Genomic DNA, 72,089 nt, shown 5'->3' with positions numbered 1-72,089 from the left:
TGTAATATATATATATATATATATATATATATATATATATATATATATATATATATATATATATATATATATGTCTCATGGTCGGGTCACCGGCAACTAAACTGGTTCCCCCACCAGACTTGTTTGGTGAGTCTCCCTGAAGGATTAAAAACTAGAACTTCCAAAGGCCGAATGAACCCTCTTTCGGGGTCAACAGCCAACTAGCACTTTGTGTGTTTGTGTGTATGTATGATTCTGCTGGGGTGGAGAGGGCTCCCGTAAGCCGTTGTGAAGGCAACCTTTCTAGGAGAAGGAAATCTCTGATTTAAAAAAAAACATAACGCGGGAGACCAGTACCCGCATTAAGCAGGTCTACAGTTTAACTTGTTGCTGGCTATCTTGCTCTTGCTTGTTGCTGGGTCTCAACATTTTGAACCGAGAGAGAGACTTAGCTGTCGCACAAAGCTAAGACTCTGTAACATCATATGTGTATAGATACTCCCTCAAGCATTTGTTTATAAAAATGGTCCTGTGCCGATGGAAAAGTTGTGACGCGTGGAGGCTTGAAATGCTGGAAGCATGTAATAATTGATCTGAACGACCGTCTTCAGTGTGATGCCTGCTTGAGCGTGTGAATTCACCGGTAGGACTAAAAAAAAAATTAATTTTTGAGCTCATGGAATTTAAGTGTCTGAGGGAGTGGCTCTCGTCTGACAAGATGTTGCAATCATAATTATTATTATATATATAAAGCATTGTAAAACAAATAATATCACATGCGAAAGGTGTGTGGGGTTCTTAATCTCTATCTCTACAATTATATAAATGCAACTTTATCTCTGTGTGTGAGTTCGTTCCTTATAGATTTCGAAACGGCTAAACAGATTTTCTTTAAAATTTACAGAACTTTAGTGTATAAGTCTGGGAGTGATATTAGTTAAGTTTTGTCTCAGAATACTCCCGATAATTATCGATAATCGAAATCATTTTTTTAATTTATCTATCATCAGTAAATCCATTTTCCATGTCATCGCTTAGCAACAATGATAGAACAACGAGCCGTGAAAATTCTATTGTGGAAACATTGATAGCTTTTTTTGCATGACGTCTTCTCTAGGTTCACACTTCGCACGTAAATTTCTTCATTTTTTTTTTTCATTAATTGCAAATAATTTTATAAGATTGGAAATTCTACGTGTTTTTGCTTTATTTTGTTTTGTTCTGTTTTTTTTTTTTTTTTTTTTTGGTTTTTTTTTTCATGGCGCGGTTTGTAGGTTTGAACCCCGCACGTAAACTTCTTAGTGTTTTTTTTTTCGTTAACTGGAAAGAAGTATATATAAAATAAGTTTATAAAAGAAACTAGGTTCTCTAGAATGCAATGTAGAAGAACATATATTTTGGACTAATTTACTGCATGGAGGCATGTGTAGCTTCCTCCCGGGTGATGACGATAAAAATATAAGGAGCATGAAATATTCGTTGATCATCATTCAATCCCGGGCAATGTAAAGTCTCCCTGCTAGTTAATATATAAAATCGTAAAAAAATACATGCTATAAAGTATAACAATACAAACCATGGACGAGTTGCGATAAAAGCGGTGTTGTCTTAATATAGAGTGAAAACATCTCACTTTTTTTTTGCGATCGTCTTGCCTGAATGAAGCGTGTTTGGTGAAACGGTGAATAATTCTGCTTCGAGGTGATTAAATTGCGATGTCTGCTTGAATGGCGAAACAAATCATTTGATGAATTGACGCCGAAATATTAAATAAAAATTTGTCTGGTTCGGTGAAAATATGATCCTCTGACAAAAGAAATTTTTCGAATCAACTGCGGTGAAGATATCAAAATATGGTATCAAATATAAAATATGATATCAAAATATGATATCATTATATGATATCAAAATATGATATCAAATATAAAATATGATATCAAAATATGATATCAAAATATGATATCAAAATATGATATCAAATATAAAATATGATATCAAAATATGATATCAAAATATGATATCAAAATATGATATCAAAATATGATATCAAAATATGATATCAAATATAAAATATGATATCAAAATATGATATCAAAATATGATATCAAAATATGATATCAAAATATGATATCAAATATAAAATATGATATCAAAATATGATATTATTAGGATTAGGATTAGAGTGAAAAGGTCGTTCCACTTTAAAATACGAAGAGCTAATATATGTTGCAATAGTTATACCATCCTCCCGATCGTTCTGATTGTAACTGTTCTTTTGCTCGAATCTTGACCATAACCTTATCATTTACTCGATTTTTTACCATAACTACTTCTTCTGCTCAAATCATGTCCATAACAACATTTTTAATCAAATCTTAAGCATAACTGCTTTTTTTTACTCGAACCTTCACCATAATTGCTTCTTTTACTAAAATATTGACCATAACTAAGCATTTTATTAAAATATTGAAAATAATTGATTTTTAATAAAACATTGACCATAACTGATTATTTTATTAAAATATTGAGTATAACAGATTCTTTTACTAAAATATTGACCGTAACTAATTCTTTTACTAAAATATTTACTATAACTAATTCTTTTACTAAAGTATTTATCATAACTAATTCTTTTACTAAAATATTGATCATAACTCATTCTTTTAATGAAATCCTTATTGTAACTGTTTTTTATTATTTGAATATTGATCATAACTGCTTCTTTAACTAAAATTATGGCCATAACTTTTTTTTACTCGAATTTCTACCGTAACGGTTATTTTTACAAACATCAGGACTATAACTGCTTCTTTTGTTAAAATTATAGCCATAGTTGCTTCTTTTACTAAAATCATGACCAAAACTGTTTCTTTATTAAAATCCTTACTACAACTTGTTCTTTTACTTAAATCTTGGCAATAGCTGGTTCCTTTACTAAAATTTTGACCATAGCTGGTTCCTTTACTAAAATTTTGACCATAGCTGGTTCCTTTACTAAAATTTTGACCATAGCTGGTTCTTTTACTAAAATTTTGACCATAGCTGGTTCCTTTACTAAAATTTTGACCTTAGCTGGTTCTTTTACTAAAATTTTGACCATAGCTGGTTCTTTTACTAAAATTTTCACAATGGCTCTTTTTTTTTACATGGAAGTAATCGCTTATCAAGGCACAGAATCCACTCGGGGATAAGGGTTATTGCGTGTACGGTAATCAATGGGATAGTATCGTAGTAATCATTAGTATTCAAGATTTGATAAAGTGTCGTACTTAAGGTTTGTTAGGAATTTGTTTATGTTGGACATCCAAGTTGTATTCAAGTGGGAAACGGGCAAACGGAAGAGAGTTCCACTGGCGTGCACTTCTAAAAAAGAGGCTTTGTTCATGGAATCTACGTTTTGATTTTGGCACAATTAAAGAGTGGGGAAACTTTTGACAGTCGTTTCATCTAGTTGGGTGTTTATCCTGAAGGATTTACGAGGGGGGGGGCTAGGGATTGAAGCACAGACGAGCACTTACCATGGAAATAGCGATAAAACAAAGAGGGCTCGCAACGTCTCTTCTGTGGGAGAGAGGTTGCAGGGAAGAAAAAAGAGCATTCCCCACTAGGCCAGGAAGTCTATTTTGTACTATGTCAAGGCAGGATAGACTGTTTCTAGCAGCTCCTGCCCGGATGTGGCAGCAGTACTCCATTCTTGGACATACTTGGATTTTATATAGACAGAGAATTGCATCAGTAGTGAGATATCCTCTGGAGCGGTAGAAGGATCCTACTATTTTTCCAGCGACCTTGGTAACAGACTTGATGTACGTGTTCCATTTCAGGTCCGGAGTAAAGGTCAATCCCAGAAGCTTATAAAAAGATGGAGCCTCCCCTAGACGAGATTCATCCATTTCCATTAATGCCAGATGAGGATCAGAGCGTTGATGCTGTAAAAATAGGAGCTGTGTTTTAGCTTCATTAAAAGTAACCAGCCACCTCTTCCCCCCACTGTACCGTGCGCTCGGGATCAGAGGAGAGAAAATCCAAGAGAACTTTGTCATTTACGGCCTTTGATGTGTTGCCATAGATAGTCGTGTCATCAGCATAGATGTCAACGAATGATTTAAGTATGTGTTTTGGGAGATCATTGATGTAGATCATGAAGAGAGTTGGGCCCAGGGTGGACCCCTGAGAGACTCCAGCATTAATACTGAGGGCCTCTGATTTCTGTCCATCAATCACTACTCTTATGAGCCTATCGGAGAAAAATGATTTAATGATTGAGAAAACATTTCCAGTTATACCGTAGCTGGAAATCTTCTAAAGTAGGTCCTTATGCCATACCTTATCGAAGGCCTTTGATATGTCAAGAGCAATTGCCCTAGAAAGGAATCCTTTGTCAAGAGATACACTAATTCTATGAGATAGAACCGTTAGCACATCTGCTGTAGATCTATCAGAACGGGAACCATATTGCATGTCACTAAGAAGTTTGTTTCTGTTGAAGTGGTTGACTACTTCTTCATTTAATATGGATTCCAACAACTTACTCATGACACACAAGACTTATTGGTCTGTACTGAGAGGGAGATGACTTATCACCTGGATTCTTAAATACAGGGCATACTGATGAGGTTTTCCAGGGTGTTGAGAAGTACTTTTCCTTAAGGCACTGCTTAAACAGTTTTGTAAGTATGGAGGAAAGGTCTGGTTGAAGCTTTTTCAACACTATAATTAGAATGCCGTCAGGGCCAGTTGCTTTACTGGAATCAAGGTTCTTGATTAACTTGGCAACCTCACGCACAGATATTTGTATGTTACCTAGCGTGTTGTCTGTTATAGGAGGAAATACGGGGAGTTGATAGCTTTCTTCGCCTAGAGTAGAATTAGCTGCAAAGTTCTTGGCAAATAGTTTGGCCTTGTCTGATGCTGACGAGATGACCTCAGGTCCATTGATGATAGTTGGGATAGAACACACACATCTGTTCAGGATCCTCTTGCTACTTGCCAAAACTAGTGGGAACCAAGCCGCTGTCAGCTACTTTGGATTTAACGGACTCAGCATATAGCTCTCTTGCATTTTTATTACTCTTTTACAGTATTTGCTGGCAGTCCTGAAAGTAACTTTAGTCTCAGTACACCTATTACGTTGGCAGCTATGGAAAAAGTGATTTCTGTGCGCGATGGCACCATGGCTGGCTGTTAGGTTTTTGTTGGAATTTAAATCTAAATAAGATATATACAGATAGATTTATAACTAACAAAGAAAACATCAAAACAAGTTACGCCGACGTTGAATTTGACATAGATGTTCCAACTCAACATGTTTCTTCCATGAAAATAATTTGACACAAGTTTACATTAAAAAAAAAACAGACACACACAAGCCAATGCAAAATTAACACATCTTATGAAAGCAGTAACTTGGTCAGCGAAATCAAAGTTCTTTTTTTCTGTTCGAAGAAGAAGAAGAAGAAGAAGAAGAAGAAGAAGAAGAAGAAGAAGAAGAATGGAGATAATATGGACGTAACAAGACGCTTTATGAAATACAAAAATCATACAGGGTTATTGCGAATATCTCTGAGATCTTATCAAAGATCCACCCTGAAGTAGAACTTTTTCCTCTACCCGCTTAACTGAGTACGGAAAGAGGTAAATGAATTGACCAAACCAGCTTTTGTAAAATTTCTCCTGACTTATAATAGTATTAAAGAAATATTATAATAGTATTAAAGAAATATTATAATAGTATTAACGAAATACAATAGTATAAAGTCAATATCATAATAGTATTAACGAAATATTATAATAGTGTTAACGAAATATTATAATAGTGTTAACGAAATATTTTAGTAGTATTAACGAAATATTATATTAGTATTAACGAAATATTATAATAGTATTAACGAAATATTATAATAGTATTAACGAAATATTATAATAGTATTAACGAAATATTATAATAGTGTTAACGAAATATTTTAGTAGTATTAACGAAATATTATAATAGTGTTAACGAAATATTATAATAGTATAAACGAAATATTATAATAGTATTAACGAAACATTATAATAGTATTAACGAAATATTATAATAGTGTTAACGAAATATTTTAGTAGTATTAACGAAATATTATAATAGTATTAACGAAATATTATAATAGTATTCACGAAATATTATAATAGTATTAACGAAATATTATAATAGTGTTAACGAAATATTTTAGTAGTATTAACGAAATATTATAATAGTGTTAACGAAATATTATAATAGTATTAACGAAATATTATAATAGTATTAACGAAACATTATAATAGTATTAACGAAATATTATAATAGTATTAACGAAATATTATAATAGTGTTAACGAAATATTTTAGTAGTATTAACGAAATATTATGTTAGTATTAACGAAATATTATAATAGTATTCACGAAATATTATAATAGTATTAGAGAAATATAAAAGTATTAAAGAAATATTATAATAGTATTAAAGAAATATTATAATAGTATTTACGAAATATTATAATAGTATTAACCAAATATTATAATAGTATTAACGAAATATAATAGTATTAAAGAAATATTATAATAGTATTAAAAAAATATTATAATAGTATTAAAGAAATATTATAATAGTATTAAAGAAATATTATAATAGTATTAAAGAAATATTATAATAGTATAAACGAAATATTATAATAGTATTAAAGAAATATTATAATAGTATTAAAGAAATATTATAATAGTATTAACGAAACATTATAATAGTATTAAAGAAATATAATAGTATTAAAGAAATATGATAACAGTATTAACGAAATATTATAATAGTATTAACGAAATATAATAGTATTAAAGAAATATTATAATATTATTAAAGAAATATTATAATAGTATTAAAGAAATATTATAATAGTATTAAAGAAATATTATAATAGTATTAACGAAATATTTTAATAGTATTAAAGAAATATTATAATAGTATTAACGAAACATTATAATAGTATTAAAGAAATATTATAGTATTAAAGAAATATTATAATAGTATTAACGAAATATTATAATAGTATTAAAGAAATATAATAGTATTAAAGAAATATGATAACAGTATTAACGAAATATTATAATAGTATTAACGAAATATAATAGTATTAAAGAAATATTATAATATTATTAAGGAATATTATAATAGTATTAACGAAATATTATAATAGTATTAAAGAAATATTATAATAGTATTAAAGAAATATTATAATAGTATTAAAGAAATATTATAATAGTATTAACGAAATATTTTAATAGTATTAAAGAAATATTATAATAGTATTAACGAAACATTATAATAGTATTAAAGAAATATTATAGTATTCAAGAAATATTATAATAGTATTAACGAAATATTATAATACTATTAACGAAATATAATAGTATTAAAAAAATATGATAACAGTATTAACGAAATATTATAATAGTATTAACGAAATATAATAGTATTAAAGAAATATTATAATATTATTAAAGAAATATTATAATAGTATTAACGAAATATTATAATAGTATTAAAGAAATATTATAATAGTATTAAAGAAATATTATAATAGTATTAAAGAAATTAGAAAATCACAATTAAAAATTGATTGAGTAATTAAAAGTCATAGAGTAAAGGAAGTTAAAGAAAAGGATATAAAAGTTAACATACAAATGATTTTCCATGTCTCACTGACTTTAGCAAATAAGGTGTAAACCATTATAATTATTTGCTAATATTTTCTCCTCTGAAGAGATGGTAGACATCGAAATCCTATAGGATAAGGAGTTAAAATATTTCAAATGTATTCCTTGTCTTACATAGAATAATAAAAATCTTTTGATCTGAAATTTCAAAAATTTCACGTCATATTTTTTTATATTCATTGAATGACTAAAATTTGATTTATTTGCTCTATTTTGTATATCGAGCAATTCTTGTTTAGGTGGGATAATACTTATTGAATATTACTGCCAGTAATATCTTGTACATCTTATAATCACAGGTTTCCATACCAACTGATTGTTGGATAATTTTATTCTGAAGTTAATATATATATCACAAACCTAACCAAAAGATATTCTATATCGATTACCAATCGAATTATCCTAAGTGTATGAAGAAGTCATTTATCCCTAATATTTCTGAGCGTTCAAAGAATGAGAGTTTTTTTTATAAAAACAAAGAATATTACAATGAAGCTCTTCTTAGATCGGGATACCATGGTAAAATAACATACAAGATAAGTACAAACAGTCAGAGTAGAAAACCTAACTGCACAATATCGTACAACATGGCAATGAGAGCAAGAAAGAAACCGAAGGATACATCAATAAGGATCAAAGGAATCAAAACAGGGAGAGGTATAATAGCAGTAAAACAGGTAATGATGAGGTAGGTACTAGGAATAAGACAAAAAGCAGGTTTGGTTTAACCCGCCGTTGTGCGACCATATCCAAAACAATATCCCCCAAGGAATTTTACAGAATAATTGATAAAAATTTCCCACCTGAGAATAGATTAAGCAAAATAATTAATAAGAACTCAGTAAAACTATCTTTCCCCACCTCCACCAACGTAGCCAATACTATAATAAACTCTAATAACAGGAAAATAAGCAAAATAAGGGATAATAATAAGTCAGTATCGGATTGACGTATTTTTGAGAGAAAATGTAACTGCAGAATACCTGGTAATTGTCCGTTGGGTGGCAAATGCTTAACCTCAGAAATAGTGTACAAATGTGAGATAAAGGCCGATAATATTAAGAAGGTATATCTTGGAGCCAAGGGTGCGTCTTTAAGGAAACACACAGAAACCATGCTGTATCCTTCAAAAATGAACCGGAGATGGACATTAATGGAGAAGGCGTTAATGGTAGAAGTGGGAATGGTACAAGAATCAACATGAGAAATAAAAAGAGGAATACAATTGCATTAGGTGATTGCGCCAGGGAACTTCATAGAAACAAAAGAGATTTTGAATTGAAATGGTCAATAGTAAATAAGGGTAGTAAGTATAGCTCTGGGAAATCACTGAGGTGCAATCTGTGTTTACTGGAAGCCTTCTACATAGTGTATTCAAAAGAAGAAATATTAAATAAAAGGCTGGATGCTACACAGGGATGTCTTCATAGGAATAGATTTTTGCTATAACGTCTTAAATGTAGCTGAGAGAAAAAAAACATTCTGGGAAAAATGAAGGTTCTTGAGTGGAAGGCCAACGTTAATATAGAGTTAAATAGCTAAGAATTATGTAAATTAGATGTGATGAATGATTCAAATTTGCAAGCAAATCTGAACTCTAATATTCTTCACTAGAAACACATTATTCGAAATAAAGACAATGGATTATTAAATAAGAAATTTAGATCTATAAAATGGATTAACAATGATTAGTAATATTGTTTCAAAACTAGGAACACAAGTGTAGTCATATTGATGGTGAAATAGTTGATACAGTTTCTAGATCAATTAAAATAGCTTAACAAAAATTAGCAATATGAATTCAACAAAAAAAACAATAATATTAGTAATTAAAGAATGGAGATTAATTGATACTGTTTTTAGATCAGTAAAACTTGAAAAATCCTAACTTATTAAATAATACTCTTGTTCTGAACGATTAAATCACAAAAACCAAGGTGAACCTCTACTCTCATTGGAATAAAACGTACATGGAGCTAAAGAATATATTTATTATTAGACTACTTATTAATGGCATATGTATTATTATTAGATACGTATTTAAGAACTTAATTCTCGAATTGATATTTTTGTATTAAAGTCACGCATAACCTCAGAAAATTATGGTTAGATGGCAAACGTAGGTTAAATCTTTGGTAATAAAATAAGTATCGTGGTTAAGATATGCATTACAAACTTATATTTTGAATAGGTTAGCCTAGTTTTAATTGGATTTGTTTAATTAATAAATAAATCATAAATGCATATTAGGGATTTATCAAACCTAAAAACCTGCATAGACATTACAACATCGAACGGATTGAGTTACTGCCCTTCCAACGTTATATATACATATAAGGATTTTGGTAGCTTATTATTCAACTAAACCTTTAAATTTTCGAACGTTCAGAGTCACCTCTCTTTCTACATCTAAAATATCCGAGGAAGTAACGAAAGAAAATAAAAAATTATAAATTAAAAATAAATCAATTTTAAATGAAGAATAAGAATGAACTAAATATAAAGTAATCTTAAATTTTCTTTCCTTTATTGAATAGGTTTTAAACAAAAACTTTTCTTAAATCGCATGTTAGCCGATAGTTTTGTAAATAAACAACGCTAATTCCAGATACGAAACTAACATAGAATCACAATATAACTTAGTAAATTAGTCCGGATTAGAAAAAATAATTTAAATTAAATAAAGAAATTTAAGAAATCAATGAATAGTATTAATAAAACATATTAAATGGACATAGGTAATTAGTGGTATCATTGTATGATAATTTGTTTGAAATATTTTTATAGAGATACGAAAATAGGTAAATATATAAATACTTTTCAAAGATGAGATATACGAGTGGCGCACAATAAGTAATGCCCCTGACCCACTTCCAGTTGTCTGAGCTAACTGAAATTTTGCATGTGCACTGATTTATATCTCTACGGGTTATGTGCCAAATTACAGTTCTGAACTAATTGTGGTTTCTGATTTTACAGGTGTTTGAACTGCTGAATGTCGAGCAGTGATCCGGTTTTTGTATTTGAAAGGACGCATATCACAGGAGACTTTTGATGAAATGAGAGAAACTTATGCTGATAATGCCCCATCATATAACCTTGTAAAACGCTGTCATCGTGAATTCAAACATGGCCGGAAGTCTGTGGAAACAGCTCCCAGATCTGGTCGCCCTCCTTCTGCCATTGATGAGGCATCTGTCCGTCAAGCTGAGGCTGCCATTTTGGAAGATGGACGCATTACTATTCGCCAAATAGCCCAAGATGTCAAGATAAGTACAGGGTCTGTGGAAACTATCATTCATGACCATTTGCATTTTTTACATAGGCATAACCACTTATCAAGGCCCAGAAACCACACGATGATAAGGGTTAAGAGTGTATAGTAGTCAATTGGACAATATAGTAATCGTTAGTAAAGGAAATTCGGTAAATTTGTTAACTTGAGTCAAAACGGCTCATCAAGAACTTGTTTACATTGGACTTGAAGACAACCATATTGTAGTCAGCTAGAAAGCAGGAAAACGGAAGACAATTCCACGGGCGTGAAAGAAAGAATCTTTGTTCATGGAATCTACGTTTAGGTTTAGGCACAGATAAAGAGTGGGGGGAATTATTGATAGTGTTTTCAGCTAGACGAGTGTTTCTTGTGAAACTTTGCCGAGGGGGGACCATAGATTGAAGTTTTTTGATAAATTGCAGAAACGTGTCCGTAATTTGATTGACTTCCAACCTTTCTTCTTCACTGCTGCCTCTCTCTCTCACAAACGTAATGTTGGTTGCCTCAGTCTTTTCTATAAATACTATTATAACATGTGTTCTTTAGAATTGCATGATCTATTCTCTCCTTCCTTTGTTTCAGCTCGTTTGACTCATTGGTCTAGTGGTCTCAATCAATTTGCTATTTTGATATCTCATTGTAATACAGCTTTCCATGGCAGAGCGGAAAGAAACTAAATGACCACGATGTTAAAGTCAGGCTATTTTTAGAATAGATGAAAGCCCGGACGCCATACTGTGGGGTAGTTGTCAGACGTAGGGAAATCAGGGCAGCCGAGAAGGAGAGAGAGAAAGAAGAAAAGAGGAGTCTGAGTTGGAAATGGAAAGCAACAGATGTTTTTCGCTCCAAAAAATAAAAAGTGTTGAAGATAATGGGATTTTTAAAATGTTAACCTGCTGCATATCACCACCGAGAAGTGGAAATAACATGAGAAAAAAAGGAAAAAGGACTTTTTTTTCTGAAGGATTATGGATTTGAATGGGGAAAAGGTTTATGAAATTCTCTTCGTCCCTCTCCCACCAAAAAGAAACTTATGTTGTTCACAACCCAGCATATTAATCGACCGGATTTTATTGGCACATCTCGGAACTAAAACCCTCCCGCCTTTTCTCTGGCAACGCCTTTTTCCTTCGTCATCAGTGAACTATCTTTTCATTTCTTGGTTTTGCATCATTTGCATATGCATAAGGTGTCTGACAGATGGATTCCCAGGTTGCTCACACCATTCCAGAAGCGGGAAGGCGTAGAGTGCTCGAGGATGAATTTGGAGATGTGCCAAGAAGATGAGTCAAAGTTTTTCAAAAGACTGATTACACAGGATGAAACCTGGGTCCATCACTATGATTCAGAGACCAAAGCCCAGTTAATGCAGTGAAAGCACTTGGACTCACCACCTCCAAAGAAGGCAAGGGTGCAGCCCTCTGCTGGCAAGGTCATGCTCACAGTCTTCTGGGACCAGGATGGAGTGGTGATGACAGGTTTCCTGGCAAAGGGTACCACGATTACAGGAGCCTATTATGCTTCACTTTTGAGGAATCAAGGGAAGCTATCAAAATCAAGAGGCGGGGCAAGATCAGCAAAGGTACCCTCCTTCTGCAGAACAACACTCTGGTCCACAACTCGCCTGTCGCCAGATCAGAAGCACGGGCGTGTGGTTATGAAATCCTCCTCCATCCACCTACTGTCTTGAACTTGCACCCTCTGACTTTCACCTCTTCCCAGCCATGAAGTTGTTTTTGAAAGGAAAGCATTTCCCAGATGATGCAGCCTTGATTTCTGAAGTCACGTCGTGGTTGGGGGATCAACCTGGGGTGTTCTACAAAAACGGTCTCCAGAGCTCCATCTAACGATGGGAAAAATGCATAACTCTGGGTGGTTCCTATGTAGAGAAAGTCTAATAACTGTGCCAAGTTTCGTTGCTCTACTTCTATACGAAGTGGGTCAGGGGCATTACTTATTGTACACGACTCGTAGGTAAAATGTTTTCGCTTGTTTTCTTTTCCTTATAAGGGAAATGGTTTCTATAATGTTCTATTGTTAAAGTGTTTTTTTATTCAATAAATCTGAAGAAATGCTTTCCTTGGAAATATTTTCAAACAATATAGGGTTTGAATTTGTCCGGATAGTCTTGAAACAATTGTAACTATGAAATACACTATTTGTTGCTATGAACCCATTCGTCGATGTCTTGGTTTTTGTTAAAACAATATATATATATATATATATATATATACATATATATGTATATATGCATATATATATATGTATTCTAGCAGGCCTCCCAGCATTACCCTTTGAGCTATCGCCAGAAGGACAAAAAACGTTAAAATTTAATCGATTTCAACCAATAAATGTATATGTGTGCACGCATACAAGGTGCATTTAAGCCGATCTACGATTACCAAGTTTTATTATTTTTCAATTTCGACCCGTTAGTAACTATTTTTACCGGCTAAGCTCAAATCGAATTTGTACCATAGGTTCAAATCCTCTCTACATTAATTTAAAGTCTGTAGATTAAAGAATTAGCAAAGGAGTTTGGTAGAGACCGTTCCTCAGACAGTGTGATTTATATATGTGTGTGTGTGTGTGTGTGTGTGTGTGTGTGTGTGTGTGTGTGTGTGTGTGTGTGTGTGTGTGTGTGTGTGTGTTATACAGCTTGCTGAAAATGAAATATCTGGATCTCAATATTTGTACTAACAAGGAGAATGTGCAATGAAATGTATTAATATTGTATTATAGTTTTGCTATGTTTGGTAAGTTAGTGCTGATAAACTAAGAAATATAACAGTTCTGATGTTTTGGCTTTTTTTGAACGGATATTTTTGGAATAGGATTTTCCGTGTTAAAAACTCATTATGTTTGGAAAGTTTCCATCTCACCAATCCTTTCATCAGTAACATCACATGACTTCATCCACGTTCTTTGAAAGGCATTTTTTTCTTCTTAATTTTCAGTAAAGGGAAACTTGTGTAACTGATTCCCACTGGAAAAACATGACGTCTCTTTATTTCTTGTGTTCATGATCTTATTTACTTTCATGCGATAAGAACTTTGTTTAATATAAAGAAAACAATATCGAATGATTCCTTTGCAGACAAAAATAATTTCCACTGCGAGAAGAAATCTGAAAAGTGCAACGTGGGCTTAAATAACAAATAAAAACAAGATAAAGGCTGCTGCCAGAAATGGTACTGTGAAGCAATACATAGGGAACTCGTGTAGAGATATTTTGATCGCCTGCTGTTGAACTTCCTCCATCATTCAGATATAAAATAAAATTGGATTTCGTTGTGATTTCCGTTGCGTCAGTAAGATTAGATGAGGAGAGAAGACAAATGAATTAATAACAGAAACCACCGAATATAGTAAAAAAACATACTGAGTCATATAATTGTTATATTGTTATATAGCCGTGGCGGATGTATATAAACGTGTAATATATATAGTGTGTGAAGTCTGGTTCTCCTAGTTGTATGTGTGTGAGTGTGTTTCACATATAACTGGTCATATCATAACAAACAACAGAGAATAAACACGTTTGTTTGCTTGGTCCAAACAAAGGAAAAACAATAGGTTTTCCATTCTTCTGGGCTGTTCCTGGAGTCTCCCTCCGAAGGAACGCCAAATACCAAATTTATTTTATATAAACTTTATTCTCAAATTTCCATCAGAGCTGCAAGACTTTGTAAGTTCTGCATCGTGCTATGGTTGTGTTTCAAACGCAGAGATGATATCTATATAGAGTGGAGCTCAGACGAGCACTTGCCGTTGCCATGAAAACAACGATAAGGAAAAGATAGGCTCGCAACATCTCTTCTGTGGGAAGAATTTCGGGAATTTAGCTTTTTTTAAGCAATTTGACTGTCAAAATAGTATCTGGCCTTTTCTAGGCCTTACTAAGAAAATACTAAGCAGAGTATTATATGATAAATGTATTTATTTTTAATATTGCAGAAAAATGGCTCTTCTCTTGGGGACAAGCATCTGGAACTGGCCTTTACACCTGACCTTAAATTGAACACATACATCAGATCTGTTGCCAAGATCACTGGAAAATGGTTGAATCACTCTAGCGCTCCAGTAGGTATTTCACTGCCGATGCAATCTATCTGTATAAAAGCCAGGTACGCCCTAAAATTGAGAATCATTGCCACATCTGGAAGGAGCTGCACGGCGCGCCCTGCCCAGTCTTAATAGCCTGTCTCTGCTCTATTCTTATTTTCATTGCAAGTGCTCGACTAAATTACAATCTATCGTTCTCCTTGCCAAACTTTCACAAAATACAGTCAACTAGCTACAACCACTATATGCGATTTCCTACACTCTGCAATTGCGCCTCAATCGAAACGCATATTCCATGAACAAAGCTTTATTGCCAGCACTGCTCATGCTGTTTCCGGTTGAATACAACATGTTCCATCCTAATGTTTCATCATTGTGCCTGTTTTATAAGTATTTTAATGGAATGTGCTCCGACGAATGCTAAGCCCTTGTACCCTCTGGGCGTAAATATTCAAGACTAATGATACAAGCAGCAAAATCTCACCCTTACACTGTAAAGATCGCGAGATGTCGGAATGCCTTCTACTCTAGTAGTTTCTTTCCTTGAACTGACACACTTTGGAATTTCCGTCGATGATTCCTGCTTCCCTGGCTGTACTGACATGCAGCAGTTCAAGTGTGGTGTGAACAGAGATCTCGCTGCTCAACTCTCTACATTGTATCCTTGTAAATTTGGCCTCTAGTAGTAGCCTTTATGACAAAGTAGCACTGTGACTTGCTTGAGGTGAAATAACAGTAAAAACATGGCAATGACAGCTGGTAAAATACCTTTTTATTTGATATCCTAATACTTTAAATAATTTCCCTCCTTTTATTTATATTATTGCGGCTAAGTCAAAATGCAAACGTGCATGCCTTCAGATTTCTTTGGAACGTTTATATGTAGAAATAAAGTGAAAAAGGTTAGAAATATTCAAAATGAATAATTTTATACATTTTCTAATCCAATCAAATACATTTTCTGAATTATCAGAATTGTTAGATATTTGGCAGGTGACAATGTGAAGAGAGGCATTCGACGAGTTGCACACATGCAAATTAATTCCATTTGAGGAATACGAGGCTTCCACAATTGTCTATTGAAATGTATAATTTGACCAGAAATATATGATAAAACTCTCGGCCAATGAAGTAGAACAATAAACAATAAGAAATATAAAGATTCCGGAATAAAAGAATAGTTATATAAATCGACAATAAAATGCAAACAAAGCAGAGGGAGACGAATCGGTCACAGAGCGAAGACAACTGACATATTTTTCTTCACTGCCAAGCAGCCACAACCCCGCTACGCAGCTTCATTGATGTTACAACTGTCATACTGAAATCGAAAAGGTTGTCATTGCCAATAAACAAAATAGTTTAAAACCTGGCTGTGTGTGTTTTATTTCGCTGTCAAGTGTATATATCGAAACAGTTATAAGGAAGCGTGATAGATAGTACATTGGAAGAAGTGTTGCATATTTGGCAGGTGGCCCAAGGAAAAGAGGCATTCCATGGGTCGCATACACGCAAATTAATGCCATTTGATAAATGCGAGGCTGTTATACCATTGTCTAGTGAAATGCATAATTTTACCCGGAATATGCGAAAGGATATCGGTCAAAAGGTACAGAAAATAGACAGTGGGAAATATTAAATATTCTAGGATGAAAGAATATATACAATGTTTAGAAGAAATTTTGTCACAGAGGACAACCTGACACATTTTTTTCGCTGCCAAACACATCTGCACCATACTCTCGCCACGCACTTTCATTGATGTCGACATCCGCCATACTAAATGGAAAAAGGTTGTCATTGGGAATAAACGAAATGATTTTATAACTAAGCTGTGTTGTATTTTATTCGCTGTTAGGTATATATCTCATAGACAGTGACAAAAGTTTTGTTTTTTTACATGGAGGTCATCATCTATCAAGACTCAGGAGCCACTCGGGGATAAGGGTTATTGCGTGTACAGTAATCAGTGAGATAGTATTGTAGTAATCATTAGTATTGGATATTTGATAAGGTGTCTTACTTAAGAGAGCGGTTTGTGAGGAATTTGTTTATGTTGGACTTGAAGACATCCAAATTGTAGTCAGGTGGGAAACAGGCAAATGGAACAGAGTTCCACAGTCATACACTTCTAAGAAAGAAGCTTTGTTCATGGAATCTACGTTTGGATTTGGGCACAGATAAAGCGTGGGGAAAATTAATGACAGTAGTTTCAGCTAGACGGGTGTTTTTCGTGAAAGAGTGCCGAGCGATTTAGACATTAAATAGACCGAAAAGCACATTGGACGACCGGCCGCAGCGAATATATAAAAATACTCCCTATATGCATTTTTCCTTCAATGAATTGTTGAGTTTAAATTTACGACATCATTTTTGAATCTGCACCCTTTACCCCTTTGTCGAGCTTAAAGTTTCTATCTCAACTCGCGCATACACACAATCAAAAGCATACTACGCATATATTACTGAGCACTCATACACACAACTCATTAACTTTTCACATTATTGTTTGCTCATCAAAAACAAATATTTCTGATTTGCATGACTCGTTGAAATTTATCTTAGACATAAGAAGCCGTCGTGTCTAAATATCTTTGTGACTAGATTGTTCCTATTTATTTGCCTCTCTCCGGGGGCAGATATAGAAACGAAGTCTTTCTTTAAATACGAGGAAAATCCAGCTCCCCTAAAAGTAGCACCCTGAATAGGAACAAAAATAAAAATTATCTCAGTCATGAAGGATTTCTCTTCCATTGATCGAGGACAGAAAAAGATGAAGTGTAGCATCAGAACAGATACTACACTGTGATCTTGGCCCGAAGTGCAGAAGTGGTATTAGATTCTTTATTCATATTGTACAAACACAAAGCGTCAAAACTATTAATTGTAGCCAAAAATAAATTATTTTTTCGTGCGTTTCATAGGTTGGATATCGAAGTTTGTGATCTTTGTTTTATTTGGATTTACATTGCATTATAAAAAGTCACAGTGATAATTGAAAGTAATCCAAAACACGTGCAACTCATAATTGATAATTGCTACATTTGTGGTTTCACATCCTATCAATTATTATCAGAAAACAAATCGCTGTTTAAAATGAGTCGAATCTATATAATAACACTTTAAACGAAAGAGTTGCTACCTATATATATATAGGGTGTTCAATAATTAACGTTATAAAGTTTTTTTGCCCATATTTATTAAATAAATTAAACAATGCAGATCACCCAAACGTAAATCTATACAATAGTATTACTAGAGACCAAATATCCAAACTTTATTCAATGTAACCGCCGTGTGCTTCAATAACCTGTTGCAAACGCTTGGTGAATGCTCTACACAAGTCATGAATGATTTTTTGTGCGAATTTTACTTATTCGTTACTTTATTTCTTCTTCAGAACCTTCAAATTAATATGGTGGGAAGCTGAGACTTTACTCTCCAAATAGACCAAATATCTTCATATTAACAGTTGATTTGAAACGTTTTAACAAAAACATTCGGTTCACATTTAAAGTTTTCGCAATATCCTCTTCAGACTTTCTAGATTTAGCTAGCTCTACAGTGGCAATTCGTTTCGCTAAATCAAAGGGCATATTGTCAAAAGTAATCTACAAGTTAAACAATCATATACACCTGAAAGAGGTTTTTAAAATTAATGAGAATTCACTAAATATAAATACTAGAAAGTTGTAAATGGAACTATTGAACACCCTGTAATTAGATACAGTAAATAATATTGTATATGTCCATTTTATCTACACATCTGATAATTATATAACATACTAAATAATAATTATCATGATGGCCGTCACTTAAATATACGGATTTCTCGGGGTTTCATCTGTGGGTCCTCATATGAGACAACAGGCCAAGTTTAGAGTCGCACATTTTGTCACAATTCTTTTTTTTTCTGCCTGTCGGGTTTGTCGAGGGTATCTACGTCGTGGGGGCACAAGTGTCTGCAGTTCGTCAGAGCATTCACTATTAAAATACTTGTAGAACAGGTAGAGGGACACAACATTACGTCGATGGGACAGAGGCTGAAGCTTAGATGCCAGTTCAGGGCCTATCAGATTTGCGACTCTCTTTTGAATCTTATCGAGGAGGGAGAGACTAGTAGCCGATGCACCAGCCCAAATGTGACAGCAATACTCCATACATGGGCGAATGGTGGCCTTATAGAGGTACAGGATACTTTCGGGTGTTAGTAGTTTTCTAGCACGGTAGAGAGAGCCTACCTTCTTCGCAGCGGCCCTGGCAACGCTTTCAATGTAATTGTTCCAACTCATGTTTCCTGTGAACGTTAGACCAAGGAGTTTGAAAGATGTACTCTCAGATAAAGAGTCACTGGCCTATTGGTGGCAGAGAAGGTTTCTTGTAATTATTGAAGGAATCCAGTTTAGTTTTGGCAGCATTGAATGTGACCATCCATTTTTGTCCCCATTCCACTACATATTCGAGGTCACCCTTTAGTGTTTTTGCCATTTCTTTAGATATATGTTAATTCAGACGTACGTTATCTTTTAACAGTTGTACGCGTGACTGATTTTCGCGACGGATTATTCTTGCTGCTCCCGTGCTCTCCAGCTCTCCAAATGATGACGCCATTCTTTTTTAAACCTTTCCACTCCGCTGTCCCGATAGGATGCGCCTCCTTTGTTGTGTGACTACTTCCACACCTTTTCGTATCCTCCATCAAACTTGTATTGCTTTTTCTGTCTTCCATATTACATTTAGTTCTGAATAATATATTTTCTTAGGATAGGATTGGTTGCTCGTCCTTATAACGTCCTTATAACGTGACCAGCTCATCTCAATCGAGATTTAACAAATAAGGCCTCTATACTAAAGCAACCAGAATTTTCTATGATACTGATAAGATCAAAGTGTAGTATATGTTCTTCAGATACTGCACTTCAATTTCTTGTTCTCTGTCAGTGGAGGAGAAATCCTTCACGACTGAGACAATTTTTATTTTTGTTCCTTTTCTCCACATTAAAAAACGACCCCGGTGTCTAACTCTCTCCCGTGGGGAGGCATTTTAAATAGAGACACTGATGCATGTTTCGTCGATTTTTTGTAACTGATGTAATATTGTATAAAGTTCAAATTTGTTTTAAAACGTATTATGACATGAATTTAATTTTTCAGAATAAGGAATAAAAGTGGTTTTAGGTTAAACTTTTTTTGTCTGTTTTTAAGTGATATAGTACTTTGGGGGCGGGGCTCTTGTACAAAAGATTCAAGACACTCACGTGCTGTAGCATAATGAATGCAAAAGCGTATTTTTAAGCGACCATAAACCTTGCATGACTAAAAGATTAACAACCGTTATTTTTCTTGTCTGTGTTTTGGCAAGATAAATAAGTTTCTATCTTTTCTTCGCTGTAAACAGGTGCAATACTAATGCGTCCAACACAGCGTGCGTTAGCCGTAATGAGGAAGGGTCTAAATCACACCATGAGACAGGAATATGGACAATGAACTGGTACTAATGATTGTGCATTTTTGTGAAAGGACAATGCGTGTATAAATCACGATGATTTTTCAAACTGAGCTCTCATATGAATCCTGATCGTATCATTATATTACTAATTTCCTTGTTTATCTCATCAGGTAAATTCTTTTCCGTTAGACATTTGTGTGTGGAACTATTTGTTAGGTGCCACTATCAGCGTAGTAACACATGTGTTTTTCATGACTACATGTAGTAGTATCATATGGTCTAGACCTCTATATTTCTATTTTAACCAGTCTGAGAGATTATCATCAGATAGATGGTATGATGCATAGCCTCCTTCCAGTCAGGTGAGTGAACAGTGAAGCATCAATGAGCTATGTCCTAGGTGTGGGGGTTTCCTTGGACTTTGGGCATATTGGGGAGCTTTTTCGTCTCCATATATGTTTGTTTTTGCTGTGTTTTGCGGCTACCCACTGCTTTTCACTGCTTTGTGGCAAAACCTTGGAGGCGCAAAGTTGGGGCTTTAATGATGTGCGCTCCTTGGGAGGTATTGTTTCTCCATTCCTCCTGCCATGTCTCAATTGGGTCGATTTTTTTTTAATTTTTGAGTTGTAGAAAGGCTTTCGGGACTTCAGGCTGGAGCTATTTGGGGCATCTTTTAAATTTTGTTGGATTAGTAAGTCCCTGGTGTCCTCCTCAACGTTTTGAATCCATTTTTGAGTTGCTTTTTCCTTCCTTATGTGAAGTGGTGCGATTGAGCTTGCTACTGGTAGCCATTGTGTTGGGCTTAACTTCAGACATCCTAAGGTAATACGACTGGTTTCTCTGCTTTTTTTCTACGTTCCTCATTCGCGTAAATGATTAACTAAAGGTAGCATAGGCTAAGATGGAACAGCCATTTTTATTTTAATAATTTGTTTTAAAGTATAATATTGTAAATTGTCAAACAAAGTAGTTCAGTTCTTTTTTCTACAAATCTGTGTTACGTATCATTTTTCACCACCAAGCACACATCACAGGTGGAACAACCCCAGGAAGCAATGATCTGTTTTAATAAAATATCGTTTTCCTTTTTGATTTTATACGGTTTGTTCACACTGGTGGGACTGATGCCGTTCATATGACGAATTTAGGCACTCTCCTCTGCAAACGATCGTGTTGTAATTGGTACATAACGGTTAAATATGGTTTGTTAACAACGGGGGAGTTGGAAACGTCCCTACAGCAATGAAGTAACCCCTCACCGGCAGACGGATGGATTATGGGTGTCATCTATATTTTACAGAAGCTGTAACATACAGTTTAATTTAAGGATTCTTGCAAAAATTCTGTGAAAAATTGTGGACGAATAGTACAACTTCGCTGATTCGTATAATGTCAAAATTTACGAGTAAGTTGAAGCCGCTTCCCCTTCGATAACAGCAACATATCTTAATCTGTTAAGTAAATATAATTAGTTTTGATACCCAGTTAATTATTTAGATGGTCGCATAATGGCAGCATGAATTGAAGACGATGTTTATAATCATGTGTTCAAATCACTCATAATCTATTCGTCAAGGGAGACTAATTCAGTATTATTAATGATACTAAATGCAATAACTGCAGACATTGAAAAGCCTATTAATCTCAGAATATTCTAAGTGCTATTAAAGCTTACGCGCTATTTTTATCGTGCGCACATTTCTCATGTATCTTAATATCATGTAATCAAAATTGACAGACTATGTGTGCATGATTCTTGTATCTGTGACGTTGTCCCTGGCATAGTGTTTTTGTATAGACAAGCACTGCACCAACATTTAATAAAATTTTGGGTATAAAAGTCATGTTTCAGCAAAGGAAGAACAATGAAACATATACAGTGGCTGCAATAAGTATCCGATACAAAGTAAAAAGTTGATTTATTTCAATTACACGAAAACAAAACATTAACAGTGATATTCTAATGCATTTTCGTATGATAAATATCTTGTATCAAAAATCTTATATAATTAAGCATTCACGCATTCACTATATAATTACATAAATGTCATATCTAAAGTTCAAAAAGTATCCAACACAAAGAAAAAATAGCATTAACAGCATTAGTAATATGGCCTTTACTCGCCATAACATCTTCCAAACGATTACAAGATTGTTAAAAATGTTAACTGACACTTTTCATCCAACTCTTCTTGGCAGATTTGTTTAAATTCTGTCAGATTCCTTGGATTTCTCTTTTGTACAATCAACTGCAACTCTCGCCAGAGATTTTCAATTTGGTTGAGGTCAGGTGATTGACCATCCTAATACCTTTATTCTCTTATGCGGTGTCGTGTGCTTGGGATCGTTGTCCTGCTAGAATATCCAACTATTAGACAAGTTCAAATCCTCTACAGACTTCGAGAGATTATCGTCAAGTATAGCCCAATACATTTGAGAATTCATTTCTATGATGTGAAGTTTTCCAGGGCCGGCTGAAGAGAAACAGCCCCAAACCATTATGCTTCCACCTCCAAACTTCACTGTAGGGATGGTATTCTTTGAGTCAAACGCTGAGTTCTTCTGTCTCCAGACATGACTTACATTAATTCCACGAAATAACTCAATTTTTGTTCGACCATAACATTTTTATCCCAAAACCTTGAAGGTTTCTCCAAATTTTCTTTGGCAAATTTCAGACGATTCTTGATATGAATTGATTTTAACAAATGAGTTTTTCTTGGTTTCTGCGATTGGAATCCTTTCTTTCAAAGCACTGTCTTAATTGTATTTTTTACAATGTGGTCACGACTTATCAAGACCGGGAAGCTACTATTGTGTGTACACTACGTTAGTGTTTGAGATTTGATAAAGTGTCTTACTTAAGTGGCGGTTTATCAGGAATTGTTTTATGTTGGACTTGAAGACATCCAGGTTGTAGTCAGGTGAGAAACAGGCAAATGGAAGAGAGTTCCACAGTCATACACTTCTAAGAAAGAAGCTCTGCTCATGGAATCTACGTTTGGATTTAGGCACAGATAAAGCGTGGGGAAAATTAATGACAGTAGTTTCAGCTAGACGGGTATTTTTCGTGAAAGATTGCCGAGCGATTTAGACATTTAATAGACTGAAAAGCACATTGGACGACCGGCTGCAGCGAATATATAAAAATACTCCCTAAATGCATTTTTCCTTCAATGAATTGTTGAGTCTAAATCTACGACATCATTTTTGAATCTGCACCCTTTACCCCTTTGTCAAGCTTAAAGTTCTATCTCAACTCGCGCATACACACAATCAAAAGTATACAACGCATATATTACTGAGCACTCATACACACAACTCACAAGCCTATTTTGTACTCTGTCAAGGCAGGATAGGCTGGATTTTGCAGCTCCTGCCCAGATGTGGCAGCAGTACTTCATCTTTGGACGTACTTGGCTTTTATATAAGTAGAGAATTGCATCAGCAGTGGGATATCTTCTGGAGCGGTAGAAGAATCCTAACATTTTTTTCAGCGACCTTGGCAACAGACTCGATGTACATGTTTCATTTCAGGTCAAGAGTAAAGGTCAATCCCAGAAGCTTATCAAAACATGGGGCTTCCCCTAGACGAGAGCCATCCATTTCAATTGATGCCAGATGGGGGTCAGAGTGTTGATGATGATAGGAGATTGGTTTTAGATGCATTAAAAGTAACCAGCCACCTCCCCCCCACTGTACCACGCGCTCGAGATCAGAGGAGAGAGAATCAGAGAGAACTTTGTCCTTTACGGCCTTTGATGTGTTGCCATAGATGGTCATTTTACCAGCATAGATGTAAATGAAGGATTTAAGTATGTGTTTTGGGAGATCATTGATGTAGATCAGGAAGAGAGTTGGGCCCAGGATGGACCCCTGAGGGACTCCAGCATTAATACAGAGGGCCTCTGATTTATGCCCATCAACCCCTACTCTTATGAGCCTATCAGATAGAAATGAGTTAATGATTGAGAAAACATTTCCAGTTATACCGTAGTTGAAAATCCTGTGAAGTAGGCCCTTATGTCATACCTTATCGAAGGCTTTTGATATGCCAAGAGCAATTGCCCTAGAGAGGAAGCCTTTGTCAAGAGATTCACTAATCCTATGAGATATAACCGTTAGCACATCTTGCATACAAGTCTCCTAGATGCTTCTAAGGTTTTCTGGCGTTCAGAACGAGTTATTCGTGGATCCTTCTTCACTTCTCGGACCGAAAGTCGAGCCATACGATAAGAAATATTGGAAGTGCACTGATAGAACTTCCAACTACGAATCACTGATGTTCGTAATTGAGATATTCAACACTGTTGCAATTTTATATATGCTGAACCATCCATGAGTTGCTAAACAATTAATTTTTTTTCTTTTTCGACAATTCTCTAGTTTTAGACATTATATAAACAGTGCGACTAAATTGACCAAAATAAATAACACGCCATCAAGAGTTATCTGAATTTATGTAACTCTCTGAACCATCATATGACAAATATTTGGCTAATCAAAACTATTTTTCTTTGTGTTGAATACTTTCCGAACCCTAGATATGACATTTATGTAATTATCTAGTGAATCTGTGAAAAGACGGTCCCCAACTCTAATTAGGCCCCGTTTCTTAGTGTTTTGTCCGAATGAAAATAAACTTTGGTCATAACTAGTTTATTATATTCAAAACATCACATCAAAACACTAGGGTCTTTGGCCTTTTTTTCTCCGTTCTACAGCATATGTTCTCGATGTCCTCCATTTAGCTTTTGTTTTTTGGTTTTGGCGGGGGGGCACCCTGTATAAGATTTTTGATACGAGATTTGTATTTATCATACAAAAATGTATTAGAATAGCACTTTGTTAATTTTTTGTTTTCGTGTAATAAAAATAAATCAATTTTTAATATGTTTAATTTTGTTGTTTTTTTAAGCGACGCCAATCGGTTAATATGTTTAATTTTGTTTTTTATTGTAATCTGTAGCGAGCGACGAAAATCGCCTAATATGTTTTATTTTGTTGTTTTTAGCGATGCCAATTGGTTAATATGTTTAATTTTTTGCACCCACTGTATTAGTGGAGAAATTTGGATTTTTCCAAACTTCATCTGCCGCACCTACACGAAAAGACTCCAGAACGTTCTCCTCCAGCCTTTAGTCGGAGAAGGTAGAAAGGACTCAATGACTCACAAAAAAACTTTCTACATATCGCGCGTACATTATACAGAATTTTCTTTACTTTTGTTTTGACACTAACAGAATAGGCTGAGCAGACATTACTATCGATATTTACCCACTCCTCGTACGGTGGGATGCTATGACACAAAGGTTGGAAAGAGCTATTTAAAGATCCAGCGACCTAGAGAAAGAACACTCTACCCTGCCAAAATTGCCTGAAACCCCCGTCAGCATTCCTCTCTAAAGGGTGCCTCGGACGATTAGCAATAAACTTACACTTTCTCGATGGGATAAAGCCTGAGTGGGTGTGCCTCCTAGGACTGCACAGAACCAAAGCCATGCCTCACCCAACAGAGAAAAAACTATCTTAACAATAGCCTTGACTCTACTGGCTTTGGGTATGAGGGAAACCTCCAACGGGTTACACATTACTATCGCAACAGGTTTTATGATTCCTACACCTGAGTTCGAATCTCACGTAAGGCTTAACAGTTATTTCACTGGATATGCGTGTGACGTGGCCGTTAGGCTCGAACTGTGTTCGTACAGTTCAAACTTTCTCTCGAACCCCCACGCTGTCTTGTACCGTCGAAAATAAAAAATAAATCCGACGGCTTTTTTTTCTGTTTCAGCAAATGGCATTTATTATCATTCATTGCCAAACAATGCATGCTACATCAATCTAAATATACATTTCTGGCTGCTATGAACAAAAGTCCGCCGTTTAGAAACCAGTTTAAAAATCTCTCAGCGCCATCACGGGGCCACACATCCATCTCTGCCAGTGTACACTTTTCTTCTCCGACTTCACACTGACATTAGCCAGCCATTTCTTGCCTTCGGCTTTACACGTCCATCTTTTCCTGCACGTACTTTGCTTCTTCTGCCTGATCACGTGTAGTATATTTTTCTTTTGCCCTTCTTTCGCATGCCCGCGTACACTTCCTAATTTACATATGTGTTTTTTCGGCTACTGCACTTATCTTCGCAAGCCAGCTTTCCTATAGCTCGTACTGATAGATTCCAACGTGTTCGTACGCGTTCTGTTACATGCGTTCCATAATGTTAATGAAAAATATATTAAGCATCGTTTTATTGACTAAAGTCATTCGAAATTGTTTTTAAATAAAAATATAACTTAGAACTGTTGCCGTATACCTTTTATATCTATTTTTTGCCAATTACTAAAAGAAAAGTTGACGTTTGTCTAGAATTCCACCATGAAAATAGAATAAAGAAACATTTGCTGTACATGGACATATGACGGAAAGAAAATATCGTACACGAAAAATCACTAAATTGATCAAGTAGTTCCATTTTTATAAAGAAAATCATTTTAAACAATTCAAATTTGTTTAATGCCTCCAATCCCTATGCTAAAAATGGTTTTCTAAAATCTCTGCCATTTCTGCCACATTCACTCGCGATAATAAAATGCTACATTACATCCGATGAGCAACACCATCACAATCGCCACATCTACAGAGGAAGAAGTTCCTCTTTTTCTTTCTCAATATTTAGTGTTTCTACCGCTACCAGTTGATACCGGGTCAAATTCTGTATTATCCTACAATATTGTGCTTGCACCGCTATTAACTGGTTATTACATACATATGTTATATAAAAAGGGGTAGACCCCATTAATTAAAAGAGCAAACTAGATAAGTTTGAAAATGATATTTGGAAAAGGTTAGAATCAAACCCATTTAAGAAAAGTTAAAAAAGAATACATATTGGAATCCTAGGAATGTAGAAAGATTGTCATTGTTCTTCTAAATATTATTTATGTCAGAGTTCGATATGAACAATGCAGTTTAGAAATAATGATTAACAAATAGGTTAGATGATACAATTGAGGAATTTCTTTGTTTGCCAAAAACCTGTTTGGGCATACATAGGTAAATTCCACGTGAATTAATTCCACGTGGCGAGATATGCTTTAATGTCATCAAGGAAGGAGATTCTATATATATATATATATGTTCGAAGTTAGTTAGAGAGAGTAGAGAGACAGCAGACGAAGGACGGAAAGCGACTTAATGAGAGCTGATGTCCTTTGGAGGCGAAGGGTAAAGAGGAGACGTAGTCGTAAAGGCTTGAATCCCTGACCACCAGCATCACCAGCTGGTATGAATAAAGAATCATCTACAAGTAATGACTCTCCCCTCTGATGTTAAAAAGAACAATCATCATCATCATCATCATCATCATCATCGTGATGCACTCAATGTTGCATAATATCTCTCAGCTCCATATTAATAATAATATGAAGTCCTGAAGAATCCTCACAGTTGTCGTCGTGATGAAACAGTATATAAATGTCATTATCCCCCTCTGTATTATGTGTCTCCGATATGAATCCCCGAGTACACAACAACTATCACATTACATAATCTTTCGATTTCCCGATTCAAAAATAATAAATTCTCCCCTCTTTAAAGAGTTTATTGGCTGATACCTGACTATTCGCATATTCCGAAATCCAATTCTACAATGAATAAAAGAACGTTCCGGAAATTATATAATACAGTGTCGCTCTCTACAGAATAAAACCGTGCTGAAAAAAAAACAACTAAATTAAACATATTAACCGATTGTCATCGCTCTATACATATTACAATCGTGCTTTAAAAAAACAAAATTAAACATATTAACGATTTGCATCGCTAAAAACAACCAAATTAAACATATTAATAGATTGACATCGCACTTTACATATTATAATTAAAAAAAAAACAAAATTAAATATATTAACCGATTGTCGGCGGTCTCTAAAGATTACAATAAAAAAAAACAAAATTAAACATATTAACTGATTGTCGGCGCACTCTAAAGATTACAATAAAAAACAAAAGTAAACATATTAACCGATTGTCGTCGCACTTTACAGATTACAATCGTGCTAAAATACAAATAAAATTAAACAAAACAACCGATTAGCGTCGCTTTATACAGAAGACAATAACTTTGTTTTTTATGTGTGGGTAAATTTTTACATTAGTTCCCTCTCCACAACTTTCTTTAACATGACGACTTTAAAAGGTTTTCGACGATGTTGATTAGGAAAATTTCCTTTAAATTTGACTTTTCGATGGTTAGGGGTGTCTATTTCGAAAACCGTTCTTAACATGAGGTGATTGTGGCTGTATATTCCAAAAGCTGTTCTTAACATAGGTAGGCTGTGGTTGTCTATTTCGAAAGCCGTTCTTAACACGAAGGGGTTGGGAGTTGGCCACCAATAACAGCTATACTTTCAGTTTTTACAAAGGGGGGTTGCGTCAACCGAGCAACCCCGGTTAACGGATCCTGCTTGTAAATTAATAAAAGAAAAAGCATAAATAAATTAAATAGGAGAGTGGGTATAAATAAATAAAAGGAATACATATAAACAAATAGAAAACGTAGTATCTTGCCGTTTGTGCAATCGCTCTTTAGCTTTGGGTCGAGAGTTTAATGTGATTTATCACAACATGTCTTAGGGTCTGTGGGCATTCATTACACAATCATCCGGAACTGTAGTCAGAAATAAATCTAGAAGTGAGGTTTGTTGGTCCTGTCGATCTGGGAGACGAGTCGGAAACGTAAGTGTTTGTAATATGGAATGAGATATAGAGAAGCTATGTGTTATGCTACTAGCTGCGTTTGTGTAAGTAGAGAAACAAAGCCAATTATTGTGGTGGACATTGAAGTCACCAAATACGTATACTTGCGTGCTAGTATCAAGGGAAAGTGCTGTATCTATTCTGTCAGAGACTTGGATGATTGGGGTACAGTCCTTGGTCGAGGGAGAATGGTAGAGAAAATATAAGTAGCTAATGCTATGTTGCATGTTTAGTCTAAAGTACATTGAAGCCTGGTCGTCTGATTCTAGTTTTGTTTCTCTGGTCAAGGAGAAGGGGGCTTCGAATATAGACTCCGTGCATATGTCTGCCTGATTCCTTACGGCAAAGTGGGAGATACTTAGACATGTTAAAGTTGTTAGAGGAGATGGAGGAGGTATAAATATAATTATGGGTAAAAATAAGGAAAGGAGTGACTATGTATAAATAAAAGTGTGTTTCTGAATAAATATAATTTTACATTAAGAAGTTAGTATAAATAACGGAAGGAGTTAGTATAAATAAATAAAGGAGTATGTATAAATAAATAGAATAGATAATATAAATAAAATAAATGGTTATAAATAACGAAAGGGGCATGTATAAATAAATAAAAAGGTGGTATAAATAAAAGGTGGGTATAAATAAGTTAAGGAGTGAGTATAAATAAAAAATAAGTGAATATAAATAAACAAAAACAGTGCTATAAAGAAATTAAAGCGTGCATATTCATTCAACAATTTTGTGTAACGTTCATAATGTACTTTCTTTCTTATTCTACGTTTTAGAAGGCTGTCTATCCGGGCACAATTCGTCGTTTGGTTTTAGACATATTTTTGTGCAGATGTCGTAAACATTTTCACTTTTGTAGCATATTTGTTGAACATGATCTTGGTTGTATTTTAAGGCCAACTATATCATATATACAGTACAATCACGTTGACACACCGGTTCTCACCAGATCACCGGAGTTAAGAAACGATGAGCCTGGACAGTACCAGATGGGTGACCATTTTGGAAGGCTTAGTGCTGTATGTACCGCACCGAGTAGTAGAAATTTCTCGGTTGGTATCTGGGGTGCGTTTAACTCACGAGCGGAGATACACCCTCGAATAAAGACGAGGAGAAATGAGAAACTAATTAATTTATCTTCCCGAGATTACCATGGCTCTATAATTTGGAGAGCGGTGGTCGCCGACGCTGTTAAAAGAGGAGGGCCGCTTCATGCACGCATATTATATATGTCACATTAATTAAATCAAATTTATTATGCAATGTGCTAAGGCCAATGTAAGATGAAAGATAGAAGATGGTTACTCTCATGTAGAGTTTTGATATTATCCAAGGCAACCATAGATATAGGAGTCATCGTCACAATATCCTCTAGAAGTCTCTTCTACGGAGCAAAGACAATGACAGGGAATAACGTCTTCCGTCTACTAGTACATAAGCTACAGTGGTGTGTCTTTTGCGATTACCGGGTCTTGACGCTAGGGTAGACACTACTCAAAAGCTTATTTTTAATTCTAGTTGATGAATTTGTACGTTAGAACTAGCCCTAACCTCGGACACTCTGATGCTCTAATGAACAGATTTAAAATTGAAGACGCTCTCCATAATTTGGCGTTCATAGTCTAGTTACTATTCTGATCACCAACTGTTTAACACGCTCCATTTGTAGGATATTTTTTTGAAGATAAGGTTTTGTTGCTTGGATGGCGCACTCTTTTCGTTTTAATCTAATATGAACGCAGAGTTCTTCTTCCGCGTTCCAGTTAATTTCATCATCATATATTGTGGATAGTGGTTATGATGCACAACTATTTTTTATTGTTTATGTGATGAAAACAATTGAACCATTTAGCAACGACTTTGCCCTTTTTTTAACTGTCTTGATAATTTCAATTCTCTCTTATGGTACCAAAAAATGGTGGGGGGTTTTTTTGTTTGTCTGTTTGTTTGAAATATTTCAGCGGTGGAAATGCTGATGCAATAATTTATCTTGTGAAACGAACAAACTACTGAGTGCCTTCCAAGAAGATCAGATCTCAGTCTGAAATCTGGTGAATGGATGACTCAGAGCGATGAGAGGAGAGTAGGTCACAAATATGACGTCATGTTTTACAGAGAAAGAGGAAATGATTAAATTGTAAACCAGAACAGTGTTTTAAGAGTGACTAATCGCTATAATCATGTCTTAACATCAATAAATTAGCCGCGGTTAGGCCCCGAAATGTTAATCTGGCAGATGACGGTGGTTAAGCGATGGCCTCGGTATTCAAACTCAATTCTCACTTAGGATGTTGAAAACCTTCACGTAAGTACTTGATGTATTTCAATAAATAAGTTTAACTAGCGGAATATTTGGGAAACCAATGCTAGTAACAGAACATACGAATTCATCCGATATGATGAAGATCATCATCTATTGGTCGGTATATCAACTTATCTATCTTTCAATTCATCTATTTATAATTAAACTAACATTGTTACCCGATATTGAAACACTAATATGCAACACTCCCATATTCATATTGTCATCGAGATCGGTGAAATTGGGATTTTTCAATCAAATCAATTGATTGTCTGCCCTGAGGAAGCTTTAGATGATTCTCCATATAACTTATTTCACAGTGCATTGCAGTCTGCATTGCACTGTAGAGAACCTACGATTAATTTAATAAAATTAAAGTTAAAATGCAAAAAATATCAAGGATCATACTTCAATTATGCTCTAAACAGAAACATCTATTTCTTACGCGCCCCTGTCATATCAAAGAGCCTACTGTTGGTTTTTATGCTGAGCCTTGCGTTTTGTGTGGTAATAAAAACACTTGTGATGTTTGGCTGCATATGGTGTTAACTCCGGTCCAAATCGCTTGGTCATTCTTTCATCGTATTATTTCGATTATCGATTATCGATACTTATCGAAGACATTCCGATACAAAACCTATCTAAGAACGTTCCCGTATGAAATTTCATAAAAATCGACCCAGCCGTTTTCGAGTTCATGGGGAACAAACTCACAGACACACATACAAAATTCCTTTTATATAATAGTAGAGATTAAGAATATAACTTGTTTCTCTTTCATATCGAAGAGTTACTTGTGCTAATATTTTTCTCTAAATTAATTTCCATTCGAATTTCTCTAGAACTTTTTTCTATGACGTAATGAAGAACTTATAAACACAACGACGAGCGCGGGTTCGAAATGAAGAATCAACATGCTAGCAAGAAGTGCCGACCAGAAGATTTTATCATTTTCATAAACATTTTACACAAAAGTAAAACGAACAACGTTAAAAAAGGGAAGCACATGGCGAACACAAGGTCTATTCACACAGATGTGCACTTGTGCACGCGTGGGTTATCGCTGGTGACTGATCAAGAAATACAATTAATAAACGTCTCTTTGTTTCACATACGTTTGTAATTTTGTCTTCGTTCTTAATAGTCGCTTTTTTTCTATGTGGTCGTTTCTTGCATTAGTGTATCGTTTATTTGCTGTTTAACTTAGGAGAATAATTTATGTATGAAACAAAAGGAGACATGTTGGCGGTTTTAAAGTTTTATTTGGGAAAGATGGTTCATTCATAAAGAGAGAGACCACAATTAATCTATATATCTAAAGTTGTGAAAATGTGTGTAAGGATATTTCTAAACCTATATACTCAGCGAATTTTTTATCTATATATTTGAAATTTGGTATGTAGGATATTCTCCTTCTTGGATAACAACCACCTTACGGTGAAGGACTAGAGCGTTTCAATGATCCCTAGAGCTATGCTGGCGGGAGCGAAAGCTCCTGGCAGGGCCACCCTTGCTAAAAAGGTCGACGGATAGAAACCAGACAAAGAGAGATCCCTGGTCCTCCAGGTTGGGAGTTGAGCTAGGGCTAACGACCCTTTCTCGTATTTACGGGAATAGCAACAAAGAGAACCCTTACTTCAGCGTGTGAGAGGTAATCTGAGCCAAGTGAAACTCGTATGAATGCTGGTGGCCAAAGCCGAGAGGAGGTTACTAGCAGGATGAGGGAGGAACTTAACATCAGAGCTGCGTAGTATCAACACAATCACAATAACAGGACTACACTGAACCCCAGATGGCAAAAGGAAGAGAGGAAGGTCGAGAGAAACGGTGGAAAGGGAGAGGAAAGTTATGCAGCATTCATGGGATCTACTGGCGAGGCTGGCTCAGGATAATTGAAGGTGGAGGGGCTTTGTTTTGCTTCAAATAAAAAGGTTAAATTTGCGAAATTGGGTTTTAAAAAGTCATATCTAGCAACCTTGGACAAGAATACTTGCGTTACCTCCCTTTGGAGTAACGTCGTTTTCGTATGCCATTATAATAATATATGATCACTGTTGTAATGGCGTGAGAAAGAAACTCGTAATTTCGATGTGCAGTGATTGTTCACTGGGGAACAAAGTCAGCGAAACCTTACATAAAAATGGATCATTCGAAAAAAAAACAGTCTGCCAAGAGTTGGTGTATTTAAGTAGTAAACTGAAGCATTGTTCGCGATTATTTGTATTGAATTATATATATTATATAGCACAATGTTACTGAGTATTTATTAGTACTTATTAATTTATCGCATTTATCGTTCAGTTCTGTATTTGAAATATAATCGACGCTATTTTGATAGAAATGTAAAAAAAAAAAAAAAAACTCATATTTGCTGTCTATTATTGATTATTCTCTCCAAAACAGCATAATTTTTGCGTTATTCAGAAAAATATCAGCTTTACCGTAACACTAGTAGGGAAAGCCGACGTCGTCCGGGATTGAATGAGAATCAACAAATATTCCACCCCCATAATTTTGTCATCGAAATCGGTGAAATCGACCATTTTTTCAAGCAAATCGATTGATTGCATGCTCTAATTGGGCACCCACCCCGCAGTGTATCGGTAGGAAACTTCACATGCCATCCCGCAGTGATTTAATCCACAATACATTGTAGTCTATATTGCACCTTAGGAAATCTACTGTTGATTTTATGAAATTATTTGACAATATTGGTTTGATTTAAAGCTCAAAATGGAAAAGTCAAGTATCATGGTTCAAGTGTGTTCTAAAAAGAAATATTCATTTCGAACGAACGTATCTTTGACTTTCAAAAAATCTACAGTTGATTTCATGGACTGGGCCTTTCCGCTTGTGCGGAGGTAAAACTTCTTAAATGCGCTTGTGATGTGAGGCTGTATAAAAGTGTTAACATCTGACTTCCTTCTTTAATCGGATTTTTTCAATTATCGATCATCGATACTTATGGGAGGCATACGTAAGAACATTCAAGTACCTTCATGTGAAATTTTTTTTAAAAATCCATCCAGCCGTTTTTGAGTCACCACACACACACACGCACACACATTCACACACACACAAAAAAAAAAGTTCCTTTTATAGTAGAGATGTTGATTAAATATATTTCTCATTCCGTAGTGCTGTCACGATGTCTGCTAAAATAATAATAATAATAATAATAATAATAATAATAATAACAACAATAATAATAATAATAATAATAATAATAATAATAATAATAATAATAAATTTCATACAAACATAAAGTTTTATATTGATTTTTATACCGGACATATTTTTGTTTATTCTGCGGACGCTTAAAACCATTTGACAGCTGATTAATATGTATTTATTTCGAATAAATCACAAAATAAAATACTTAACCGTAGAAAGTAATTATCAAAAGAAAAAGAGAATAAAAATCAGTTTGAAACTACGACTGACCAAAATGGCAACTAAATGCAATCAAATGAAGTTTGTTATTGCCTAAAATGATCCGCGGCCATATTGCTTGAGCTATTATCAACAAAAAAATGTTTCTATATTACGTTCATCCATAGCTTAAAGCAGTAAATACTTTTCGCCAATTACTGAGCATTTAATCTATTGCGAGAAATGATGGGATTATTTATACATTAATCAAGCTTTTTTTCTCAGATTAAATCATCGGTCGCATATTTTTGCTGTTGATGAAGATACATGTGCCTAAAGCATATAGTATCCAAACATGTGTGCCTAAGGGTTCTGTTTCTTCACTAAAACGTCTTCTTAGTCGTTATTAACGATCTCCCAAATCACATTCTAAGTTCATTCGTTGAAATTTATTCAAATTACAACCATCTAATGCAATAGTGTGAAAGGAATTACTAATCAAGATATATTTCGCTCTTTCGACTAGGAGCATGTCATGCAATGTGTAAAAGGTTCACTGGTTACTTTTATCATCTAAAACTAACCTTTTTTTTCTTTTACCATTTAAATTACTGTCTACCCCAATATTTATGATTTAACAAATAAGAAAAAACAAGATAAAGAGAAATTAAGTTTATCAGTAGAAAAACGCAGAGGAAGTTGTTCACCAATATCTAAAAATAAAGCTAAAATAAGATTGTTAATCAAGGTGTGTTGCAGTAACGGAAATTAAATGACCGATCAATAAAGGTCAATATGTTTAGAGTTAATTTACGGGAGATTTATGAATGTCAATGAGTTAGGGACTGTTGCAGACAGCCTTGGGTTTGCGACAGTTGACGACAATTAGAGTTAAGAGTTAGTCACAGTCGAGGGCAGGTTGTTGCTCAAATGCGATAAGAAAATGAATTGATCAACCGACGACGGATAGGACTCGAGAGTAGATGGCGATAAGGGTTCTCCTTAAATTTAAGCAACTGTTTATTCCGTATAGCACTCTTGTCTCCCCCACAATAGTTGTCATTTGGTTTAAACTTTTTCCCCCGCACACTTCACAATTTCTAGAAATCGTGTTGTTGTTGTTTTTTTTTACCTTAATTAAAATGTTTACTTGCTAAGAATGTCTTCCGATAAAAAATTCAAATGGTAACAATCTTCAATTACACAACTAAAAAAAATGGCACGGTACCTAAGATGTTTCAACTGTTTTACCTAATCTGAGGATACTGATTCCAGAAATGCTGTCACTTTTTTCTATCAAGTCTAGACTTTCTGTGGGAAGCTGATAGCTACAGTAAAAACAGGTAAATCGAAGAAACGATATTACTGTAACTTTATGACACATATTCATGAAATCACATGAAAATATTAACAATTAAAGCTTGAAGTTGTAAACAATGCTAAGCATAAATACCGTTTTACTGATTTTCTAGAATGGGGCGGGGGCGGGGGTTTGCAGCACCATTGCACTTGATAGACCAACAGTAGTCTGCAAGCATGGTGACATCCCAACGGTTTGGATAACGAACTTCAATGTTGCTGATGTTTGGTGGAAGGGCTCTTTTTCCTCATCGCTCAGATCACATGAAAAACACAGAAGATAGCTGCGCAAAAATTGTAACTTCATGCTTATATTAACATCCAGTTGATGGAGACATGGGTAATGTTTCTAGAAGCTCTTTGTAGTTTGACGCCTTTATTTTTCTAAAGCAGAATTTCACTACATTCGTAAACGCCTAGGATCTCAATTATGCATGATTATATGTGTATGCTCTGTAGTTAAGACTGGAAATTTCATGCAAACGTATTTGAAACAGTCGCCATATTTCTCGAGGGCTTTCACAAACTGTTTCATGATGCCAAGCTTTATGTGAAGAGTAATTTCTTTTATTCATCCTTTTAAAACTGATTCATAATTTACAATTATTAATCTTTATACTTTATACTTAATATATATATATATATATATATATATATATATATATATATATATATATATATATATATATATATATATACGTAGTTTTTGTTGTTGATTTTTAAACGATATTAAGGTTAACGTCTCCACCTTGGAGATCCGGTGTTTTCTTAGAAAGTCGCCCATTTTTTATTTGGACGTACTTTTTATTTATTAAAAACAGTAATCTACGTACACGCGTGTTTTGGGCCCCTGCCCCTCTTCAGCGCGTGTACGTAGATTAATGTTTTTAAAAAAATAATGAATAAATAAAAAATACGTCAAAATAAAAAATGGGCGACTTCCTAAAAAAAACACCGGATCTCCAAGGTGGAGACGATAACTTTAATATAGTTTGTAAAATCAACAACAAAAACTACGTAAATAGATAAACGATAAAAACTCTGGACTGAAATACATAAGTTCCGGTGTGCGAATCCTAACAACAGTCAAGCTATGCTGAAGAGAGGTAGGGAAACACGCGTGTACGTAGTTTTCTATTTTTAAAAAATAATATATATATATATGTGTGTGTGTGTGTGTGTGTGTGTGTGTGTGTGTGTGTGTGTGTGTGTGTGTGTGTGTGTGTGTATTCACGCTTCATAATTACAATTGTAGGTTGTTATTTTAATGTTTGTGAATTAATTATTACATAACAGACCTCAAAGTAAAAGTCAAATGAAAAATTGTTGCTAAAAATCCATATATATATATATATATATATATATATATATATATATATATATATATATATATGTTAACGAGCATCTCTCCCCCCCTCTCTGGCTTTCTTACTCTTTCTATTTTCTCTCTCTGTGTCTCTATAAGAGAATAGAGAGGGAGAGAGAGAGAGAGAGAGCTGAGTAAACGTGGAGGTAGACACGTTTACCAGAACCAAAGGTCAGCTGACCAAATTACGTATGTGTGACGTGGTTGGCTAGATCTGTGAGATTTGATTTGAGCTTTGAAGTAGACGGACGTTTTTTCGTAGTCCCCCCCCCTCTTAACTGGGGAGGGGGAGACGAACGCTGACGTGTGTGAAGAAGAACCACACAAGCAGATTTCACTTTACATCTGCTGCAGGACCTCTGGGGAAAGTGAAATAAAAACTATAAAACCATTTCATCGTCTTGGAGTGATAAATCTTCGTCAAACAGGTATCAAGTCTCCCTCCAGGATGAGAAATTCCCAGATGATCCAACAGCGAGAAGAAACAGAGGTAGGTTCAGAAATTACATGTCACACACACGATTCCCTTTATGATAATCAAACACACAACCATTTATATTAGAGACAATCACCCGAAATCTTTGATGTTATACAGTGTATACATTCAAACGTAAAAAGTGCCCCTCAATGATTTAAAAAGTGCCCCTAAATGAAGAACTCTATATAATATATTCAAATGTAACGAAAGCTCAATTTGGTACCCCTCAAGGATAAATTCAATGAAGAACGAATATATAACATATATATATGGATTTAACCTTTATCAATATTATCTAAGTAAATAAATGTAGACTAATGATAAATAATAAATTAATAAAATATTAAATAAGATGTTTTTATGTTAATCTATATCAATATGAATAAAATTTATTAATACCTGCATTTAACGTTGGTGACTTTACATTAAAATTCAAAGATGGCGTAACAAATAGAAAACGTAATTGCAACTTCTCTTCTGATTTTTTGGATCTTGTAATCATGTCCATTTTCTTTTAGAGTTGATGAGTTCTTTTTCTACTGATGAGTTAAGGGAGAAATAATTTTTAAAAATTTACATAATAATCACATGAATGATTGTGCGCTACGAAACAAGTGTTGTCAATAATTAAACATTTCAACACACTTAAAGAAATAAACGGTAAGATGGTCAACATCTTGAAATTTGGAATATAGAATTTTGTCATTTATTTGTATATGCGCTGTAATGACATGCTATTTCATAAATTAACGGGTTGGTATGAATAAAAGGTGAAATATAGTTGAATAGACATATTTGCCCATAAACACACACACACACACACATACATACATTTATATATATATATATATATATATATATATATATATATATATATATATATATATATATATATATTAATGATGGGACGGTTCCAAAAGATTTCCGATTTGAAAACATTAGCGATTCTGATAAAATTATTGATTCTGTTTTAATTTCTCGATTCCGATACAATTACTGATTCTAATTCCGTTTTTTCTTATTCTTTAATTAGATATTTGCTGCTTTTTTTTTTAATTTTAGAATTGCTTTAAAAAACCCGTGTAATGTCCTCATATAAAATACAGTTGGGAGAGATCGAAACACATGAGTAAATCTTACTAAATTTCTTGAAATGTTATTTTTGTAATTGAATGAAAATAGTGAGGCAACTAAAGATTGATTTCTCTTTTAAAACAACTACCCACAGCTTCTACATCTCCATCGCAATTTTGCAACTCACATCTTACACTATTCGATATATTCAAGGAACACTTGGTTGCAATTAAGATTTCAAAGTTTTTGATCTGGTGCGTTCTCTTCCAATATTCTGGTGTTTACCAGCCTTCCGATATTTCCCTGTAGCATTTTACCGTTATTAAAAACTTCGAATTGTTCTGAAATAAAAGAAATGTCAAATATAATATCAAATGTGTCTCGCAAATATTTCTCCCGCTGTTTAATTACATTTGCAAAGAGTAATACGAATGAACAGTCTATAGACTATCAATTCAGTTTCCTATACGATTTCAGATTGATAAAGTTGACAGTGACTGAATGGTTAACGGCAGGAACTGAAAACCTAGACGTTCCAGGTTCGAATCCAGTTCGTTCCACAGAGACACTTTTTATCAAATCAACACGTGGCCTTGTGTCTAACTTTCTGGAGCGTAAGCAAATAAATACTATTTCACACTAATGCTCAGTTCAGAAGGTAGTGTAGTATCTGTTCGACTATTCTGACATCATCCTTCCAGGTATTACCTTCTATTTAGGGTGAATAGTTTAGTAATACTCCACTCTCATTGTCGCATTACATCCTCTTCTTGCAAGAGAATTGTACTATATATTTATTCGTCATTATACCTTTCTGTCGAGCATTATGTCCTCCATTGGGGACAGTGTAGTGTATCGTTTTCGTCATGATACCATTATTGTCTAAACTAACAAAAATATGCAATGAGAGAAAATATAGAAAATATATAATTACTATATAAAATAGATCAAATATATAATTACTATATAAAATAGATCAAATATATAATTACTATATAAAATAGATCAAATATATAATTACTATATAAAATAGATAAAATATATAATTACTATATAAAATAGATAAAATATATAATTACTATATAAAATAGATAAAATATATAACTGATATATAAAATATATAAAATATATAACTGATATATAATTGCCAATCAAAACAATCCATCAAGTGAACATGTTTTAATCACTTTTGTTTTTACATTAAATTATATTTTTATATTAAATAATACTTTTATATTAAATAATGTTTTATATTAAATAATGTTTTTACATAAAATAGTGGTTTTATGCTAAATAGTGTTTTTATATTAAATAATGTTTTTATATTAAATAATGTTTTTATATTAAATAATTTTTGTACATTAAATCATGTTTTTACTTTAAATAATGTTTTTATATTAAATAATGTTTTTATATTAAATAATGTTTTATGCTAAATAATGTTTTATATTAAATAATGTTTTTACATTACATAATTTTTTTACATTAAATAATATTTTTACATTAAATAGTGTTTTTGCATTAAATAATGTTTTTACATTAAATAATGTTTTACATTACATACTGTTTTTCCATTAAATAATTTTTAACATTAAATATTGTTTTTACGTTAAATAGTGTTTTTACATTAAATAATGTTTTTACATTAAATAATGTTTTTACATTAAATAATGTTTTTACATTAAATAGTGTTTTACATATTGTTTTATTCATATTTTAAATATTGTTTTTACATTAAATAGTGTTTTACATTAAATAATGTTTTTACATTAAATAATGTTTTACATTAAATAATTTTTTACATTAAATAGTGTTTTTACATTAAATAATGTTTTTACATTAAATAATGTTTTTACATTAAATAGTGTTTTACATTAAATAATGTTTTAACATTAAATAGTGTTTTACATTAAATAATGTTTTTACATTAAATAATGTTTTTACATTAAATAGTGTTTTACATTAAATAATGTTTTTACATTAAATAGTGTTTTACATTAAATAATGTTTTACATTAAATAATGTTTTTACATTAAATAGTGTTTTACATTAAATAGTATTTTTACATTAAATAATTTTTTTACATTAAATATTTTTTTACATTAAATAGTGTTTTACATATTGTTTTATTCATATTTTAAATATTGTTTTTACATTAAATAGTGTTTTACATTAAATAATTTTTACGTTAAATAGTGTTTTTACATTAAATAATGTTTTACATTAAATAATATTTTTACATTAAATAGTGTTTTACATTAAATAATGTTTTACATTAAATAGTGTTTTTACATTAAATAGTATTGTTATATTAAATAATGTTTTTACAGTAAATAATGTTTTTACATTAAATAATTTTTTTACATTAAGTAATGTTTTTACATTAAATAGTGTTTTACATTAAATAGTGTTTTTACATTAAATAGTGCTGAACACTATTTTTTTACTATTCACTAATATTAACCCAAATTTTGTACTCCGAAATTTTACATCTCTGACGTATTTAGATGAGGATAATTTGTTCGTATTATTATAGATTCTTCAGGCTACTGTTTTTATCTTGAGTGTTATTTTCAAAGCCTGTAGGTTGATGTAACCTTAAACCCGTGGCCTAGTGGATAAAATACTTAGTAAAATTCAGTTGTAAAAATTACGTTTTTTCTAGAAGTTAAAGATGTAATCCTCAGTGCTTATAACACTCAAAATACAATTACGATTTGCTTAGGATTCTACCCAGTCGTGGCTGACGGAACGAAAAAATGCGTCCTCTGTTGATTAAATCAAAAGTTACGTCCGAAATTCTGTGCTGACTCCTGAGTTCGATAGAAATTTTATCGAATTCGACAGAAAGATTCCTGAGTTCGACCCCTGAAGAAGATCGGAGGTTATATCCACGGAAACGTTCTAAAAATAACACCCAAGATGAGAACAGTTATCCGAAAGATCCAAATAATACGGATCTGAAATGTTAGATGCTGTCCATTTCGTGTTTTCCTCTCCCTTATTCGTTTTAGTTTTCCCGTTTAACTGAAGCCAATTATTTAGCGAGGGGAATATCCATCGCGTTCTGTCGTGCTTTGCATGTGTGACCAACAATCTTTATTTCGTTCTCTCAGTTTTTATGACAAGCTTGAAAAGCGTGGGTAATGTTTCGACAACTCAAATTCAATAATTCTAACACAGAAGGAAGGAAAGTTGTGTGTCCTGTAGCAGTAAGTGAATGACTCTCAATGCCTAATCGATGAAAAGCAGGGTCGATCTGGAAACGAATATCTCTTACGTCATTTTCGCTTTTTCATCATCTATTCATATTTTTTTATCGGCTTTCTCCTGCTTCAAAGGATTTTGCGTATTGTGGCGATTCGTGTAGAGATTAAAGCCGTCCATTTTAGTTTATTTTTCTTTTTTACTATTTTATTTCTCCGAGATCGAATAAAATCCCAACACAAATAAATCTTTTCAAGAAATAATTCGGATTAGCGGCTTTAAATCTTCTATAAAGATGCCTGGTCATTCCACATTATGTATCTACTACAATACTTTTAGCAATATCGAATAGCAATAATAGTAAGATATTATATTATTTTTGTTACTTTAAAGAAATCTATATAATAAGTACGCCGAGCGTATTTATTATATAGACTAGATGGATTTTCCCGGTTGTACAATACGCTTAAACATGATATTTTAATTTATGCAGATTGCGTATGTAATATTATAGAATCAATCCTCTTTCGGTCATTACAAGGAATAATTTGTCCTCTAGACTAATTCGCAAAAAAAAATTTTTTAAATAAATAAAATAATAATAATAATAATAATAATAATAATAATAATAATAATAACGTTCATCAAATTCGTCTGTATTTGTTTACAATATTACGTCAGCTGATATTTGGGATCGACGATCTTTAAAATAGTCTTTTTTCTCTTACAGATAAAAGGAAACATTCTTAAAGGGGTATATTTTACGTTACAACCGCCAATGTTACACCAGTGTAACGTAAAATATTTCCCCGTAAAAATTCTTCTTTTATCTCTAAAAGAAGAAAGACTATTTTTAAGATTCGAAGTTTTTTGATTTTCGATACTTTTCGGGTAAATTTCTGTATGAAACATATCTAAGAACACTGCCAGAAATATGAATTACCTTTGTGTGAAATCTGCAAAAGATATGCTCAGCCGTTTCGAAACCCATGAGGAAGAAATTCACACACAAAAAATGACTTTTATATAATAGTAGAGATAGAAATTTCTTTTTAAATAGTATAATCCATACATATTTACAATAAGTTGCTATATTACTATTTTTTTTTACATTATAGAAATCTATATAATAAATACGCTAAGGCAATACCATGTTCGTACGTTATCACCGAACACTATGGCATAAAGGCCTACTTCACAAGATTTCCAGCTACGGTATAACTGGAAATGTTTTCTCAATCATTAAATCTCTCTAATAGGCTCATAGGAGTAGTGGTTGATGGGCAGAAATCAGAGGCCCACAGTATTAATGCTGGAGTCCCTAAGGGGTCCATCCTAGGCCCAACTCTCTTCTTGATCTACATCAATGATCTCCCAAGATACATACTAAAATCATTCGTTGACATCTATGCTGATGACACGACTATTTATGGCAACACATCAAAGGCCGTAAATGACAATGTTCTCTCTGATTCTCTCTTGAGCGCGTGGTACAGTGGGGGAAGAGGAAGCTGGTTACTTTTAATGCATCCAAAACCAAACTCCTATCTTTACATCATCAACGCTCTAATCCCCATCTGGCATCGATTGAAATGAATGGCTCTCGTCTAAGGGAGGCCGCGTGTTTTGACAAGCTTCTGGATTTGACCTTTACTCCTAATCTGAAATGAAACCCATACATCTAGTCTGTGGCCAAGGTCGCTAGGAAAATGGTGAGATCCTTCTACCGCTCCAGAAGATATCTCACTAATAATGCAATTCTCTATTTATATAAGAGGCAAGTACGTCCAAGGATGGAGTACTGCTGCCACATCTGGGCAGGAGCTGCTAAAAAAAGCCTATCCTGCCTTGACAGAATACAAAATAGACTTCGTGCTTGGTGGGGGATGCCCTTTTCTCTTCCCTGCAACCTCTTTCCCACAGAAGAGACGTTGCAAGCCTGGGTTTGTTTTATCGTTATCTCCATGGCAATTGCTCGTCTGAGCTCCATTCTCTGGTCTCCCTTCGCCAATCTTTCACGAAAAACACCCCACTGACTGAAACAACTGTCAATAATTCTCCCCACTATCCGTGCCTAAATCAAAACGTAGATTCCATGAACAAAGCTTCTTTCTTAGAACTGCACGCCCGTGGAACTCTCTGTCGCTTGCCTGTTGCCTCCCGACTTCAACTTGGATGTCTTCAAGTCCAACACAAACAAATTCCTGATGAACCGCCCCCTTAAGTAAGACACTTAATCAAATCTCCAATATTAACTATTACTACGATACTATCCCATTGATTACTGTACACACAATAACCTTTATCCCCAAGAGGCTTCTGGGCCTTGATGTGGTGACTTCCATGTAAAAAATACATGTGTGTGTGTGTGTGTGTGTGTGTGTGTGTGTGTGTGTGTGTGTGTGTGTGTGTGTGTGTGTGAATACCTTCAGATCAATTATCGTTAGTACTATTTTGGTTCATTCTATCTCTTTAACTGTATATATCTTATCTTCTATTTTTTAAATTCATTATTCTTTGAATTTTTATTTTCAAATTTTACTTTCGACACGTTCTTCTCACTATTATTACCTTTCTTAACTATTTTTGTTGTTATGTTTTTTATGCATGAATAATTAATTATTGCTAAAAAAATTTATTATCAATTTTCATTAATATCGTAGTCACTACCCTGTTTATTCCCCACTATCTTCTATTTTTAAGAATTATTATCACAAACATATATATATATTATATCCATTTATATACATACATATATATATACATGTTCTATATTATTATTATTATCATCATCATTATTATTACTATACAACTTTTAAGGTTTCGAGTAGTAAATAAGTAAAAAAAAAAGGCTGTGATCGGAGATGGGAGTGGAACTGAGGGGTGGACAGAGATGAAAAATGGAGAGGAGGGAGAACAAATTAGTTATGGTCTCCCCTTTTTCTTTCTCTTCTTTTTTCTTTTCTTTCCTTTTTTCTCCCTTTCCTTTATTCTTTTCTTCTTTTCTTCCTTGAGGCGTTTCCTTTTCTTTCCTATCTCTTTCCAAATGTATGTAGGGATGATGGTGGTGGAGAGGGAATGGGCAAGAGTTTTATACTTTCTGCAAATTCGGCTCATATTTTTATAACGGAACAATTTAACTTAAATTTAAACCCCTTTTTCGCACAGATATTCTAAAAAGTTTGTCAAATTCACACTCCCCTGTAAATTTACCCTATACGCACTAGTATGCTTAAGATTTGGGGCGGATATCACACACGCATACATATACCATTTTTTCCAGTTTTTCATTCCTTGTATCAATATTTTGAACCCATATCCTTTCCTTTTTATTGTTGTGTCTAAACACAGATCCTAATTCACAACCCTATTTAGTCTTCTTTACATACAATCAAATCTTATTCCTTGTTCCTATTTTTAACATCTTAACAACATTTGACGGTATCTCTTGATATTGACTCCCTGTAACGTGGCAGACCTGATATTTTCATTGCAAAATTTGCTTTTGTATAAACTGTATCGCCTGAAGTGTGACCCAACCCCAATATATATATATATATATATATATATATATATATATATATATATATGGTTGATTCTCCCATCGAAGACAATGAATGAGGGTTCAGTATGCAATCTTCAGCAGCTCCTAAGCTCTGTGACACCACATGCATAATTGCAACCTGCATATGCTCGTTGGTCAAAGATGTCTTCTCGAGTGAACAGATAACCCTGCTTTGCTGCGTGCTTTGAAACCACAGTGGCATACATATTCATTTTAGGTGGATTTTTCTTGTCTTTTGCCTTTATATTTGCACGATGGGCGTCCCTATAACAAAGTCGGTTATATTCAAATTCTATGGTTTTTATGAAGCACATCTTTCTCCATTCCCTGCTGAACCCTGTTGCACTCTCCCGGGAACTCAGAGAAATTCCACAAAGCCTCAGGTTGTCTTTTAGTTTATCTTTGTAACGAAGCAGGGGACGCCCTATTGGGCGGCAAGAATTTGTCAGTGACCCATAAAAAAGTTGCTTAGGAACTCTAGAGCCATCCATTCTCACAAGATGACCCAATCACCGAATTTGTATCTTGATCAAAAATGATTCAATACCAGTGATTTCACATCTCTCCAGTAATTCACTATTCGGAACACGATCCTGACATCTAACATTGCAAATAAAACGCAGGCATCTCATATTGAAGGAGTCAAGCTGATTTATATGCTTGCGGTACAAGGTTCACGTTTCGGCACAATACAGAAGAGTAGGCAGAACAACAGATTTGTAGACTGCCACCTTTACTTTTAGAGACACATCGTGGCTGTTCCAGAGTCTGTGTCACAACCTACCAAATGGCTCACTAGCTTTATTGATTCTACTTTGGATGTCCTTTTCAAATTTAGCATCATTATGCACAACAGATCCGAGGTATGTAAAAGAAGATACTGTTTTCAAAGCTTCACCATCAACATATACCACTGGTTGTGAAGAGGACGTAGCGTTTGGTTTTTGCTGGTGAATAATTTCAGTCCTTTTTATGCTAATTGTAAGACCGAAGGCCTTACATGCACCAGAAAAGCTATTGAGGATGTTCTGCATGTCATCAAGACTATGGGTGACAAGAGCACAGTCATCAGCATAAAGGAGGTCAAGAACAATCTGCACAGAAGTCTTGGTTTTGGCCTTGAACCGTTGTTGGTTAAATAATCCTCCACTTGATCGATACTCAACACCTACGCCTTCTGAAGTGTTCTTGAAAGTTGTCTTAAACATTACTGAAAAGAAAAGAGCAAATAGGATCGGAGTAAGGACACATCCTTGCTTAGTTCCATTTGACACTTCAAATGATTCACTTTATTCACAGCCAGATCGTACTGTCGCCACCATTCCTCAGTGAAAGGAAACAATCACATTCAACATATTGTCTGGAATACCAAACCTCCTCAAAACAGTCAACAGAGCATCCCTAGAGACGGTATCACATGTCTTGTGAGGTCAACCAATGTAACGAACAAGTCCTTATTCTCCTCCCTCGCTTTCCCCTGTAGTTGTCGAAGGTTTAAAATCATGTCCACAGTACCTCTTCCTGCTCTAAAACTACACTGGGTTTCTGGGAGCACAGTTTTACAGATTGAACCAATGAGTCTGTTTAGGATTACACGAGCTAGAATCTTACCAGCAATAGATAAAAGAGACATTCCTCTATGGTTATCACACTCACACTTATTTCCTTTGTGCTTAAACAGGCGAATAATTGACGCGTCTTTGAACTGTTGTGGCACGGTACCAAGTTCCCATATTAATAAAAACAATGCACTTAGTTTCCTGATTAGCAGTTGGCTTCCACATTTGTATACTTCTGCAGGTATGTCGTCATCACCTGGAGCCTTACCATTTGAAAGTTGCTTTACAGCCTATTCAGTCTCCGACATGGATGGACTATCAACAAGCGCCTCGATGGTTGGCCTCTGAGGAATAGCATCAATCACTCCTCAATCCACTGTCGATTCTCAGTTTAAAATATTTGAAAAGTGTTCAGCCTAGCGCTTAGTAATTTCTTTCTCATCAGTGGGAAGATTGCCATCATACGAAAATATTGAAGATACCCCCTTTAAATGGGACTAAACATCCCCTTGAGGTTTTTGTAGAATGATTTAACATCACACAAATCCATCGCATCTTGCAAGGCCTTAGCTTTCTGGTTCCACCAGTTTTGTTTCATTTTCCGGAGCCGAGATTGTGCCAACCCTTTGGCCATTCTGAAAACTTTGTGTTTCACTGAAGAATTTTTGTCAGTAATCCATACTTGATGGGTTTGATGCATGTTATTGAGCAGAGGGATAATAGTTGGATCATTTTCATCAAACCAATCTTGGTTTTTCCTTTAAACATATCCTAATGACTTTTTGGCAGATCATACATTGCAGTTTTTAACTCTCTCCAAGATGCATCAATGTCATGTCCATATACAACGGAGGACAGCTTTTCATCAGTAGCCTTTTGAAATGAGTGCATTATCTCCTTAACCTTCAACTTGCCTAAATCAATTCTCTTGATGGAAGAATTACGTTGGTTTCGAACAGGGCGCTTGATTTTCATCCTGACTGTGGAGCAGATCAATTTATGGTCTGACCAACATTCCCCGATGCTGTAAGAACGTGTAAGATTTATATCTTGTCTATCAGAACGACGTACAATGACATAATCAATGAGATGATAATGGTTAGACCGGGGATGTTTCCAACTGGCTTTCTTGCAATTAGGCAGCTGAAACACTGTATTAGTGAGTAAAAGATCGAATTCACTGCAAAGAGACAATAAGAGAACACCATTTGAGTTGACTTTACCAATTCCATGTGAACCAATGACATTTCTCCAGAATTGTGTATCACTACCCACACGATCATTGAAGTCACCCAAGACAAACAGCTTATCCTGTATTCAGACCTTGTTGATCTGTTCACGTAAAGAGGAGTAAAAACTTTATTTTAGCTCATCAGATGAATTAAATGTGGGTACATAGCAACTCAAAAATGTGGCATATTTGTCCTTTCCTACCACAACGCTCAAGGACATAAGTCTGTCATTTATACCAACAGGCAGAGACTCAGTATTTTTGGCAATATCATTCCTGATGGCAACACCAACGCCAGATTCACGTTTCTCAGAACTTGGTTTTCCAACCCAATAAAAAGTGTATCCACATTTAACTTCCTCTAGCTGTCCTGTATCAGCAAACTTAGTTTCAGAAAGAGCTGAAACAGAAATTCTATGATGCCTTAACACACGTGCTATGATAGCGGTTTTTCGTCCAGGGTTCTTTTTGTTATCCTGGAGTGTTCTTACATTCCAAGTCGCAATGAGCATATTTGTTCTATGTATTTTGTTTCTATTCTGGAATTGGGTGCAAATATTGGATGCCCAGATATCTGCACCTGATGACAGGGACATGAGCAAGTAAACAATTTTTAGGTCACCTTTTATAGACCCCTCTTCATGCAGAGGAAAACAGTGCAATCCTATATAGGGCTGCTTTGTTATGAAAGGAGGACACGAGTCACACAATTACTTGCGGGTGTTGTGAAAAACGGCCATCTACCTTTCACCACCTATGTGTAATGTTCATGCTCGGAACTACCAGTGACATCCTTCACCTGTTCCCGTCACAATCCCATCATCGCCAACAGATTTAATGATTTATTATTAGTTAAAAAAGAAAAGTACATATCGATGTACCAAACCTTAGACTTAAACGGCCGGAACTTTGATTTGTGGTCATTGCTTGTGCTGAACAAAGCACACTCTCTCCATTGGATTAACATGGTCCGTACAGGTGCACGCTGTGCCACACGTCAGATGATAAAACGATCGCAGGATTTTCTTGTAAGAGCGTTCCATCTTCTAGATCATTTGTGAGACAACACTAAAGAACCTAATCCACTCAGGTAAGCTTTCTTGACTCTAACTATTAGTTCAGTCTAGTGGGCACATTGCTTAGTACCAACACCGTCCCCTCACTGCTGAGACCAGTACTCAGGGTATAGCTCTTGGAGCTAGCAAGTGAGAGATTTAGGATATTAGTGAGGACAAGTGATCTCTGTCCACTCAATTGGATGCAGCAGCCAGATATTCAAAGGTACAACCTCTACCCAGATCCCCTATACCTCATATATATATATATATATATATATATATATATATATATATATATATATATATATATATATATATACCCATATATATATCCCATATATATATACCCCATATATATATATATATCCCATATATATGTATTCCCCATATATATATATATATATACCCCATAAATATATATATATATATATATATACATATATATATATATAATTGTATGTTTGTTACTTACCTATGCTCAAAAAAACTAATGATGGCCTCGAAATTTTTCGACATTTACCGTTTTTATCTAATCCAAACGTGGTTTTATGTATTTAAGATGAAAAATATTACAATATTTAAAAAAAAAATTCGAAATCGTTTCTTCTCGTCAAATGTCGATTATTTTGCAACGCGACAAAAAAAATCGTTTCTTTTTCGTCTTTTTTATATCAGCGATTGTTTTAATATTTTGCTATTACACTAATATTGTTTATTTTTATATATTTGCTATCAAATAATAATAATAATAATAATAATAATAATAATAATAATAATAATAATAATAAAATTCCTATGTCCCGACAAAAGTCGAAAAATATCGATTGTGATTTTACTGTTAGAATTAGTCAATTTAGTTGTTGGTTTAGTAGTCAGTAAATATTTTTTAAACGTTAAATATTCGTTTATAATTGTATTGCAACATTAAAAATAAAGTATTCTTTAAAAATGTATTTTTAATGTTGCAATATAATTGTGTGAGAAGTATAGACAAATAACAGTATTGAAAAATGAATATGTCGGTGTATTTTTTACTCTCTCTCTCTCTCTCTCTCTCTCTACCCCTCTCTCTCTCTCTCTTTCTCTCTCTCTATCTCTCTCTCTTTCGCATTCTCTGTTCCTATTTACGTGCCTTCCCACGAGGGCAGAGTCGGACACAAGGTCGGTCTATAAGGTGGGGAAAATCAAGCTCACCAAAAAACATTCCCTCTCTTTTCCTTTCTATCTCTCTTCATCCATATCTCTCTATCTCTCTTCCTCTTTCTCTCTCTCTCGCCCTCTATTTCCTTTACCTTCCTCTCTCTCTCTCTCTCTCTCTCTCTCTCTATCTATATCTTTCACCATTTCTATCGCTCTCTACCTATCTCTCTTTCTCTCCCTATATCTGTAACTCCCTCTATCTACCTCTGTCTCCCTCTCTCCTTCTATCCCCGTTCTCTCTTTCTCCCTCTCTCTATCTTTCTCACTCTATCCCTCTCTCTACCTTCCTTTCTTACTCTATCTCTGTTATCTTTCCCTTCTCTCTCTCCCTCCCCATCTCTCCCTCTCTCTCTCTCTCTCTCTCTCTCTCTCTCTCTCTCTCTCTCTCTCTCTCTCTCTGTCTTTGTCTTTCAATCTTTTTATCTTTATCTCTCTCTTTCTCTATTTCCTTCTTCCTTTCTCTCTTTATATCTATATATCTCTATCCCCCTCTCAATCTATCTCATCTTATTTTAGTCATCTAAATTACTTACAGTGAATAAGGCAGTGTAAAAACATGGATAAATCCTATTTTAGTCACCTAAATTACTTACAGTGAGATTAGAATGTTATTTGAAAATTACTGCTAATTGGAACAGCACTGGGAGAACTGGTGCAACCTCCCTAATATTTATTTTGGCATTCGATCAAAAATTACATAGCCTTAGCCTTTGTTTCACTCAGAATAGCTGCGACCTTACTACCGTGTGGAAGAACTGCTCATTCTGGTTTGAAATTACCATTAAGCATTCAATTTATCAAAACTCCCATGTGTAATCTCTCCAAAACATTCAGCATATTAAAAATATCACAGAAATGAAAACATATTATTTGGGGTGAATGCACAATGACACACAAAAAATCACTTGAGGCTCTTGATCGATCCTTGCAAGTTTTGCGTTGCAATGTCAGAAAGTTTGGAAATGCAGTAATATTGCTTGCAGGGGATTTTAGACAAACGTTATTTGTAATTTCTCCATCAACACCAGCAGACAAAATAAATCCTTGCCTCGAATACTCTACTTTTTGGCGCCATATGAATACATTAAACTTAACTCAAAATATGCGTGTCCATCTGAAGAACGATCGATCCGCAGAGATATTTTCGCATCAATTGTTGGAATTTGGAAACGGAAAACTGCCGACGAACTTCGTTGCCTCATAGCTTCTGTAAGTTACTTGCATCAAACAAAGTCGTTGGTAAAAAAGTTTTTGTACATATTTACATTAAATGTGAGAATTCCAGTTGGCTAAGTGAACGGGCTATTATTGCAGCTGTAAACAAAGACATCCATGAACTTAACGATATTAAAATTCCAAGTGAACTAGTCACATACAAAGACATTGGCATTTTTGTGAAAGCAGACGAAGTGGTCAAATATCGAACAGATTTTTTTAATTCAATAGATTTGCCAGGGATACCACCGCATGTACTGCAATTTGTGTAGCAATTACCATGTTTCGAAATATCAACCTATCAAAGCTTTGCGACTTGCAATAAAAAAAATAATGAACAACATAATAGAAGTAACCATCTTGATATGGCCTTTCAAACGTGAAGATGTCCTACAATCTGTGGTGGAATGGGGACAAAAATGATTGGTCACGTACAATGCCGCAAAAAATAAACTAGTTTCATTCAATAATTACAAGAATCCCTCTCTACCATCTATAGCAATGGCCAACGACTCTTTATCTGAAAGTACATCTTTCAAACTCCTTGGCCTAACGTTCACAGGAAACATGAGTTGGAACACTTACATTGAAGGCATTGCCAGGGCCGCTGCAAGAAAGGTGGGCTCTCTCTCTACCGTGCTAGAAAACTACTAACACCCGAAAGTATCCTGTACCTCTATAAGGCCACCATTCGCCCATGTATGGAGTATTGCTGTCACATTTGGGCTGGTGCATCTGCTACTAGTCTCTCGCTCCTTGACAAGGTTCAAAAAAGAGTCGCAAACCTGATAGGCCCTGAACTGGCATCTAAGCTTCAGCCTCTGTCCCATCGACGAAATGTTGCATCCCTCTGCCTGTTCTACAAGTATTTTAATGGTGAATGCTCTGACGAACTGCAATCACTTGTACCCCCACAACGTGAGTACCCTCGACAAACCCGACAGGCTGCTAAATCCCACCCCCACACTGTAGAGACCCCTAGATGTAAAAGATCTTTCTACACCAGTAGTTTCTTCCCCAGAACCGCTAGACTCTGGAATTCCATTCCAGGTCCCTGCTTCCCCAACAGTACTGACATGCAGAAGTTCAAGTGTAACGTGAACCGACATCTTGCTGCCCAAATCCCTACATAGTACCCCAGTAGTTGTTGCTCCTGATAGTAGCCCCCTACACCAAAGTAGCAATTTGCCTTGTTTGGGGTGAAAATGATTCCACCAGATACGCTATTTCAATTAAGAAAGATTGCAATTCCCAATTCCATTGTCGTTTGCAATCATCATCAACAAAGTTCCGTGACAATCTTTACAATTGTGTGGCTTACATCTAAATACTGACTGTTTCTCACATGGACAATTGTATGTTGCATGTTCTAGCGTCGGCACGCCAGAAAATCACGATGTCTGCTAAAAATTTGGAACAACAAAAAGTATTGTGTAGTCACAAGTACTGAAAAATTAAGCATATAAAAAAAACATTTTCTCTATTTTTGTGGGGGGGGAGGGATTTTTTTCGATTTCCCCAAAGTGAGCCACCCCGAATATATATATATATATATATATATATATATATATATATATATATATATATATATATATGTGTGTGTGTGTGTGTGTGTGTATATATATATATATATATATATATATATATATATATATATATATAAAATTGTAGTTATTCAATAAATTTAAACATTTATGACGTTTAATATTTAAATTTTAAGATCAAAAGATTTTATTATTCTATGTAAGACAAAGAATAATAATAATATAATAACTCCTTATCCTATAAGATTTCGATGTCTACCATCTCTTCAGAGGAGAAAATATTAGCAGATAGTTATAATGGTTTCCACCTTGTTTGCTCTATCTTGTATATCGAGCAATTTTTATTTAGGTGGGATAGTACTTATAGAATATCACTGCCAATAATATTTTGTAAAACTTATAATCACATGTTTCCATACCAGTTGATTGTTAGTTAATTTTATTCTGAAGAATATATATATATATATATATATATATTCTATATTAAAAATGTGTTTCATTATGTGTTACTTTTGTGTTAGCGAGCTTGTCTTAAATCAGGGGCAGTAATGTTTTGGGAAATGTGAATAATGATATAGTTGATGTAGGTCTGAAGATTGTGCATGAATCTTTTAACATTGTCAGGTGTGTGAATGGGAGCATTATCCTGCATAAAGATGGGATTATCATCCAAATTCCAACCAAAATGGAGTAAGTAATGCTCAGTCAACGTATTAATGTACTTGGTGGAATTAAGTTGACTTTCAAACCGAATTATAGGCCCTGGGCCATTGGCACTAATAACGCCCTACACTTTGCAACGTTGAAACTATGCACCCAGGATTACATTCTTAGTCCTTCCTTCGACGGATGTACTGCCTACCATCAAAGCCTAGCCCATTAAACTTGTTTTCGTCGCTAAAAATCACTTTGGACCAATATGAAGAATCATGATTATCATTGCATCTAACGAAGTATAGACAGCGCTTTCTGTTCTTTGCAGAAATCATTGGCTTGCGTCTTGCAACACCGCCTCGCAAATTAAATTCCTTCAATCTGTTCTTAACTATAGAAAAAGAGCATTTTTTTCACAAGATTACACTGTTGTTTGATTTAGGGAGCCATTTCCAATCTGTTTCTGAGGCTGCGAAGTTTGATAGCATTGTCTTCCCTGTAAAAAGTAACTCTAGGACGACCAGATTTAGGGACAACACAAATGCTGCTGGTGTTTTTGTGCTTTTGCACTGTCACTCGTACCGTTTTCTCATCATATTTCAATCTGCGGCCGATTACACGATTGGATATACCAGAAAGGTGGAGATTAATGAACTCCTGACAATTACTAAGAGAAAGTCGAGGCATATGGACTAAACGCTACGTTGTATAACCTGGAACAACAGCAATTACAATTAGAGATGCTTTGTTGCCTAAAAAGTGAATATTTTAAGCTGGTTTTAAGCTCATTTGTTGCTGCGGAGTTTCTTTTTACCTTCTCGATTTGAAGTAATTTTTTTTAATTGACGTAAACACTAAGATCTTTCAATTAAAAGTCAAATATAAACAGGTCAATTTAAAGAGGAATAAAAGGCGTATCAAATGGGGTATAGGTTTTTAAAACAGTTACAATCAATATAGCTTAAATTTGCGGTTTTAAAAAAATGATAAGTGCAGACTTTCTTCTTGTCGCCACTATATATACGACTTTCTGGGGAAAAAAAGAATGTCAACAAACGCTAAATACTTCAAACTATATAAAAAAATATGGAGGAGTCACTAAACCACGATCACTATTTATGCACAGGTTTATGAAGAGATCGAGAAATAGATATCAATTAAATTTCTGTCTGCAGGATGTTAATTATATTTTCTGCCGAAAAAATTAAAAAAAAAAAAAAGAAAGATTATTTTTCTTTCATTGCTCTGGTTCGGCATCAGAATAGTTGATCTAAATATGTGTTGGCGAGAGGGTTCTCATTGGCACTGGTTCAATAGGAGATCAACTACTTTACTCTCATCTTTACCGCCGGTGCGAATAACAAACGCTTGATTGAATTCAGATCAAACTTGTATTGAAGATGTTTTTAACTTCCAGCCGGGACAGATTTGCGTAATTCTTCCAGTTGAAAGGAGAAAGTAAATGGCTTAACACTTAATATTTTGCAGGGGAAAAGCACTTTGCATCTCGATGTCTGGCTTGGTCAGCCGGTTAGTCAATGACTTTCTGTTTGAAATAGAATTTCCATTGCTTAACGCAAAGCCGCATCTTTTTTATGTTATTTTTCAATTTTCTTTCCACCAAAAAGTCCTACTGTCACTGAGACGTCAGTGAGTACTCTTATTAAGGGCCAGAAATATAAGAAGCATTCCAAGTGTAGAAATGTGTAACTACATGGTTGTTCACATTACATTAAAATTTCTACATATTGGCGCAGAAAGGAAATTCAAACGGCAATCGGTTCGAGACATTAACTGTAAAAGTAGAAGATTTTCTAGAATCTGATGACAGTTATAGCGAAGGGGTGGGATTTTGATGCTAGTAGTCACAAGCATAAAATAAATGTATGTAGATTATAACTTGGTACTATGGCGTTTCTTTCGGGGGGAAAAAACTGTCACATGACTTCAAGGAGAAGACCAACCGCCAGACAAGAGCGACTATACAGAAGGCATGTGCTATGTGCCACGCATATAAGAATAATAATTAAAATGTCTTGTCATGTTTGTGAGCTGTATTTATATATGTAAATACGTACACATGTAAGCATGCAAAAAATAACAGACGTTGTACATTAACATTACAGAAAAGAGAACGTTATACATGCATTAAAATAAACACGTTATACATATATATATACACACGAGATAACGCAAACAGTTGTACGATCTACACCTTATATATACGCACGTTATATATACGCACGTTATATATACACACGTTATATACACAGCTATATAACACTAGCACTATTGGTGGAAGTGACGAGGTAAAACTGCATTAACTTTGTTGGGGCACATTTTGTGGAATCACTTATAAAATAAATATAAGAATGCAACATTGCGGCGATGAAACAGGGGCTTTTTTTACATGAAGTTCACCACTTATCAAGGCCCAATAGCCACTCAGGGATAAGGGTTATTGTGTGTACAGTAATCAATGGGATAGTGTAGCAATAGTATTGGAGAATTGGTAAGGTGTCATTACTTGGAGGGCGGTTCATCAGGAATTTGTTTGTGTTGGACTTGAAGACATCCAGGTTGAAGTCGGGAGGGAAACAGGCACGCGGAACAGAGTTCCACAGGCGTGCAGTTCTAAGAAAGAAGCTTTGTTCATGGTATCTACGTTTTGATTTAGGGGCAGATAGGGAGTGGGGAAAATTATTGACGGTGGTTTCAGCTAGTCGGGTGTTTTTTGAGAAAGATTGGCGAGGGGGGCCAGAGAATGGAGCTCAGACGAGCACCTGCCATGGAAATAACGATAGAACAATGACAGGCTCGCTATGTCTCTTCTGTGGGAAAAAGGTTGCAGGGTAGAGAAAAGGGCATCCCCCACCAAGCCACGGAGTCTATAGCAGCCTATCCTGTCAAGGCAGGATAGGCTGTTTTTTGCAGCCCCCGCCCAGATGTGGCATCAGTACTCTATCCTTGGACGTACTTGCCTCTTATATAGATAGAGAATTGCATCATTAGTGAGATATCTTCTGGAGAGGTAGAAGGATCCCACCATTTTCCCAGCGACTTGGCCACAGACTTGATGTATGTGTTCCATTTAAGATCGGGTGTAAAGGTCAAGCCCAGGAGCTTATCAAATCCTGGGACCTCCCTTAGACGAGAGCCATCCATTTCAATTGATGCCAGATGGGGATCAGAGCGTTTATGATGTAGAGATAGGAGCTTGGTCTTAGATGCATTAAAAGTAACCAACCACCTCTTTCCCCACTGTACCACGCGCTCGAGATCAGAGGAGAGAGAATCAGAGAGAACATTGTCATTTACGGCCTTTGATGTGTTGCCATAGATGGTCGTGTCATCAGCATAGATGTCAACGAATGATTTTAGTATGTGTTTTGGGAGATCATTGATGTAGATCAGGAAGAGAATTGGGCCCAGTATGGACCCCTGAGGGACTCCAGCATTAATACTGTGGGCCTCTGATTTCTGCCCATCAACCACTACTGGAGCTTGTAAGACAGTGCGGAGCCAATTAGGTTAGAGACATTCTTGACTTCAACGAATTGTCTAGATTGCGGTCTATCATGTAAACAGCTGTCGTTTTGTTATTTTATGATATGTTCCTAGAAATTATTATTTTATGATATATCCCTAGAAATTATTATTTTATGATATATCCCTAGAAATTGTTATTTTATGATATATCTCTAGAAATTGTTATTTTATATGTCCCTAGAAATTGATATTTTATGATATGTCCCTAGAAATTGTTATTTTATGATATATCTCTAGAAATTATTATTTTATGATATATCTCTAGAAATTATTATTTTATGATATATCTCTAGAAATTGTTATTTTATATGTCCCTAGAAAGTGTTATTTTATATGTCCCTAGAAATTATAATTTTATGATATATCCCTAGAAATTATTATTTTATGATATATCCCTAGAAAATATTATTTTATGATATATCCCTAGAAATTGTTATTTTATGATATATCTCTAGAAAGTGTTATGTTATATGTCCCTAGAAATTGTTATTTTATGATATGTCCCAAGAAAGCGATACATTCTCTTGAAGGAGCTTTTGGCTACCTTTCGAGTAATAATCTCGTACGTCGCATTACAGAAGGAGTGTTCCCGATTGGAGCTGGTTTTTCCCTAGCGTGAGACTTTCGGGTTTTCTTCCAGTCGGTATTTATAACTTAATCAGATTCTTGTAAGAAAGAACCCGGATGTACACTTATTCGCTTCATTTTTAATAGTTTGAATAGACGCATTTTATATTTCAATCTATATTTGGTTAAAGGAAATGTGTAGTATTTCTTTCCGAATTACACTTCATCATTTGCTTTCCTTTTTTTTCTTTTTTATTTTCTTTTTTTTTTCAACCTCCTCTCCGCTCTTACTCAATTCCACTACCAAATATTCTAAAAAAAAAAAAATAATAATTTTCAGACTTATACCCTTGAAAAGTTAGTCTGAACGAAAAGCGCTTATTTATTTTACTGAATTGTACATTTGTTACATGTAACTTCCCCCATTTTTTTTTCCTTTTCCTTACCCCGTTTTCCATCTTATTTTGGTCGACTGAATTTCCGCTATGGTTCACTTCTTTACAAATATTCTAATATTTTGCCACTCGAAAAAAGATATATATATATATATATATATATATATATATATATATATATATATATATATATATAATTATTTTTGTATTATGCATTTACTAATACATTAAAATAAACTCTACTCTTTAGATTGTTGTTCTAATCCCCTTAAAATTATGTATATATATATATATATATATATATATATATATATATATATATATATATATATATATATATATATATATATATATATATATACAGATTTTAATTATTTTATTTCGTCAACGCCATGTGAGCTCATTTGTGCCTACTGAAACAACAACAACTAGTATGCCATGCCACACTACATATTCGAACCAAAAGACTTAGTCTCCTCAAGGGAAAAATTGTCGCATAAACAATAAGAAAAAAATGGTTTGAGCCTTTCGAAAACGAATGTGCTTTTAATACGGAAAACTTTCTAGATGAGATAATGGACAAACATACTATATCTTATAATTGACGCCTAAAAACATTTTCACGTGAAAAAAAATCTCTAGTCTTATTATATCTTATCCAAAGAAAACATTGATGCATTATCCATTTTTGTTAATAAATAAGGATAAAATCTTCTTGTTTGTGACACCGACACACCGGGCAACACCGGGTAGTCCGGATTGCCGGCTGTTCGTTTCACTATTTCATTCAAACAGTGACAAGAAAAGCAGAAACAACTGATATTTTTCGATTTTTAAGCTTTACGTTTTATTGAATTCAATTATATCAAAAGGGGAATTTATTTGTTGTTTGTTTACCATAAGAATTGGACAACACGGAAACTTTTTAATCAAAGAATTCAGAATTTACAAGATAAACTCTTCTTAATATTGATATTCTTCGCTCGGCGTAACAAATTCGATATGAAATGAATGGGGAAATTTATTGCAATGTTTTATATTCAAGAGTCAAGTGCTTTCATAACTCTGTGGAATAAATCGATTAAAATCAATTTACACCGCGTAAAGCAAGCTATTATTTACAATGTTTTTTTTTCTGAATGCTGACAAAATATGATTAAATATTTTATTTAAAGGGTTGATTTTTTTGTCCTCCAATCGCGTAACCCGTTCCATTATTTGAAAGGTTCGCTCACTGGTTAGTATATTTGGACCAGAGGATTGGTCGCATGTGATGATATCTTTCAGACTTGCTTTCTCTTGAAGTGATTCCTTCTCCCCCTTCTCTCTCTCTCTCTCTCTCTCTCTATATATATATATATATATATATATGTGTGTGTGTGTGTGTGTGTGTGTGTGTGTGTGTGTCTGTGTGTGTGTCTGTGTGCGGTGTGCGTGTGTATACATGTATATATAATTATTTATATTAATATATATGTTATGATGACGTGCTTACATCAAGTGGCTTAATGTCTTGTCTCAAGTTACCGCCATTAAAACAATGATGATGCTTCGAAGATGAGGCATTGATATTTATACATTTTACAACTGTGTGACATACACTTATATAATACTTATTTACGTCATGCCACGTATGATCTTCCGGCTTACTCTTCCTCAGTTACAAACTGAATCATTGTCGTCAGAATTTTAAAATGTATTTCAGCAACATTCAACCTACGCCGATTGAACCTTTTTCCATCTGAAAAAGGAAGTCTAAGGGAATATCAACTCAATACAGCACTCAGTATTTCGCAAATGGTCACTTATTCGGTACCGGACAACGGACATAGAAAACAGAATTAATAACAATTACTTTTGGCAAATAATAAAAATCGAGTTCATATTTGATTAAGTGTGGTCATAAAAAGAAATTTTACGATTGTAATCTTAAGTTTTATTATTTTAAACGCTGAGGAGCGTGCTTCAACGAATATTCGGAAATCAATTGTGGTTTATTCCTTTTTAATGATGTTTGAAAGAAGTCAACTTAGTTAAGAAATAAAAAGTTGGTTATGAAATGTTTTAACTAAGATATTTATTTTTATTTGTGAGTTATTAAATGTTTTGAAAGGAAAATTTTAACATTAATTACAGTTGATATTATTCTAATAATAAAAAATTGTAACAGATAATCTGAAAATGCCCACAGTCTTTAACGAAATCTATCTTTCTCGCTATTCTCACATAGAAAGACATTTGTATGAGATTAACATTTTTCAATGGGTTCTTTCGACGTATTATGTTATGTGATATTCTCATAGTCTGAGAGTTAATTAATCGGCCCTCCTGATATTTCAGACAATAAACAAAAATCGCGTGAGGGATTTCTGACGTCATCCGTCCTAAAAACTGAGATATAACCAGACAACGAGAAAAAAAGCGACCGCAGCAGAGAAAGCAGACACATATATATGCCATTTTTCATAGACACCACCGCCATTATGTGACTCCTCGTTGCTGTCAGTATTCTCACCGGAGAATAAACATTGTCTTTCTAATCATTCCTGTTACTTGTTATTTACTTTTTTTTACAAGGTAGTCACCACTTATCAAGGCCTAGAAGCCACTCGGGGATAAGGGTTATTGCGTGTACAGTACGTTAGTATTGGAGATTTGATAAAGTGTCTTACTGAATGGGGCGGTTCATCAGGAATTCGCTTATGTTGAACTTGAAGACATCCAGGTTGTAGTCAGATGGGAAACAGGCAAACGGAACAGAGTTCCACAGGTGTGCAGTTCTAAGAAAGAAGCTTTGTTCATGGAATCTACGTTTTAGTTTTGGCACAGATAAAAAGTGGGTAAAAGACAGGCTCGCAACGTCTCTCCTGTGGGAGAGAAGTAGCAAGGAAGAAAAAAAGGACAGCACCCACTAAGCCACGAAGCTTATTTTGTACTTTGTCAAGGCAGGATAAGCTGCTTTTATCAGCTCCTGTCCAGATGTGGCAGCAGTACTCCATCCTTGGACGTACTTGGCTTTTATATAGATAGAGAATTACATCAGGGGTGAGATATCTTCTGGAGCGGTAGAAGGATCCTACCATTTTTCCAGCGACCTTGGAAACTGACTTGATGTACGTGTTCCATTTCAGGTCAGGAGTAAAGGTCAAGCCCAGAAGCTTATCAAAACATAGAGCTTCCCCTAGACGAGAGCTATTCATTTCAATTGATGCCAGATTGGGATTAGAGCGTTGATGAAATAAAGATAGGAGCTTGGTTTTAGCTGCATTAAAAGTGACCAGCCACCTCTTCCCCCATTGTACCACGCGCTCAAGAACAGAGGAGAGAGAATCAGAGAGAACTTTGTCATTTACGACCTTTGATGTTTTGCCATAGATTGTCGTCTCATCAGCATAGATGTGAACGAATGATTTGAGTATGTGTTTTGGGAGATCATTGATGTAGATCAGGAAGAGAGTTGAGCCCAGGATGGACCCCTGGGGGACTCCAGCATTAATACTGTGGGCCTCTGATTTCTGCCAATCAACCACTACTCTTATGAACGTATCAGAGAGAAATGATTTAATGATTGAGAAAACATTTTCAGTTATACCGTAGCTGAAAATCTTGTGAAGTAGGCCCTTATGCCATACCTTATCGAAGGCCTTTGATATGTCAAGAGCAATTGCACTAGAGAGAAAGCCTTTGTCTAAAGATTCACTAATCCTATGAGATATAACCCTTAGCACATCTGCTGTAGATCTAGCAGAACGGAAACTATATTGCAGGTCACTAAAAAGGTTATTTCTGCTGAGGTGGTTGACTACTTCTCTATTCAAAATGGACTCCAGCTACTTACTCATGACATACAGGAGACTTGTTGGTCCGTACTGAGAGGGCGACGACTTATCACGTTAATTCTTAAATACAGGACATACTGATGAGGTTTTCCAGGGTGTTGTGAAGCACTTCCCTTTAAGGCAACGCTTAAACAGTTTTGTAAGTATGGGGGCAAGTTCTGGTTGAAGCTTTTTCAGCACTATAGTTGGAATGCTGTCAGGGCCAGTTGCTTTACTGGAATCAAGGTTCTTGATTAGCTTGGCTACCTCACGCACAGATGTTTGTATGCTGCAGAGCGTATTGTCCGTTATAGGAGGAAATACGGAGGCTTGATGGCCTTCGTCGCATAGGGTAGAATTAGCTGTAAAGTTATTGGCAAATTGTTTGGCCTTGTCTGATGCTGACGAGATGACCTCAGGTCCATTGATGATAGTTGGGATAGAACGCACACTTCTGTTCAGGATCTTGTTATTTAGTTATGTTTACGTCTGATTGTGAAAACACGCATAATTGTACGAACTCAAAAAACCTCCGACTAGCGATCCGGCTAATCTTATGAATAACACATTATTGTCACTCCCAATATCTCTCTTTCTTTCTCTCTCTCTCTCTCTCTCTCTCTCTCTCTCTCTCTCTCTCTCTTCATTACCTTTCCCTCTGAACTTTCCCATTTCTAACAATAAATGTATATTTAATCGTCGTTGTCTTTCTTGTAATTACTCTTGAATAATGCTGATTTATTTTCTCTCCTGGTGAGAAGCAGTTAGCTTTGAAATGCCATGGCCTAAATAGGTTTTCCTCCCTTCATTCCTTTTCACTTATTCTAATCACCCTCATTTCCGTTTTTCACACGATAATGTAATAAAGTTCTAATGTAACTATTATCTCTATTATTATCTCCCTATCTTTTCTCACATGCGTATATATACATATATATATATATATATATATATATATATATATATATATATATATATATATATATATATAGAGAGAGAGAGAGAGAGAGAGAGAGAGAAAGAGAAAGATATATAGAGAGAGAATCTTATCTTCCATATCTTAACGTGAACCAAAAACCAATATATATCTAACTCAGTGATGCTCTTTGCTGTGCTAGGGTTGATATTATTTCGCCTAGGACGTCGCCTGTTAATTCTGTTTCTCTCTTTTTGTTTCTTTCTTTTTATTTATTTACTTAATTACGTATTTTATTTTATTTTTTTATTTAGTCCATTTAAGAAGTTAGGGATAATTTTTTATGGATTGTTGACAATGCGTATAATATTGAACACAAAAAAGAAAATATTTTTTCAAACCAAAGCCTGGAAAAATCATAGATTACCTAGAAAATGCGAGCATGAAACTGATATGGTTAAGATTAAGCTTAGAAAAGTACAAGGATTACTTGTTAAAGCTGGAAAAGAATAAAACAAGATATTCTAGTAAAAGAAATAATAAATTAATAGCTTAACATATTGCTGTATTAAAATTTATATATAATGTTAAATTGAATTTTTAAATTTTTATGCTGCAATATTTTAAGTTATAAATTCATTATATTTTTTACTAGAATATCTTGTCTTATTCTTTTCCAGTTTTAATAACTAGTCCTTTTACTTTTCCATGTTTAAATCTTAACCATATTAGTTTTCATGCTCGCATTTTTCTAATATGGTTAAGAGTCACGTTTACGAGAGCCAAAGAACACTCTAGGATAAGGTTTTATAGAATTGTCAGTTGTATACGATGAGATGATTGGGAACGATGGATAGGATGTTGGATGAATAGAGTTTGATAACTGGAGCAAACTGTTCGATGTTTTTATTTGTTATTTGAGAGTTACTGATGTGTAATCAGCTGGGAAGCAGCTACGTGGTTTCATGTTCCATCGATGAGAAAGTCTTTAACAAAGACTCTGTTCATGGAAGTGTGTTCCATTTCATTTTAAGTGCACATAATAAAAATTTCGTTTGCAGTGGTTGTGAAAACACGGATCCTTGCTGTAAATGGCAATACAAATAGAACAGAGAAAGACTAGCATTATCTTAAAAGATAATGCTAGTCTTTCTCTATTCTGTTAATTGGAATGTAAGCAAGAAAAATATAATTCCGATGAAATTGTGAAGTCTATTGTATAATGGGCACATCGCTTCAGAGATGGCAGCAATATTCAATTTTGGGACGTACCTGATAACTATACAAGCAAGTTATTTCCTAATCACAATACTTGTTGTATTAGTGTGACTATCCAACAGTTTTACGTGCTTCATTTTCGCTCAGGGACTAGTGTCGGCGTAGAATATCGAAATGTGACCAACAGTTCTAGCAAAACTCCAAAGCGAACCTAATCTCACTCTACGAAAACTTGCAAATGATTTTCAAATGATTGTAAGTGTGAGAAGCGATTCTAAAAACATAGAATATATCAGTAAAGTAAAATATAAATTTAAAAATTACTCTCCTGAAAAAGATCCTCTTTTTCAGAGGAGTAATATTTTAATTTATATTTTACTTTAGCTAACAACAAATTCAATATAAATCAAAAAATTACTCCCTGGAAAAGTGAGAAAAAATGGTTATTCATATTTTCAAAGCAATAGAACCACACAAAAACAAGAAATTACTCCCGTTACCCATGTGTACAATTACATCGGAATAAATCTAGTCTCTCTCAGAGTAAAGCTTCTCAAAATTGCCTCAAGCGTGCTCATAAAGCTTCAAAAGTAAAATAAGTGCAAAAAATAGAATTAAAAATACAAGAAAGGTAAGATAAAATTCGACGTAAGTAATAATAAAATATTTCATAAAACAATGTAATTACAGTCGCACACTGGGTCCTACCTTTCAATAGGTAAAAGAAGCTAAAAAACGACTTTGCCGAAAACACAAAATTCGGTTTACCCCGTAATTAGCAATTAATTACACTTTTATTAGCGAATGATTTTTACTAATAAGATTGAATGGTACCATGAAAGAATTAAAAGTGTTCGTATTTTAAAAAAAAGTTGTTGAACATTATTAACCTTTAAGATTTATTTTACTAGAATATATATTATTTGAAGGAAGTTCAAGAAAAAGTAACCTATTATACAAAAGTATTTAACAATGAAAAATTTACCGAATGCAGTGTATACAGCTAATCAAGGATGAAATTGAAACGAATAAAGCATATAAAGTGATACGATGTCAAGAAATAACGCAGGTATGTTATTAAACAGAAAACAATTATTAAACAGAATACAATTATTAAACAGAGAAAACAATTATTAAACAGAAAACAATTCTTAAACAGAAACCAATTATTAAGCAGAATACAATTATTAAACAGAGAATAGTTACTAAACAGAAAACAATTATTAAACAGAAAACAATTATTAAACAGAGAAAACAATTATTAAACAGAAAACAATTATTAAACAGAAAACAATTATTAAACAGAATACAATTACTAAACAGAGAATAATTAAAAATTTGGCAGAAAATTAACGCGTTACGCTAAAAGAACTAAAAGAAAGTTATTTCCAAACAGAAACAGTAAGAGGTCAAAGCGTTAAGGAAAACGCAGAAAAATATCGTCTTCAGTCGCAAGTAGAATTGTCAAATATGAATTTGGTTCAACTATACCAGCTTCTAACATGTCCATTTCTTTGTAGAAATGTAGAAATACAAAATAAACTGAAATTGCGCAACAGAATGAGGCGTCATTCGGAAACTAATGGATCATATAAATAAAGAAACGCAAACCCCAAATCAACTTATAAAGGCGGTATAGTTTATGTCATACAAGGTCCGAAAGTACTTATAAACGCCACTAAAACCAGTTAAAAACGTAACTGAAACGACATATTTTCCATAAAGGAAGAGCTGATTTACGGCGTTTTCGAGCTGTTGGGTCTCGACCCACCCCAACCAACACTAGAATAAAGACGGTCGGGCAGAAAGGGAGAATTCACCGACATACTATCGACCCGAAATAGAAAAGGTATTAACGGTTTTCTGACGAGGAAGAAAGGTTTAGGAGGGAGTAGTGTAGGGATTCACTAATACGAAATATATGTTTCCGAACAGTATAAATATACCGAAAGGTACCACTCTAGACGTCTCGCATAGTACACAAATCGGGGCGTCAATCAGTTCCGCAGAAACTGGGTAATGTACGTGATGTTTTAGCTGTCAGACTGAGGCAAATGTTCTGAGTAGCCCTAGTACGTCCATCCTCCAAGACTTTACCTTACGGCTTTCGGGTGAGGCAAGTTTTTCGGAATAGGGGAGCATGTCTTTTCCACACGCCGGCGCGAGCTCGGTGAATACTCGACATATAGATATTAGGCGGATGGCTAGATTTTGTGTTGTGGAAGGTCATGTTGATGATGTTCTCGACGTATGACCAAACGAAGTAGTCCAGAGGGTTCAGGTCGGATTGGGAGGCAGTGTGACAATTGTACAAAGCCATAGTACTCTTTCTTAAGGCAAGACTGGGTCTCTTAGGACTTGTGGGCCGCGTCGAGTCCTGCGGCCACACCCAGGATCTGCCAACGGCCACCTGATTGCACCAGGGGACCATCATACTTTTCAACACATCCAGGTACACTTTGGTGTTGACTTTCAAGATGGCATGATATGGCCCTCAATTGAAACCACACTAACGACCATAATCGTGGCCGTAAACTTCATTGAGCTGTGCTCTCAAGCGTTGAACGGTTGGATTTGCATTTTGAGGATGCTGGCAATGGTCTTGTTTTTATGACTTGGATCGGTAGAGAGCACGGGTAGTATAGCAGCGCATCTTCAATCTCGCCCGTTGAACATTGTGTCACTTTCAGACATGATAGATGGCTCCTATCGCTCTTGGGATTTGTACACAACTGGCCAACTAGTAGATGGTTTGCAACAAAAAAAAAAAGAAAACCGGTTTTCATCAAACTGAAATGGAATCATCTTGACTTTTCTAGGGTAATAATTTTATCGTTCGAACCAGTATAAATATATGTTAAATGATGGCATTTAAGATTGCCAAGTAAATTATTTGTTTCAGTTTCCGAAGAATTCTACACGTGCAAATGGAAGATAATCCGGAATTTCAACGATTTTCAGCGAAACTATAATTTAATTAATTTTTATTACTGGTTTTAAACATGAACCGTTATTTTTAATTTAATATATGTAAAACGAATACTATTTTAATGATATTTCCAAATAAATTAAATTTGTGGGTATTTTTTTTAATGTTAAAATATTGAACATTAAAAAAATAAAATATTTATTTTTCTTAAACAATAAATTTTTGAAGAAAAGAAATTATTTCCACATAAAATCTAACAGTTGGTTTCTATAATTTTGCAATTATACTTTTTAAACGATAAGTTAGAAATAATTTAATTCAATAAATGTTCCGATAATTAATGCCTTCCGTTGTGTTAGTTTGTTAATTTAATGTGAGTTACCTAGTGTCGAACTCTTCTGAACATTAAAACAAATAATTGTCAGTGGAAAGTTAAAGTGCACAAGTGCCAATGTTATATTTTAAATAAAATTATCAAATATTGTGAAAGTTTTGTAAAACTTAACTCTTTTTAAAATGCGAGAAAATAGTAATAACCTGTGTCGACTCATTAACCTTATACTTACTCGCAGGATAAACACACAATGTCGATGTTGGAAAACAATCTAAACCAAACTTTGAGAGTGAAGAATGGCATTTTGAACATCTTATTAGCTTCAGCCAGCGATACGAATAAAAAATCTGATAAAGTGTAATCGGTTTCAAAGATCTTAGGTCTCTAAATTGTGAACGCAGAGGTAATTATCTAGAAAAGAGGAAATTAGAATATAAAAAATAAATTTGTGGTCATCGATGAAGAGAAATTCCTTGTCTAATTATAAGCTGACTTAAAATTGAAATTAAAATGCTTTGATAACTATCATATAAAGGTGTGAGATATCCTTATATGTTTTTCTGAATTATTCTAATCTTCAGTGGTGTTTACTAAATGTATAAGCTGGCACTTTTGCTAGGAGCAAAGTGTAGTATCTGTTCCGGCAGATACTGCACTTAAGATAATTTGTACCAGTCAATGGAGGGGAAACCCTCTATACTGGGACAATTATTATTTTTGGTAACCAGAGTGCCCCCTTTTTGCCTACTTTTAGGGGAGCTGGTTTTTACCTCACATTAAAAACGGCCTTGTGCCTAATTTGCTCAGTGGGGGAGCAAATAAATACCATCTGTTCCGGCAGATGTTGCACTTTATGACCATTGCCCTTGTGGCAATTGGTTATTAGTACATGTAGGGGCAACCCTATATGTACCATCCCCTTCCCCTCCCTCCCCCTTCACCTCACATAAAAACCGACCTTGTGTCACATTTTGCTTACGTGGGGAAGCAAATAAATACCTACTAAATGTATAAGCTTTAAGGCTTCAAAAGCCCACATTAGAATTGTCTGCAAAAACTTAATCGTTAAAGCACTTTGTAAGATTCAATCCCCATACACAATTGTGTTTACTAAAAACTTTTACTCAGTCATGATCCGCGAAACAAGAGCTAAACTCGTAGATTCAATAAATGGTTCCGTTTGAAATTTCGTGCAAGTTCCCGAGCTCATCATAAAGATTTCCGAGTTCGACAAAATACATTGGAAAAAGATTGATTAAACGTCATAAAAGATGAGAACAGTAGTCCGAAGAATCAAATTACGAATAATCAATCTTCATCTAAAAAATTCCGAAACGTAACCTAGCGTTCATTGAACGTTTTCCAACGTCTTCGTCTGCAGATAACTTCTGGCCGATCTTCGACAGCTTAAAGAATACTGACCTCGTCCTTACTTGGACACCGTTCAACTTTTTGCCATTGAAATAAACTCTGTTTGTTGTTATTTAAAAAAAAAAGGTTTTATTTGTCCCTCTGTGCTACGTTTTTTGTTTACTATCTATATATCTATAATCGTGAGAATGCGTGTGTACAGACATTTCTCAACCTATATACTCAACGAAATTTTTATCTACAGACTTCATATTTGATATATAGGGTATTCAGACATGTGGAAAACTTTTTAATCCGTTTTCATCCGGAAAAGGGCTGCTAAGGAGTCATCAAAATGAAAAAATTGGTACGTGGTGATCATTAGATTTATGTTTGTTAACTGTATCACGAATGCGCATGCGTTAATAGTTCATATTACAGATTATATACGTTAAGAATAAGTAGTTTCAAAACGCATTTTAGACTGTGTCTCGCTAGTCTAATGGTTATCGTACTTGACTCAGTTTTTGTTTTGATTTCGATCTCAGCTCGAGTATTTTTTTACTTACAAAAAGTGAAAAAGGTTAAGAAAAAAAATATGATACTCGCATGCACATGTTCTAAGCTTTTGTATTAAAATATAATATTTATGCGTATTTTACGACCGAGCAACGCTGGGTGGCCTGCTATTTAATATCTTGCGTCTCCAAAGACATATCTAAAGATTTTATTATTATTATTATTATTATTATTATTATTATCATTATTATTATTATTATTATTATTATTATTATTATTATTATTATTATCATTATTATTATTATTATTATTATTATTGGAATTTTCAATGTAAAATGTTAATTCTCCTTTGTATTTTATTGATTGCACAATTATTCATGTTTTTCTTGCGTAAAACTTTTGAACCGATATATTTTTTAAAACTTTTTCTTGTTTCATTTTTATTCGTTTATTTTGATCCGTAAAATCACCAAATCAATGACAAGAAATTATTTTACTTTGTTCCTTTTTGCATTCGATAAAAAATGTTTCAAACTAATCCGATTGGTTTTGAAGTTTATAGTGATTGGGGTGAATGACCCGGATAACTTCGATCCCCATCTTCTGACAGGCACTTATTTTAGACATTGTTTGTTCATAGAAGTTCTAGTTCACCCCTTATCTAGGCGAAAAGGTCACTCGAGGATAAGTGTATATAAGTTTGTTTGTTTTTTTTTTAATGAAAAGTGAGACTACACCAGGGGGGATTGGTAATACTTGTTGAAAGTTCGCAGTGAACTTATTTTAGACTTTGCTCATGGAAGTTCTCTTTGACTGGTTAGAAGTCGCAGCTACTTTCACAATTGTATTTTGACTGAATTTCACTAACTACGAGGCACTTTCAATAAGTTTCCAGACTTTTTTCGTATGAGTACTTTACAGATAATAAACATATATAACTCTAGTTCCCCTCGAAGTAATCTCCTTCGACTGCAATGCACTTTACAAAATTTCTGGAAGGCCACATGGAAGTCCTCTTGTGTGAGCGTGTCAATGATCCTCGTCACAGCATCTTTCATCTACTTAATTGACACATAATGACAGCCTCTAAAGTTTCCTTGGGGTTAGAGAATAATCAAAAGCCACATGGAGCAAGGTCTTGACTATAAGGGGGTTAAGGAACTACCTTGATGCCCATCTTGGTCGAAGAGTCTGTGAGAAGAATGGATTTGTGAACTGCACCCTTGGGACAAACTTCGTGCAAATCTTCCGCATCTTCTGTTCCTCGCGAATAACTGCATGTACAGTTCTCACGTTAACATCAAATTGCGCTCTTATTGTCTCTATAGACACACGACGGTCCTTATCAATAAACTTCTTTATTTTGTCAACCAACTACCCTTGTGTATATGTATATATAGTCTTGGAAGTTTTTTAACCTTTAAAACTATATAAAAAAAACTTATTTAATTTTTATATTTTTATCATTCGTTGGAAAACTATTTAGTCAGTAAGTCATTTAATCACCTACAATCAAGGCATGAACTTGCTTTCTCGAATTCACTATAGTCCTAATATTAATTTTAAGGCATCATCAGTTGATTATCATGAAACACTGTTTAGGGGATTTAAAAACAAGACAGTATATGAAATCAAGGCTTTCCAGTAGTGTTAATCAAATACCACCTCTCTTAATCTTAAGAACAAAAAATGTTACAAATATTAGATCAAGTTTCCTACTCTTAATTAATTTGGCTAACCTATTCATGTTATAAAAATGTCTTCCTTACCAGTGACATCCGTCTGTTTTCAAATTCAAAATGGGTCAATTTTTAAATTCACCAGTGTTATATTTATAAGATTAGGATTAATCTATTTGACTACTTATCACCCCTAATATGATTATTACTTTATATATTTACATTCTTATTTATTTAAAATTAAAATATATAAAAGTTAAAAATATTTATTTATACACACACATACTCATATATATATATATATATATATATATATATATATATATATATATATATATATATATATATAGCTGTTCTCAAAAAACA

The sequence above is a fragment of the Euprymna scolopes genome, chromosome 9, assembly GCF_053919585.1.
Source record: "Euprymna scolopes isolate OS-2025 chromosome 9, ASM5391958v1, whole genome shotgun sequence".
Taxonomy (NCBI): domain Eukaryota; kingdom Metazoa; phylum Mollusca; class Cephalopoda; order Sepiida; family Sepiolidae; genus Euprymna; species Euprymna scolopes.
This window is presented reverse-complemented; position numbering follows the sequence as displayed.